The following is a 72,089-nucleotide window of genomic DNA, read 5'->3' as shown; positions in this document are numbered from 1 at the left end:
GCTCAGAGCTATTTGAACCATTTTGCGAACATCTTGAGGGTAACACAAGCACTTGTGTACCCTGTTCTCCTGTTTGGAGCGGGAATAGCCGTGTCAAAAATATAGATATCCATGTAAATGATGCAATGAAGATGGTGACAGGAACTCTTAATCTACATGAATACCATGGCTGTCAGTACTCGCCAATATTGCCCCAAAATGTAAACGTCGTGTGAGTAGGGCCTCCCGTCGGGTAGAACGTTCGCTGGGTATAAGTTTTTCGATTTGACGCCATTTCGGCGATTTGCACGTTGATGGGGATCAAATGAAGATGCTTAGGACAACACAATACCCAGTCCCTGAGTGGAGAAAATCTCCGACCCAGTGGGGAATCGCCTGGGCCCTTAGGACTGACATTCTGTCGCGCTGACCACTCAGCTACCGGGGGCGGACATTGCCCCACCAAATCTTCGACGGCAAGCAATAACACATGGATGGATAAACTCAAATGATCGAAAGACTAGTCAATTCATGAAACACTCAACAATTTATTGCGAATCCGACTAAAATCTAGAGAAATAGTCTGGGTAAACTATCGAAAACACTCTCCAAATGGCGATTTTTCCATTCTTCACCAAGTCACACTTATCATCACTCTCGCCAGACAGGCAACACTGTCATGTAACCATGTCTATATCACACTCCATATCAGCAGCATCTGTACACATAATTTATTCACAAATAATTGAAATGGATCCAGCAGGTTAATCCAGTCCATGATAATCCAGTCCATGGAATTCATGATGATGACATGAGAAGTGAGATTTAATGATACCTATAAATGATCAAAACTAAATGCAAAACTAAAAGTTTTATTTGTCCAAAATCATTTATAAACAGCATGCAGCCCAGAGAACCACGAGTTTCCTGCCAACAGCTGTGGTCAGTGGCAATACCAGGAACTGAATCCAATTTCTCTGCACAGTACTCACATAAAGTAAACCTTTATACACAGAAATGGACTGTAGATACATTCCTACAAAAAAAGAGTTATTTAATGAGGAGTTTGAAATGGTTTATAACAGAGACACTTAAGATTTACTGTGAATTAGGGTGCAACATTCACTGAGCGACAGTGAGCTGCCCAAGGATAACAACATATGTGATAACGACGGCGATGCCCGAGACCAACAGTCGACGGTCGACGGTGACGAATCCCGCTGCAGTGAAGCGTAGCGGTGGGCCCAACAGAGTGAGCCGCAGGAAGGCCTCGTGCTCAGGGCTGTAGCGTGTGGATAAGGCTGATGCCCTTAGCAGGATCAATCCCGTGGTAGATGCGCTGTCCGCAGCAACTGCCGAAGACAGTGCCAGGGACACTACCTTGGTAAGGTGGAGGGCCAGCCACAGTGCAGACGCGCTGGCCGAATAGAACACAGAATACTGCGTGATCCAGTGTGGTTCCACCAGCGCCATCAGCAACTCGTAAGCACTGCAGGTGGCGCCGCACACGCTAGTCGCGATGGTGGCGGCCGCGGACAGCCCGAAGTGCTGCTGCAGCAGCTCTGCAGCCCGCATCAGCGCCACGTGGGCCTCCTGCAGCTGGCGTAGGCTGCTGACGGCCAGTGGTGGAGACGGGCGCTGAACTGGGTGTGGGTTTGGAGGCCACGTGCCTCCTAGCAGGAAGCGCAGCCGGGCGTCAGCAGGCAGCACCGACGCATCCAGCAGGTTGGCATTGAGGCTGCGGAACCTCGCCAACAACTCGAGCACCAGCATCACCTGCTGCAGAGTCACCATCAGCACCAGCGAGTTGTGGACGAGATGGCACAACAGCAGCAGCTGTCTGCCCAGCACTTGGACCTGGATGGCACCTATGGCAACCAGCAGTGTGGCATAAATGCTCATGATGAAAGTGCCAAGCACTTTGAAATTTCCCATCTCGCATGTCGCCAGGCGTTCGTCTGCGAACTTCAGACATTCGGTAAAGCCCCTCAGATAATTCAGGTCGCTCGTAACACACGTTCCATACGTCACCAACAGCACCAATCTTGCCATGGTCTCGACCACGAGATACGTGAGGGGGGCAAGTTCTCTAATTCTGAAATATAGTTCTATACTGCCATACGTATTGTATGCCGTGGTGAGAACAGATACGAAGAACCAGAATGCTGAAGGTGATGTTATCCTGTGACCATTAAATATCAGTCGCCCAATCATACATTGGCGTTTCTTGTAAATTGGAGCCAAGCCGCACACTTGCCACAAGGTGTGCAAAGGAGCGAGAGCAACCTGGAGAGTAAAAGACTCATTTGTGGAATGTGAATCCATAGCGATGGAGGCTGAGTCTTCCTCTTGAGTACAACCAGAACTGCAACAGCCTTAGTGTGAGTAATCCAAAACTTTAAACAAATTTACACAGTCCATTGTCTTATTCTGGCATTCAATACGCGGTAATTGTTTCCTTTATTCTCCACTGTATGCTGAATTTTAGTACTATTATTGTCAGTTTTAGTTCTTCAGAATGCACTGCAACGAACAAGCGCTCATTAGCAACTGAGAACTTCATTTCCTTAACGACTGTTGGCCTTGCCACCACGATCAATATCTAATGAATCTTTCAAATTAAGAAGTATCTACTTATTGACTCAGTGCACAGAAAACACTATCAAAACGCGCAACGATTTGCTACCTTCCGCCTCTAACGGATTATTATGAAACTGAAGAACGTTTGAATCATTCTGATAATTTAAGCATTAAAAGCAGCGTCAGCAAAGCAATTTTAAATCTCCCATCAACGCGTATTTCGCGAATGTTTGCTGCCAAAAACTGCTGCATAAAGTAATCCATCTCGTAAAAATAAAGTAGAAATAAACCAATCAATACGTACCTGCAAATTTATGTGGTCTAAGAGCTTGAGTTTTAGTAAAGTAAAAAGGTCCAGAATATCACTGTACGATTGAAGCAACATCCTTCCTATTACTGTAAGTGTTTTACTTACATTAATGCTTTTCCAAAGTTTCGTTTTTCGTGAGGTGTGGCATATTAAGCAAAACTTCGTAGTTTGATCAGTTGAACTTACATTCTTTGATACTACACAAAACGTGCGCAGCAAAACGCATTATAAGCTTTCTTTATATCCCTTGGAACTCTAGCAATATCTGCCTGTTTGCTGCTGTAATTTATTTATTTATTTCACCTGATGTGATTAGGGCCATCGCGCTCTCTCATATATCGGACCAGGGTTCACACGTACTGTACCGTTTTTACACCGTAGTTACGTAAAAAAATAAGAATTTCAATATGATAACTAGTAATGAAATGACTTGAGTGTCTATAGTGTCAGTGAGGGCAAATAAGACTATGAACTAATGAAATTAACACTGGCAGTACGAGTACTACTGCTGCTGGTGCCACGGAGAGTGATAATAGTAACATTAAGAATAATTATAGTAATAATAAAGACAGTAATAAGAATAATGGTAATGGCAGATATATGAAGAGTTTATCAGCGTGCAAGATAGATATTTTCTGGTACTATGAGTTCTGGGGAGCCGGCCGTTGTGGCCGAGCGGTTCTAGGCGCTTCAGTCTGGAACCGCGCTACGGCTGCGGTCGCAGGTTCGAATCCTGCTTCGGGCATGGATGTGTGTGATATCCTTAGGTTAGTTAGGTTTCCGTAGTTCTAAGTCTAGGGGAGTTATGACCTCAGCTGTGAAGTCCCACAGTTCTTAGAGCCATTTTTTTGAGTTCTGGAGAAAGGAAATTTGTGGATACTGTACCAGCTAAGAATACTGGAAAACGAGGAGAATCTGGTTAGAAACATAGATGTACATGGGTAACGAGTACGTAAAGGGGCAATGGTAATCATTATTGTTGCTTAAATGCATATGTCATTAACTGTCGTCTGAAGCTGGAGATGTTATTCAGTTCCCTAATATAATGTGAGAGGTCCAGAATATCACTGTACGATTGAAGCAACATCCTTCCTATTACTGTAAGTATTTTACTTACATTAATGCTTTTCCAAAGTTTCGTTTTTCGTGAGGCGTGGCATATTAAGCAAAACTTCGCAGTTTGATCAGTTGAACTTACATTCTTACATTCTTTGATATCCTGCTACTGAGAAGGATTTCGAGAAAGTAGCTGAACGATTGAGTGGGATAGAAAGCATTTTACTGTGATGGAAACGAATGTTCCTGCCTTGTTCTTCGGCTAAGAGCGTTAAGGTAGAGGACAGATATGGGGAACAGTGTACGTTGATAAGAGAGTAGAGAAGACAGAGAGTATAGTAACCTTTGCACTTGTCTGCGCGCAACCAGCATAGCCGTGCATATGATGGTGAAATATGATCTAAGGATCGAACATCACAGATATAATGAACGCAGGCATTCATAACCAGTTGCAGGTGACATGAGATTCCCTGAGAAAGGCCTTGCAGGATAATATCGATGTAATCAATAAATGGAGATACACCATATAATCAAAAGTATCCGGAAACTTCCAGAAAAATACGTTTTTCATATTAGGTGCGTTGTGCTGCCACCTACTGCCAGGTACTCCATATCAGCGACCTCAGTAGTCATTAGACATTGTGAAAGAGCAGAATGGGGCGCTCCACGGAACTCACAGACTTCGAACGTGGTCAGGTGATCGGGTGTCACTTGTGTCATACGTGGCTCTGAGCACTATGGGACTTAACATCTATGGTCATCAGTCCCCTAGAACTTAGAACTACTTAAACCTAACTAACCTAAGGACAGCACACAACACCCAGTCATCACGAGGCAGAGAAAATCCCTGACCCCGCCGGGAATCGAACCCGGGAACCCGGGCGTGGGAAGCGAGAACGCTACCGCACGACCACGAGATGCGGACTTGAGCCATACGTCTGTACACGAGATTTCCGCACTCCTAAACATCACAAGGTCCACTGTTTCCGAAGTGATAGTGAAGTGGAAACTTGAAGGGACACGTACAGCACAAAAGCGGGAGGCCGAAGTCGTCTGTTGACTTCCAGAGACCGCCGACAGTTGAAGAGGGTCGTAAAGTGTAATAGGCAGACATCTATCCAGACCATCACGCAGGAATTCCAAACTGCATCAGGAGCCACTGCAAGTACTATAACAGTTAGGCAGGAGGTGAGAAAACTTGGTTTTCATGGTCTAGATGCTGCTCATAAACCACACATCACGCCGGTAAATGCCGAACGACGCCTAGCTTGGTGTAAGGAGCGTAAACATTGGACGATTGATCAGTGAAAAAACGTTGTGTGGAGTGACGAATCACGATACACAATGTGGCGATCCAATGACATGGTTTGGGTATGGCGGATGCCCAGTGAACGTCACCTGCCAGCGTGTTTAGTGCCAACAGTAAAATTCGGAGGCGGTGGTGTTATGGTGTGGTCGTGTTTTTCATCGAGGGGGCTTGCACCATTTTAATTTTGCGTGACACTAACACAGGCCTACATTGATGTTTTAAGCACCTTCTTGTTTCCCACTGTCGAAGAGGAATTCGGGGATGGCGACTGCATCTTTCAATACGATCGAGCACCTGTTCATAATGCACGGCCTGAGGCGGAGTGGTTACACGACAATACCATCCCTGTCATGGACTAAGCTGCACAGAGTCCTGACCTGAATCCTATAGAATACCTTTCGGATGTTTTGGAACGCCGACTTCGTGCCAGTCCTCACCGATTGGCATCGAAACCTCTCCTCAGTGCAGCACTCCGTGAAGAATTGGCTGCCATTACCCAAGAAATCTTCCAGCACCTGATTGAACTTATGCCTGCGTGAGTGGAAGCTGTCATCAAGGCTAAGGGTGGGTCAATACCATATTGAATTCCAGCATTACCACTAGCTTGTAAGTCATTTTTAGCCAGGTGTCCGGATACTTTTGATCACAGAGTGTATAAGTATTTATACAATTCTCTTTTTCAGGTCAAGAGGGAGAGCTCTTTTACATTTTTGTAGGGCATGGATATCTGCTGATGCCTTCTTGTACATTACAGTTACGTGCTCAGTCCAATTTAGATTTTCGTCTATAATTACTCCTAGGCTCTTTGCTGAAGGAGATAAGTTGATGTTTGTCCCATTTAGTGTTATAGATGGTAGACATTTTTGATATTGCAGGCTAATGAGCCTAGAATGACCAGCTAATACCACTTGGGTTTTGAATGGTTTGAGCTCTAGACCCAATGTGATAGCGCACACAGGTCGGAATTGACTCTCTCGATACCTGCCTTTGGGCTTAATGGTTTTGCACTTGGATACAACTGGAGGTCATCAGCTTACATGTGGTATTCGCAGTATGATGGAACTCATGACACCTCACTGACATACAATGAAGAGAGTAACCTAATACCCTATCATGGGGACGCCTAATACTAACTGCTTCCATTGTGACTTCATGGTGTCGGACAAGAAGTATTGTTGGCGAGATCTCAGGTATGAACGGAACCATTGCACTGCACTTGGGGAGTAATTTAGGGTGCTAAGTTTCACAAATGAAATGTCGAAGTAGACAGTGTCGAAAGCTTTCATGAAGTCTAAGAAGCACATTATAGGCCCCTCTTGTGTATCCATGCCAAGCTTCAGGTCGTCTGTTACCTTTATTAATGCAGAAGTTGTGCTTCGATGTTTACGGAAACCCAAAAGGTATTCATCTAGCAGGTTGTTTATGGTTAGATAGTTTGTCAGCTGGTCGTAGACTACATATTCTAAGGCCTTGAAAGTTCAGGAAGAATGAAAATAGGTAGATAATCAGAGGGTACTGTGGCACCATCCGTTTTTGGTAGGGCCTTAGCTTCTCCTCGTTTCCAGGCCTCAACAACACTTTGGGTTAAGGAGTGGTTGAAGATATCTCTTATGGTGGGCAGTGGTGGGTCAATAAGCTTCCTTACTTGGGCTGTGATGGCGTCGTGTTCAGTAAATCCTGGTCTGATAAGAATGATGGCTTTTTTGACGTTATTGCAGGTAAAATGCTGTAGATTGAATTTTACATTGTTACAGTCGTTTAAAGCCATGAAGTAATCGATGAATCTCCGTCTCGTTTGTAGTTAAATTCTGGTTGTAGGTAATGTGCAGTACCGGTTCAGTTCTTCGGCTGGAACAACTGGATCAGCTGCAGCTTTTAGTTTACCTATACCAAGACCACGCAGGTTTTCCATACAACAGATGGTCTCTCTATGTCGTCGGTAGATGTATGGACATGCCTGGGTTTTGCATTTCTCACAGCCTTACTTACTCTGTATCATGTCTGCTTGTAAGCAATACGATTTTCAGGAGTGGGACGCAGTTTGTATGCCCGTCTCTGAGAGGTGATTTACTCCTTCAGTTAGCCAAGGTTCATGTTCCCTACTTACTTTTCCGGTCTTTAGGGGAGCATATTTGTCGCATAGTTGAGTAAATTTGTCAGTAAATTCATGTAGTTCAATGAACGGAGACGTCTCTCGTTACGATACATACATGTTTTTGCAAGGAGACACGCTTTGTGTAAGTGGAAACGGAGGAATTAACAAGAAAAACACAATTCTTCCACCTCAGTTTCACCCTTTAGTACTGAGTACTCGTAATACCCAGACAGTGGTATGGCCCCTGATTGCAACTTGGTTTTTGAGCAGAGCTTCAAAAATGAGAATTAATAGGAGGAATACTGGTGATTTTTTGTAGTATTCAGTCACTTATTTCTTGTCGAGTACAGCAGCGAACGGTGGACGGACTAAGTTTTCTTTTATTTACCTATTTAATTTAATATTTTGATTCTTTGTATCTTCTAACTTGGTGATTGAAAATTATTCGATCTTTGTTCGATTTAAATTTTTATTACGGAAAATAATTGGAATGAAAAACTGAAAATCAGGTGTCTCAGAAACAGATTATTTTGGGCGATTTTAACTGTCAGGTTACGTTGGCGTTGGGAAAAAACGATACAACCGAAAACCGGTTGTTTCAGCGACTGCTGAGCACCGCTGCGACCGCGCTGCTTACCGCTGTACCGCCCACACAGGCGACGTGCGCATCACGTCAGCCACTAGCCGGAGCCGCGATCTTTTGCAAATAATGTTGGCTCAACTGACAAAAATTCAGTCTCAAACGCGTTCTCGAGATATATAGTAGTAAGAGCTTTATTCATCCCTAGATCTCTTTTTACAAGGCTATAGGACATGTCAAAATATTTACAAATTTTGATCAATTTAAAATAAGCTATTTCGTATACACATCTATTTACAGACTTCTAGTTAGAGACAGTCATTAGATTTACTCCTAGAATACAATACTTTTTTTACAAATAACTTATTAAATAATGTAATGCCCACACTGTTCACTCTTATCACACTATCAGTCACTTCACTCACACACACACACACACACACACACAGACACACACACACACATATATATATATATATATATATATATATATATATATATATATATATATATATATCTACCACACACACACTAGTGATCTCTGGGCCATTTTCTGTACCGCAACTTCCCATTTGCCATCCTGAAAAACTGAGTCAGCATCCCTCCATAACGAGTGAGATGTTGAGCTCAGAAAGAGGAAGAGTTGTTAGTATTGTGCCAAGCATAGCCTGGGGGTAAGCATTTCTAGAAAGGAAAAAAGGAGGGAAAAAACATAAAGTGAAGGTGTTATGTGGAATGTTGGATATTTTATAATCATTATTGTTATTATTATTTATTTGTATGACATTTTTTATCAAACCCCAACTCTGTTTTAGCTAAGTTGTGTACAAAATGTATTGCATAAAAGGTACTATTTAGCTGCCTTTTTAAGTAAGTGTATTTTTGCAATTTCTTTAATCTCTTTTGGTAATTTATTGTACAGTTATATTCCTTGGTAGAAAATGCTGTTTTGAGTTTTTTGTTTATGTTTTCATGGTAAATGTAGAGTCTATGTCTTGTTGAATGGTCGTGGACAGAGCTGTTCGTGCAGTAATTACCAATGTTATTTTTGATGTGTACAACTGCCGGCCGGGGTGGCCGAGCGGTTCTAGGCGCTACAGTCTGGAACCGCGCGACCGCTACGATCGCAGGTTCGAATCCTGCCTCGGGCATGGATGTATGTGATGTCCTTAGGTTAGTTAGGTTTAATTAGTTCTAAGTTCTAGGGGACTGATGACCTTAGAAGTTAAGGCCCATAGTACTCAGAGCCATTTGAACCATTTTTTTATGTGTACTACTGACTGGTAAATCTATTCACATGGAGCAGTTAAAATCCCCAGTGTTCTGAACAGATGTTTGCAATGAGCTCGACTAGTATTTTTGGTTATTATTCTTATGGCTCTTTTCTGGAGTTTGAAAATTGTGTTCATATTTTGTGCATGTGTTCCCCAAAAAATAGCTAAGAATTTAGTGTACATATGAATAATATGTAACTAAAAGACACTGCGTGTTACACACTGATGATATGATTCTAAGGGCATAACATGCTGATGGCATTCTGTTTGCAAGTATCTTCGTGTGTTCACACCACATCAACTGAGAATCAATATTCATTCCTAGAAATTTTACATTCGTTACAGTCTATAGAGGTGCCATCTAAGTTTAATTTATGTTCAATGTCACTTTATTACATATTGACCAATTATAAACTTTCTTGAGAGTTTCAATGGCTTTCTCGGCAAGGAGTTCTCTTATTTTCTCAGTAACTATAATATTGCTGTCATCAGCGAAGAGGATTTTTTCACCATGAGTAACACTAGTGGGAAATTCACTGATATATTTCAGGAACAGTATTGGTCCTAATATGCTACCTTGCAGAACCCCTATATTAATGTATTTTAGTTCCGATAAGTGTTTTACTAAATGTTTGTATCTATTTGAAGTATTTGTACCCTATCTGTTAGGTATGATCGAAACCAGTCATTAGCTACCCCAATGACGGACACACAACACCCAGTCCCCTGCTGGGAATCGAACCCGGGCCCCCTTGCGTGGTAGGCGGGAACGCTACCGCTGCGCTACGGAAGCGGAGGCGGATGTTTAGTAGCACTCTCAATCACAAACTCTATTCCCAGAAGGCATGTAACATACCCATCGCGGCACTGGTACAGGTGTAAGAGCAAATGTGTTTCCGGTGTTTAGGGCCATTGTGTAAGATATGGACTACAGTCGATACCATTTATAGCAACTTCGCTGTTCATCACGTACTACCTATAACAGCGAAATCTAACGGTACTGTCTAAATCCTATGCGAACGCTGTATTTAAAAGAAATTGCTTAATACGAAACGCTTATTGCGACTTATCACACAAAACGACGTATTTTTTATTACATTTTCGGAGAAACATATCGGCTATAACGTGCAATGTTTGTTTTGTTTGTTACGTACGAGTATTTGGGGATACTAAAAACGATATGACACTTATTTTGAAACTTTTTTTTCTCGGTCATCATCCAAGACAGTGTTCGACATTATTGAACAATTTACATTGTTGATACTTCTCTCTTCACTTATTCAGGTTTTATACATTTTTGTGTCATTTTATTGCTGTACGTCTTGCACAAACAATAAAAATTCCTCTTGACATTCTATCCACAAATGCTGTATTGTGAGTACGGAAGGTGTACTGTATGCTGCTTTTTGAAGTGTTATCTCTTTGGCAGCCTTACAGATATGACATTTTTATTAAAAACCAAAGCAAAATGAAATTTAAATTTCATGATCACCACCAGCCCAAGCCTTCCTTTACAAAGTCAGACCGAAATGGAAAATTGTACGGGAATTCGCGCCCGCTACATACGCGGGGTGGTAGTTGGAGCTGGGCGCACGATACATTTCATTTCGGAAATCAGTAGGAAATTCAATAATCCGAGATCCACAGTGTCAAGAATGTGCCGAGAATACAAAATTTCAAGCATTAACTCTCACCACGGAAAACGCAGTAGCCGACGGTCTTCACTTGGCGACCAAGGACAGCGATGTTAGTGCAGAGTTGTCAGTGCTAACAGAGAAGAAACACTGCCTAAAATAACCGCGTAAATCAAGGTGGGACGTACGACGAACATGGCGTTAATGGGCTGTGGCAGCAGACGACAGATGCGAGTGCCTTTGCTAACAGCACGGTATCGCCTGCAGTGCCTCTTTTGGCTCTTGACAATATAGGTTGGACTCTAGACGACTGAAAAACTGTGGCCTAGTCATTTGTTGTTGTTGTTGTTGTTGTGGTCTTCAGTCCTGAGACTGGTTTGATGCACCTCTCCATGCTACTCTATTCTGTGCAAGCTTCTTCATCTCCCAGTACCTACTGCAACCTACATCCTTCTGAATCTGCTTAGCGTATTCATCTCTTGGTTCCCTCTACCATTTTTACCCTCCACGTTGCCCTCCAATACTCAGTTGGTGTTCCCTTGATGCCTCAGAACAATTCCTACCAACCGATCCCTTCTTCTAGTCAAGTTGTGCCACAAACTCCTCTTCTCACCAGTTCTATTCAATACCTCCGCATTAGTTATGTGATCTACCCATCTAATCTTCAGCATTCTTCTGTAGCACCACATTCCGAAAGCTTCTATTCTCTTCTTGTCCAAACTATTTATCGTCCATGTTTCACTTCCATACAAATACTTTCAGAAACGACTTCCTGACACTTAAATCTATACTCGATGTTAACAAATTTCTCTTCTTCAGGAACGATTTCCTTGCCATTGCTAGTCTACATTTTATATCTTCTCTACTTCGACCATCATCAGTTATTTTGCTCCCCAAATAGCAAAACTCCTTTACTACTTTAAGTGTCTCATTTCCTAATCTAATTCCCTCATCATCACCCGAGTTAATTCGACTACATTCCATTATCCTCGTTTTCCTTTGTGGATAGTCATCTTATATCCTCCTTTCAAGACACTGTCCATTCCGTTCAACTGTTCCTCCAAGTCCTTTACTGTCTCTGACAGAATTACAGTGTCATCAGCGAACCTCAAAGTTTTTATTTCTTCTCCATGGATTTTAATACCTACCTAGTCATATGAGCCCCGATTTCAATTGGTAAGAGCTGACGGTAGATCCCACTAAGCCCAAGGACCCAAGTTGTCAACAATGCACTGTACAAGCTGGTAGTGACACCATAATGATGTTTACATGAAATGGACACGGTCCTCTGGTCCAGCTGAACCGACCATTGGCTGGAAATGGTTATGTTCGGCTTGTGGAGGCCATTTGCAGCGAAACGACGATGAAATTACGTGGCTGTCAATGCGCCATTTCGCCATGCCGCAATTGTTCGCAATTGTTTTGAAGAACGTTCAAAAATGGTTCAAATGGCCCTGAGCACTATGGGACCTAACTACTGAGGTCATCAGTTCCCTAGAACTTAGAACTACTTAAACCTAATTAACCTAAGGACATCACACACATCCATGCCCGAGGCAGGATTCGAACCTGCGACCGTAGTGGTCGCGAGGTTCCAGACTGTAGCGCCTAGAACCGCTCGGCCACCTCGGCCGGCTTGAAGAACGTTCTGGACTGTTTGAGTGAATAATTCTGCAGGAGGTTTAAGGGATTCTTAAAGGAACAGTGGTTGTTGGAAAGGCACGTAAACCCAATAAGAGGCAGCGTAGCGACACAGTGCTACTACTATGGGTATTACGGTGATCTTCCGAAGAGAATGATGAAAACTGTTAGCGCCTATTATGCCGTCGCATAATCGCCAGATACCGAAAATATGCTACACAGCGGTATTACATCACAATGCACAAGTAATTTAAAGGTTTATTTCGCGATGAAAGAGAAAACAAACTGGTGAACCTAAAAAGGTGTAGTCCTTCACAGCGAGCCGATCTCAGCGTGAGTAACACATAAAAATCATTGTGTTTGGGCTGTTTGTATTTGCACTTATTTGCTTGTAGAAGCCGGCCGAAGTGGCCAGCGGTTCTAGGCGCTACAGTCTGGAATCGCGCGACCGCTACGGTCGCAGGTTCGAATCCTGCCTCGGGCACGGATGTGTTTGATGTCCTTAGGTTAGTTAGGTTTAAGTAATTCTAAGTTCTAGGGGATTGATGACCTCAGAAGTTAAGTCCCATAGTGCTCGGAGCCATTTGAACCATTTTTGCTTGTAGAAATCCAATGTGTTTACGTTCTATTGTTTCTTATTTTTAGCTGACAACCAACTGCAGCGGAGCGTCATTAAAAGGAAGCCACAAAATATTGCTCAAAATAGCCATATGTAATAAACATTTTAGCGATGGCGAGTTCATTAAAGAGTGCACTGTTGAGGCAGTGGACCTCTTGACGCTATTGGAGGCACAAATTAGTTTGTCGCGACACACAATAACTCGCCCCACAGCTGTCGTGGCTTCGAATATCTACAGGCAGTTAATTGACAATGCCAGCTAGTTCACCGCATTCCTGATTGCTTTGGACGTGCTGATCGACATTTCGTACACGGCACAACTTGCGATTCGTATTCGTGGAGTCGCCATCAGTTTGCGCGTGGCAGAAGTGTTAGGTTCGGTACCAATGAAAGACACAACGAGAGGAATCGACTTGCTGCAAACTGTTGCAGAGGCGATTGAAGCCATTGCAATTTGTATGGAGTTCATTGTTTCGTGCTCCAAGAAACACTTGGTGCTAAATTTGCAGGGACAGGGCACATCACGAACCTGGTGATCCGAACAGTAAATTATCTTAACTCACATGCGTTATTACATCGACAATTTCAACAGTTTTTGATGGAACCGCAGGAGAAGTATGGAGACGTGACTTACTACTCTGAAGTACATTGTTTAAGTCGAGAGGCGTGCCTGAGACGATTTTTCGATTTAAGACCTGCTATTGTTCAATTTACGAAGGGCGAACGAAAGAAGGAACCAAAGTTAGAAGATTTGTAATGGGTTGCAGACGTCTCAGGTTTAGCTAACTGCTCAGCTGAACACCCTCAATAATACGTTGCAGGACGAGAAGCTGTTAATATCTGATTTAATGAGAAAGATGGATGCATTTAAAGTGGAAATCACAGTGTGGAAGGGACACCTTCTGAAAAAGAACGTAGCCCATTTCCGTAAGCCCTCTAGTGTTAAAGAAAGTGCTAATTTTGAACAACTCATTTCCGTGTTGGAAGAAAAACAAGAACAATTTTCAGATCGTTTTCAGGACACTGCCAACCTCGCCTCTGTTTTTGAGACGTTTTTGAGACCATTTCCGTATTATTTAAAAGCGCCCCTATTCATTTTCATATGGAGTTGATCGATCTACAATGTAACTCTTGATTAAAAGATAAACTCTATTAAATTAAAACTGTCTAGGAGCTCTACGAACATTTTCCTTGGGTTTCTACGTAACTATAATGAGGTCGCAAAAGTGATATCCATGTTTGGGTCAACTTATATGTGTGAAACATTGTTTTGAATAATTAAACTAATAAGTCACGATTACATGACAGCTTCAGTGACGACAATCTCATTAACTGCCTGCGCCTGTCAGCGTGCCGATCGTTTGTACCAGACATCACCTTTGTTATGTCTTCATCGATCCAAAAGTAACCAGATAATGATGAAAATTGTGTTTTGTTTGTGGTGTTTTTTGTTGAGAATCTGTCTAACCTCTTAACTTCACTATTCTGAAAGCTCGAAGAATATTAGTTCTGCACCAGGTGTGATGATCACTATCAATAGGGCCTAAAATAAACCATTAGCGATTGCGCGATAGTCAGTTAAAGTGATGACCCAGTCTAATTATCTAAAAGCTGCAGTTCTCTAAGAACTCCTACAGTTTCCAAGGACTATACGATCTGATCGAAATTAATCATCCGCACTGAATTAAAGAAAACTGTTCAAAACTAAATTTCAAATCTAAAATCCTTGCGAAGCGCTATGACTTAAATGCCATGTAACTACTAAAACAAAAGAATAAATACGAAACTGAGACTTTCAGATATTCTGGAAAACACAGATACATGTAATACGCCGTATTTCCCTAACCATCCGTTAAGGAACTGAGTACTGATTAAGATGCAATTGAAGTATTCAACACTGGCTTGGTGCAAAATATAATATTACGCCAGTCGAATGCGAATACATGGGCAAGCCTAACTAAAAAAATATTTCATAATATACAGTATTTCATATCTTGCAACACTGGCACCCAAGAAATACTTTGAGGGCCAGTTTTGTCGCCCTGCTGTCGTTGTTCATGCATCAGTGAACCACGTAATTTTATCTTCCTCCACATCTCTGAATGCTGCGTGCCCCGTTGCAACGAATAACTTGCTACAACTTATTTTTACAAACAGCAGCACACGACATTTCGTCCACTTCGGTTTCGCTTGGCCACTCAGCCAAGACAGTCTATGACATTTCCCATCTTTATAATGTACACGAAGATTAAAATTTCGTACCGTCGGTAGTCGTAGGAGAACCGTCACGATCTGTGAGAAATTTCGCAGTTCTCTGTGTTATAAGCGATGCACGCTTGGAAAGCTCTGCCAAGTCATACTTGGGAAAATTTTGATGGACTACAACACTCACTCAGCGAATTTTGACTCAACTGCGGAGATTCTTTCTGCTAGACAACAAATTAACCTGTTTAGCTGTCACCCTGCGTCAGAGATTCGACTCTGGTAGAACCTAACGGACAGGTACTTAGCAACTTTCTCCAATTGAGCAACCATTTCCTGGCTCAGTATTGGAGTGATGCTCAACAGTAGCGAGTGATGAGAATTCTCGTGGTGGGTCGCACTTACATCCCAGTGGAGGCACGCTGTGCGAGTTTTTCTCATGGCATGCTTTTAGTGCTCGCTGCGTAGAACCTCCAACAGTAGAAACGGAGGAATTAATCTCACTGATACAGCATAGGATACCCAAATGGCCTTGTAGACGATTACTGATGGTGCCTACATCGACTATCGAGAACCTTCTCGGCGTCCTCTTTACTTCGGACGAATTCCAAGCAGATAGCGAGAGAAGTCATCCCCGTCGTTGGTTTGCAGGTATCAGATTTCCTTCGACAACTGGCAAAATGTGAACCACACATCCCCTTTTACCAATCGATCTGCAGGACTGGCATGAGAACCAATTAATGGTAATGCAGACCCCGAGGAGTAACAGCAAGCAGAGGTGGTATCGGAACTGTGAATATACTCGTAATATCATTCAGCCCCCAACAATGGTAGAAACTGTCACTCGGGTAACGGAAAGTGCTGTCGGCAGTACAGAAAATGACTACGCATTCGGTTCCGGCACTCCCACTCGTAGATTGGCGAGTTGCCAAAACGGAACGTCTCCATCCACAGATCTACCCTGAGATGACAGAATTCATGGGATAGCAATATGCACGAATACAGATGGCGGTAGTATCGCGTACACATGGTATAATAGGACAGTGCTGTGGCGGAGCTATAATTTGTACTCAGATGGTTCATGTGAAAATGTTTCCGACGTGATTATGGCCGCACCACGGCAGTTAACAGACTTTTAACACGGAATAGTAGTTGCAGCTAGACGCATGGGACAATACCTTTCAGAAATCGCTAGGCAATTTAGTATTCCGAGATACATAGAGCCAAAGAGGGCTGAGAATACCAAATTCAGGCATTTTATCAATCTTAGCAGACAACGCAGTGACCAACGATCTTCACTTAACGACCGACAGTAGTGGCATTCGCGTAGAGTAGTCAGTGTTAACAGACAAGCGAAACTGCATCAAATAAACGCAGAAATCTATGTGGGACGTGCGCTGATCTTATACGTTTGGACAGTTTGGCATTGATGGGCTATGGCAGCAGACGACTTATGCGAGTGTCTTTGGTAACAGAACGACGTAGCCTGCAGGTTCGACTGTGCCCCAGACCCCACAAACCCATGGGCCCAAGTTGTCAACAAGGTACTTTGCACGCTGGCTGTAGCTCCATAATGGTGCGGACTGTGTGTACGTGGAGTGGACTGGGTCTTCTGGTCCATCTGAACTGGTCATTGACTGTTATGACGGTTATGTTCGACTACATGGGGACTATATGCAGCCATTGAAGGACTTCATTTTTATGGATCATAATGCACCATGTCACCGGGCCACAGTTGTTCAAATGGTTCAAATGGCTCTGAGCACTATGGGACTCAACATCTGAGGTCATCAGTCCCCTAGAACTTAGAACTACTTAAACGTAACTAACCTAAGGACATCACACACATCCATGCCCGAGGCAGGATTCGAACCTGCGACCGTAGCAGTCGCGCGGTTCCGGACTGAGCGCCTAGAACCGCGAGACCACAGCGGCTGGCCACAGTTGTTCGCTTCTGGTTTGAAGAAGATTCTGGAAAGTTCGAGCAAATGATTTGGCTCCCCAGATCAGCCACCTTAATGCCATCAAATAGTTATGCTATGTAATTGGGGAGTCACTTCGTGCAGAACATGCTGTACCGGAAACACTTCAACAATTATGCACGGATATAGAGGCAGCATGCTTGAATATTTCTGCAAGGCACTTCCAAAGACTCGTTGAGTCCATGCCACGCCGATTTAATACACTACGCTACGCAGAATGAGATCCAGTACGATATTTGGAAGTATCCCATGACTTTTGTCACATAACTGTAGTTTCTATCGTGCTTCAGGAAACTTTGTACAGCGGTGGTCCCCAGAAGAAGAAAAATTGGCCACACTACACTGCAGTGAACGAAATTCTAAGTGCAGTTCATCATGCTGCTTGAACCTATAGTAACAAGTTGGTCCATAATTCGAAAGAATACCCACCCACCAAATTAATGTATGGCACTCACATTACAGTGCGGATAGCTCAGATTGTAGGTTTATCCCAGCCTCGTGACATGGCTTGGAATTAGAAGTGGTAAGGTATAGGATTGGTAGGCAGGGCACATGGGCTGCTGGAGTGAAATGGTGATCCCATTTGAGGACACAAAAATTTATTTTAACCACGTTAATTAAAGCAGAGCACTGGTAACAAAACAATGACTAATTAGCACTTGCAAATTGCGGTGATCTACACCGATTATTCTATTGTATAAAAGCAATGAGAATAATTAAAAAAATAAAAAAAAACAGCCTTATGGCCCCAACTTTAAATTAATAAAAAAGTAATTTACACAAATCTAACTTTAATATAACTGCAGATCTGAACTCACTAGTCTGAAATTAAGTCAACTATCAGGCCTTGTGAATACGAAAAATGACAATTTGTAAAAGCTATTAGGTTTCAGAAATACTCAAACAGAAAGATGTCATAAATACGTGAATTAACTATTATGGAAAACATTCGGCAATATGATGTTATGATGGCCTGAAAGATCTACACAGCAATCAGCACATTCTCGACGTTTGACATTCACATCGGCCGCGCGTCTGAATTCCGTGCTCGAGAGCTCAAATGACAACAACAGGCAGTAGTAACGCACAGTTCACTAAAATACTAAAACCAACAGCCAAGCACTGGGTAGCCCCAAATTGAGGAAGAGATATTAAACGTTATAGTGTGGCAACCGCAGTTACTATTAAAGCAATAGTTCATTAAACAATCTCCAATGACTCGCAATTTCACTTGATAAGTTTATAAACCACAACTAGCTCAGGTGATAATGAGCAGACAATCCGTACACAACCTTAATACCAGAGCACCGTTTGACGGCGCAAAATTTAACAAGGTATAGGATTGGTAAGCAGGGCACATGGGCTGCTGGAGTGGAATGGTAATCCCATTTGAGGACAAACATTTTTTTTCACCACGTTAATTAAAAAACAGCACTGATAACAACACAATGAGTAATTAGCATTTGCAAATTGCGATGATCTACACCGGTTATTCTATTGTATAAAAGCAAAGAAAATAATTCAAAAAATGTTAAAAGAAGAAACAGCTTTATGGCCCCAACTTTACATTAATAAGAAAAGTACTTAACACAAATGATGTTAAATTGTAAGTAGGAAACGCAATTTCTTAACTCGTGATATTTAGTGGATTAGTGTATAACAAATGTATTGTGTATGAACTTAGTGATATTTTAGATCTATGTAGCGTATTGCAATGAGCTGCACAGTGAAGTATGGACAGTGCGAAACAGTGCATAAACTGCTTCACCAACGGAAGACGATCGAGCTCTACATCATGAAGTGTAAAACATTTGACAGTACTCACCAAGTTCCAGTGCTACACAATGAGTTGAGGTCTGAGAGAAAACAACGTCGGGGTGATTGTACAAGATGAACATCTTCCTGTCTTGATTGATTCATCGCTGTATTCATTTATCGTAGACCAATACAAATTTTTAACATGTCGTCAATTTTGGTACACGGTTTCTCATTACATAAATTTGCGTGGATTCTTACAATTTTACTCATCTTATAATTAGTCCCAAGAATTTATAATTATGCTATATAATATTCCGCACTACATGGGGCTTTCGTGGATATTAAGTGGCTGTCTTGATGGCCACACAGTCACTTAAACAAACACATGTGCGCTGCCATTGCTGTATTGAGAAGCAGATACCATGTGAACTAGTAACGTTGAATGTAAATAACAAATGATGCTGTCATGAAACAGTATCATATCACCATCATTTAAGTGTAACAAACTGAGACATCTACACGCAAGTTATGGTTCCTGTGGGAACCTCGCATATGTCTTGAGTAACAGCTGCAAGCTAATAACGAATTCATCAACGAAACTTACATAGTACATTCTTTCGTTTGCATACCGAGAGCATGAAACTGCATCAGTTACTTCATACATATACGAAGTACATTATCATTTTTCTTTCACCCACCATTACCGTTATTAAACCATTAACTAACGGTACCGGTAAACCTTCTTTAAGGAAGAAAAGTATGTTGTATAAGTCTAATCCTGGTTGTACGATTTCATCTTCTCCATGCGTAATACACTATATTGTTGATCTACTGCCCGGAAGTTTGGCCACAATCTCGCTACCCACCACTCAGCTGACTGATCTTCAAGTTCCCAGTGACAATCGATGGCTCGGTCAGCTTCGTTCCTCTGCAAACACACGTAAGAATTCTGGATCGTCCTGTCTACAGTTTTGCTTGTTTCCTGTGGATCATGTACAGACGTCACAACGTGAGACAGCCCAGCACAAATACGAATTAGACAATCAAATCGATAGGTGTGACAGGAGAAAATTTGAATGCAATCTCGAAGTCAAGAAAATAAAAAAAATGTAAAAACAAAATTTGTCTCTGAAGGATGTAATGGTACCTCAGCACACAAATTGTAAAACTGGATAAGATTCTTGTATCAGAGAACAATATTAATTAAAGTTTGTGGTTACATGTCTGCTACAAATATGTTCCGCTTGTATGAATGTGGATGAATATATTCTAATTTATATATTCAGCCATGTACACTTTCATTACAAGCACATGCGATATCGTTGTTTAATTACTTGTGCAGAGTCATATGTTTGCACGTAGAACAGGCATAAAACGAACATGACCACTAAATGTGAATGTGATTTTCTTTTACTTTAATGCCTTTTCTCACTCTCTCTGAAATACTTTGATAATTGTTAAACAGTAAAGAACTCCTAAAAGTTGTCTATGTTGCTTTTTAAGATTGCTGCGATAATCTGGTAACAGACAAGCTTGTTTGGTAATAAAATGAGAAATGAACTATTCATGGGCTCCACTGATAACACTTTGTGAGATTCATGTCCTCCAGAAGTGTAGTATTCATTACTAATTTTAATGTGAGATTGTTAATTTTCGTATTCAGTATTCATTTTTCTGGCTTAAGTATTCGTACAAGCAGGACACGAATTTTGGATGCTCACATAATAGCACATATTTAGCTACAAATAGAAATACTTTCTGCTGAGATGCTGACTCAGAAACGAGTCTTTCAAGTATCATGCTGACTCTTAAGAAGATTAATTAAACAAGGTAAATTATCAATGCATTGAGCATTCATTAATAGTACAAGAACTTCGCTATTACATCATTTTGTATGTTCATGTGTTATGCACAAACCGTGTATTTAGAATGTGGCTTTCGGTGAAAACGTGATGTCGTGCTACTGCAAAAGAAAGTAAGTAATTAATGTGCAAATAATCCCATCCCTTCAGAATTGCTGGACTGTTGATAATTAAATATCCTGCAATACACGGTTAGAGATATAAAGCTTTTTCATCACCATTAGTTGATCATTGACTTAACTATCAATATCGTTCTATGATTATCATAATATACAATGTTAAAAGTATTTAGTATTTTACTGGCGAACCCGGAAATGCTTCCCAGTTGCTAAATACGTATGCCAATTGCGTATACATCTTAATCTCCTCTATCCCTCTCTTCCTACCCCTCCCTTCGTTCACCTCCCCCTCCCCCCCCCCCCCCCCCCCCCGCCACCCACTGTCTCTGTCCTGCTCTGCGTGCATCTCTTATCCCTTATCCCACATTCTCTTTATCCATCTCCTCCTCTCTTAACTCTCTGTACATATTCTTCTTCCCCTTTAATGAATTATTGAAATTTGTTTCGTGATCTCTCTGTTTATGTGATGTCAGATGCAGCCGAAAACAAAATTTAGCTTAGGAGTTGGGTTAAAAACATGTTCTTTAATAACGTTCGTCCCAAATGACGTCTTTTGGAAGGAACTGTTGTACTACTGTATATTCTGGAAGAAAAGCTTCGATCAAGGTCCCTGGCCAAAAAGCAATGATTTCAGTTGCCTTGGTGGCGGTGTCTGTTGTGATAATTTCATCTTCCTGCTTACACAACTTAATCCTGGCTTTTCGTGTCGAAAACTCAAAGCATTACGATGTTGACAAACATTGTTCTTTCTTCAGAAGTCGACCAGTACATCCGCGGCGTAATTCATTGTTTGATCGCAATTGAATGCCAAACGTTCAGTTCAAATTTTCACTTTCGGTAGTCTGTTTTCTCGATGTTACAAATTATTCTGCGCTTAAGCACCAACTACACGAGTCGAACTCGACTGTATCCGTTGTTCCGGAGTCATGACGGACCGCCCTTGAGAAATTCTTATTCAACTCGCCTCCGAACCCAATCTACATTCTTCGTCAGTGTCATTGACTCGACTATCATGTAGCTGGCTTGCGTTACGCGTATGTCGACCAATATGTCGACGTCTCACTGGTGGCATTTATGTTTTCATAGAAATAAACCACGAACTGAAATCAATTAAATGTTTGCAGTAGACCTAATTACCTGTAACTGACATCAGTTCATTCTTCACAAAACAACAAAGATATGATTACCAACGATAACACATCGACTTGTGGCATTTACTTGTATTCCTTTTCTCAAAATATCAGTATTTCTTGAGGAATTTGTTGTTGTTATGAATGCGACAGGAGACTTGAAAGCAATTTTTTTTTCTGAAAACATATGACGACTGAAATGTCAAACCGACTGTCAAATTTAGCCTTCTAAGAGTCCTGTACACCAATTTTTTTCTTCTGGGTCTGGAGTACATACCTTTCTTTACTAACTAGTATGATTTATTAACCCATTGCATAAGAATTGTGAACTACAATTGTTTCAAAGAGTGTGTTTCGCTGACTCAGTGTACGCATGTTCTCGTTTTCCTGTATCTTCCTAAAGTTACTATATGTTGGGTTCCCATATCACAACTTTGACTATAGTTTTCAGTGTTTCAGACGTTACCCACTTCTATTAGTCCATTCAGGAAGTAATTGTACTAGCGTAACTACGGTTTCTGTTGCGCTTAAGATCGAAAGAATAATGCCGAGTTATTTATTCGTATTATTGCTGAAGTGTAAGACAGCAATATAGTAGAAGGATCTTATATGTCGTTGTTTCCCTGTATGGTTACTTCCTACCTTCTAGCTGCGTTATTCATCATGAATAGGGTACATTACAACTGGAAGGATGTTTGCACTCCTCGACTGACAGAGCACAGAGCAACTGAGAGTGTTGATTGACCACAAAATTAAAACAGTAGTCAATTTCTGTAAGGGTACCTCTTGCCAAGGCATTGTTACTATCTAAAAATAAGCACCTAACAGTCAGCATCCAATACAAGCTAACAGGTAACGTAGAAACATTACGAGATCAGTGTTCTATATGTGTAAACTACCTCAGCGATACTAGCTTATGTATTTGCAATTTAGTTTAATATAAATACATTAGTAACTTATAACAGGCTAGATTGTTTAGTTACAAAAAATTGTGATTGATCGACGTTTCACCGAATCACTCAATAACTGGATAATTAAACTATAACTGCCACAGTAAACTGATGCTTAGATAACTAATATCAAACAGACTGCATATGAAATCTTTACAGAGTTGTGCTGGCATGAGAGATACGAAGCCTAACACTAACTAGAGTATGTTCAAACTAGGAGACTCATACAAATAGTGCACTTAGGAAAGAAGACTCTATCACTCAGTGCATTGAAATCCGAGGTACCCACAAACTGAAGGGCAACAAAAGAAAACCACATAGCTGAATACTTCAAAACCAGCTTAACATGTCCATTTTTGTTTCTGTTTTTTTAGTTAATTACATTTCAAATTCTTCCTAACTAGCCAGGTTTTTTATGCATGTATTGTTGAGTTATATTTTAGCAGTTACTATCATTGGGCATAAGAATTAAAAACAAATACTGTCATTTAGAAACTGCAGTCTCTTAAACATATTGTATGACCTACTTCAGTCACATCAGAGAGCATACATTCAGAAAGGAATAAATAAATAAACGGGGCAACTATACAATAGAATGATATAATGGCACTCTCTGTAAAGGTACAAAGTAGAGAAAATCGAGATAAAATCTTAAGTGAGTGATAGAGAACAGATATTTCGTAAGCAAAAGTTTTACAGAAAAAGATGTTGTGATTACAGGTTTGTATTCTCAGAAATTATATTTTATGATTTACTTGTGGTACATATTGTTTTAAACGCTGTATCATTTTATATGAATACGACACGAATAACAAAGACAACGTGGATCCCACTTGTGTCGTCCCTCGTCTAGTACTTCTATTTCTATGAATTCTGGAACAGCGATCCGTGATGGCAGATGACGTCCTGCTTCTGAATAGCTTTTATTGCAGCCAGCTTGTTTGCAGACCTATGTTTACAGCAAAGTCTTATTTTATAATATGCTTTAATTGTGATGTATCTTCTGCAGAGTGAATCAGAAAGAAAGGTACATGCTTTGAGATTTGATAGGAATTCTAAAAAAAATATTCATATGAACATATGACCTATTCGAATGCCTTCGAGGTAGAACACATTTAATCTTCCTTATTACGTATTTTCTGTATTATTCAAACAATGTCGTCATTTACAACGTACCACAGTGGTGTAGAGGAAGTTGAGATGAACAATCGATACAAGACACTTGTGCTCTATCAATTTGGGAAACTACCTCAGATTGGTCTACAAGCTACAGCGCACGCCCATTGCAGGAGATCTCCAATACTCTCGCGCTCTCTTCGTGCAAACTATTAGCCCCAGAGAAAAGATGAGTAGGAGCTTTTCTGTAGAAAATTTAGTTTAGTTCAATTTCTTATTGTGACATGTTTTCATTGAAGGGTGTGGTTTCCGAGTTACTCAATAAAAACATATAAAAGTGGTATTAAATGTGTTCTATCTCGGAAACCATTAGGAATTGGGGATACATCCGTAGGATTTTTTTTTTGTTCAGAATCACTATCACCCCTCACTCACCCTGTATGTGACACTTCTCGCTGTTGTTTTACTTTGATGTTTATTATAGGACCTGATGATGATAGTAGCTCCAAAATGTCAAAATAAATTGAAGTAAGCTCCGTAGCCAAAATCGTATACAACCGTTTCAAAGAGCACACTCGTCGCTTCAGAGTATGATGGTGTACAACTTACACCAGATGGTTGTGCGACCTTCAGCCCTGATGTTAATCATGCCGGTCACGTGGTGTATTTCAGCCAGTCGGTTCTATTGAATCAGTGCAGTGAGAAGGATAAGTATGGAGACGTGACAGACAGTATCTATCAAGTTTTGGTGTGGCCCATGACCACTTTGTAAATGAAATTGTTCAGTTGGTGTATCAATGCAGACTGTCCAAAGTATTTGAAAGGAATATTGTTGCACTCAAAACTATGCAACACTGCGTAAGAGCAGTGCTCACAAAAATAATCTAACCGAGACGGACCAAAGATTAGTTCCATGCCTGTCAGCGGCAATTGGTTTCAAATCTACAGGAATGACTGTTGCCAGTGAATGCAGGCCCATCTACCATTTTTTGAAGAAATATTGTGAAGGGAACCGAAATCACTGAAATATCGGTGTTGAGTACCAATCATTTCATAGCGTGGTTTGGGTCTGCTCATTCATGTTACCATGAGTATGAGTCTGGATGTTTACTTCAACATTTTTGGTAACCAATTGATGTAATGCGTTTTACATTGCAATGGTATTCTGTGGGCACGCCCGTCCTCCAAGTAGACATGAGTTGTGTTCACAAGGCAGTACGTGCATGTTCCTGATCTGAAAAGGACTCAAGCACCCTATCATGCCTCCACTGGAACGGTAAATCATTTGTCCCCAGTCCCATGGTATAGTTGTAGGACTGTTTGAAACAGCGGGTGCCAGCTCGTGCGGGCTGCACACTGCACACCACATGCCGCGTCGAGAGCCAGCGCCCAGCCGAAGTTCCGCTGCAGGATCTCCGCCACCTCCAAAACCAGATAGCTATCTATGAGTGTCGTATGAATTTCTCCAATCCATTTTACTGTGGTCCTACACACGAGGAACGGCACTAAATAATAAACAGTCTGTACCATTCTACCCAGCACTTCTCCATTTCCTCTTTGGCGTCCACTCAGACAAGAGTCTACAAGTTCGACAGCTTCGGTGTGGAACTGTAAATGAAGTAGTCCAGTCGATGTGCGTATCGCGAACGTGACCAGCACCACTCCTGAGCCACGTATCCCACAGATTTGATATCCCATGCACGAAAATACTTCTGGTCGTATGTATAGCCAATGCCTGCTGTGAGACAGGCAAAAGTGAAGAACTAGAGGGACGAAAGATGTTGCAGCCTTTTCGACCAACACCATCCTGGCACCAAGCAGCGCGTTTTGAGGTTCGTTTTCGTTTCTGAAGTTGCCAACCAGCCACTTTCCATGCTGCATATAACAGAAGAAGAAAACTAACTGTGCAACTTTCTTTAGTGATAACTGTGCTCATATGCCCTTGTTGAGGCATGCTAAGAGTAACGCCAGTAATTGAAAAGGTATTGCAGTGTGTGGCATGTTTTATAGCACTACTCAATTTATGTGGCTTGACCCCACACGCCATTGATGTTTTTGGAAAATCATTTCTTGTTTTCTTTTAATTCGAATATTATCTGCAGATGCTAAAGCAGTCAAAAAACTAGTTGTCCATTTCGGTACAGAGATTGATAACATTTCTTTCTAGGAAAAATGGAATACAGCGTTTGATATATGTTCTTTAGTGGCATTAGTACATGAAGTGCCTCATACGCTCTTCCTCGCAATTATGCCTTTTTGTCTATATGTAAACAAAAATTTAAGGCCATTCTGCTTTATTACGAACGTTCTCAAAGAAATTTACCGTTATTATAACAATGCCTCAAAAGGAAAGAAATGTATTTCGTCAGTTACTAGTCTTGCTTGCTCTTACACTGCACTTCCATTCGTTTTGAATTAAATTTTCAGTCTTCTAGACATATGGGAAAGTGATGTTTGTGATAAATTTCCCTTATCACGGAAGAATAGAAGTAAATTAATCTTATTTGCTATTGATTAATTGGACCAGACTGCAAAGAAAGTTTGACATCAACTCAGAAGACTTATTAACATTGCGTTACTTTTATTAACCGGATATTGATTACTGGAGTGCCACTTTCACCTTAACCTTATTCACCTTTGTATATTTGTAATTAACCAATCAGGAGGTATATTTCTGGTTATATACCCACACTGACAAGTTCTGACGACGACCTATTCGTCAGATGTTATGAGCAATGTTCTAAACATCTTAATAATAACTAGATGGAATTTGCCAATACTTCGCTTTGTCCCCGTCCCAGCATATGCAAGCGAAGCAGATGTTTCTTAATCTTCGTTCAAAGACAATCATCGCCAGGTGCACAACTCCTGTGTCTGGTGACCAGATTATAAGAAAATCTGTCCTCAAATCGTTAGCAGCTAACGGCGACGTCGAAATGGTGTACAGAAGAATGAAATATACAGCTCAGCTGGATATCCAAAAACACATATACATCAAAAATACATATACATCATCAATGACACATTGAAAAATGGATGGAGGATACATTTCATGAAATAATTTAAAAACTACCACAGGGTACCGTAGATTCTGCACACACACAAATAGCATTTTATAAAGCACAAAACAAGGAGCCCAGTGATTAAAGACAAAACACGTAATTGGTGAATGGAAGCAGAAAATAAGACGAAAAGAGGTAGACTCCAATCCCACAAACCTTCCATAGACTAGAAAAGAAGTTGAAGGTAGCATCGTCCCTCACGGAGCATACTTACGTGTCTGCTGATAACAGGCCGACTACATTGAGAAATAGTAAACGAAAACTGTCTGCCTTACACCTGTTCAACAAATTGATGACTGGGGAATGGGTATCATCAATATGGAGCAATTTATGGGGACAGAGCAACTGAGTGCTCGGGATCTGTCTGTAATGCCAAGTTCTAATGGCATGGAACTCTATATTTGGAAATCTAGAGAGACACTCTTATTCTACCACTGTACGAACATCACAATATAGCATCCGTGACGCATCTGGTTATGTTATGTAAAACACCCTGTCAGTCACCAGATGCTTTAACTTGAACACAAGGTATCCAGAGGACCGCACTACTGCTCTTTAAACTCCTACAAAAAAAGTCCAGTGGCGCCCAAAAATCTGGCCAGAAACCATACCAGAGACCCTGAAGTCCATAGACTGCCATGGAAGCTGGTGAAGGAAGCAATATGGGTAAATCCTTCCAATGTAAGGCATCTGTTCTGACGAAGCCCTACAGAAGTCCTTTAGCGCTGGTGTTGTAAAGACAAATTGCTTTGAATGTCACTCTTCAGTCCCAAAAAGTCCATAATGCATCACCTCTGTCATCTCCACCTTCAGTGTCTGTCAAGTAACAATGGCATACGACCCTAACTACATCACAGTACCTATAAGTAGCTAGAGCCCACTCCATTTCCTCGCAAACTGTTCATCTAGGCCTAACAAGCTGACCTAATCTATCGAAATGATGATTATATCCATAGTCAGATTTAATAACGCCCAAAATTCTGTGCTGGGTAGCAGAGGACCACATGATTCCTACTGCCCACTGTGTAGTCCTCAAAAATGGTTCAAATGGCTCTGAGGGCCGTGGGACTTAACAGCTGAGGTCATCAGTCCCCTAGAACTTAGAACTACTTAAACCTAACAAATCTAATGACATCACACACACCCATGCCCGAGGCAGGATTCGAACCTGCGACCGTAGCAGTCGCGCGGTTCCAAACTGAAGCGCCTAGAACTACTCGGCCACACTGGCCGGCTGTGTCATCCTCTTCCGATAGTGTAGTTCTGATATGGTATGGAGTGACGGGTTGTTAGTTCAATGCAGAGAAAGCTTGCTAACAATACCAGGAATTAACGTAAGTTCTCTGTACGGCACTCGCACAGTAAACCCTCACCAGCTTCCATGGCAGTCTATGGACTTCAGGGTCTCTGGTATGGTTCCTGGCCAGATTTTTGGGCGCCACTGGACTTTTTTTGTAGGAGTTTAAAGAGCAGTAGTGCGGTCCTGTGGATACCTTGTGTTCAAGTTAAAGCATCTGGTGACTGAGACCAACAGCCGACGGTCGACAGTGATGAATCCTGCTGCAGTGAAACGGAGCGGTGGGCCCATCGTGGTGAGGCGCAGGAAGGCCTCGTGCTAAGGGCTGCTACACATAGACACTGTAGACGCCCTGAGCAGGATTACCCCCGTGGCTGCCGCAGCATCCATAGCCTTCGCAGAAGACAGCGCCAGGTACACTAGCTTGACGAGGTGGTAGGCCAGCCACAGTGCAGAAACGCCAGCCGACTGGAACAGCGAATACTGCTCGATCCAGTCCGGATTCACCAGTGCCATTAGCAGTTCATATGCGCTGCAAGTTGCGCTGCACACACTGGCTGCAATGCTGGCTGTCGTAGGCAGCCCGAAGTGCTGTTGCAGCATGTCTGCGGCCCTCGTCAGCGCCACGTGCGCGTCCTGCAGATGGCAGAGGCTGCTGACGTTCACTGGCAGCGGTGGGTTCGGGGGTGTGGTTGGTAGCCAAGTGCCTCCCAGCAGGAAGCACAGCCAGGAATCTCCAGGGAACGACAAGACCTCCAGCAGGTTGGTGTTGAGGCTGCAGAACCTCACCCACAGCTCGAGCACCAGCGTCACCTGCTGCAGTGTCATTGTCAGCACCAACACCAAGTGGACTAGACAGCTCAGAAGCACTAGCTGTCTGCCCAGCACTTCGACACAGATGACACCTAGTATACCAGTAGTCTGGCGTAGACGCTAAAGATAAAGCCACCCAGCACCTTGAACTTTGCTGTCTCGCATTTCGCCAAACGTTCGTCTGCGAACTTCAAACACTCGTTGAAGCTCCTCAGATCCTTCAGGTCGCTTGTAACGCAGATTCCGTATGTCAGCAACAGCGCCACTCTTCGGACGACCTCGACGGCGAAATATGTGATGGGAGCGGGTTCCCTAATGCGGAAATAAAGTTCTAAATTGTTGTAGGTGTTGTAGGTGGCGGTGAGAAGATATACGAAGAACCACAGTGTGGAAGGAGTTGTGAACCTGTGATACTTAAACATCAGTCGCCCCATCGTACATTGGCGTTTCTTGTCAATCGGAGCCAAGCCACACACTTGCCACAAGGCGTACAAAGGAGAGAGAACAACTCGGAAAGTAAAAGGCTCTTTTGTGGAATCTGAATTCATAGTGACACACTCTTGGTCTTCTAACTGAATACGTCCAGAGCTGTGAGAACGTTCATGTGTGTAACTGAAAACTTTAAAAAAAGTCACACAATTTTTATTCTGGCAGACAATATGCCGTATTTGTTTTCTTTATTCACTACTGTGACCTGAATTTTAGTACCCGTATTTGCAGCACTACCTGTTCACAATATATCGCAACGAGCAGGAATTCGCTAGGAACTGAGAATTTCTTTTCCTTAATGGCTGCGCAATTTGCGGCCACAAGCAATATCTCATGAACCTTTCAAATTAAGAAGCATTTAGTTGCTGATTCAGTCCACAGATAACTTCACACGCCACCATTGCGGGATTAGCCATGTAGCAAGCGTTAGCAAATGCTACAGGCCATGCACATTAGAGGACATACAGTCCAATTGAAAGATAGTAGTGTCCAAATCCAAAATGAGCGGTAACAATTTCAGCTCATTTCTAAAAGTGACCGTTGGCCACACCATACATTGTATGTCGTAAGTTGAGAACACCACAAAACTTACAGGAGATTTCCCTTATGTTACCTGAGCTGGTCTTAATAACCCAATCAATTATAACAGGGTTACATTGACAACCAATAACACAGTGATTAATGGATGCCGTATTTATTTTTGTAGGTCTACTATTGCTGTCGGACATTCCTTCTGAAGAGTATTTACTTTTATTACTCTACTTTCATACGAGCAGTGTAGAGCGTGATTTGCTTTTATGTTGGTGGACTATTGTTGTGTGAGTGTTGTAGTTTCATGCTACCTACCTTTCTATTGTGCTGTTGTTTCTTTGTCGGCCACTATAGACAAGGAGGACACAATGCTACTGTTTAACAACAGTAGAACGTGTTAAGAGGGTGAAATAAATTTATTTTGTATAGTGATTCACGTATTTCCACCGCTGCCAAGGAAGAAAAAAAGAACCTTGAGGTAGATCCAGAATAATTTTATTGGCTGGAACTGAATAAATTTGCTGACATGTAGCTTAAGTCAATTATTGTGTGTACTAGTTGCATCCGATAATCTGAAATCTAATTGCAACTAGATTAATTGTAATACTGATTAATACTTGAATGCACCGAAAGTTACAGGACCTCCATATGTGTTCTCAAGTCAGAGTGTCTGTCAACCAAACAAAATCTTCTGTCTGTTTCATTTCCCAACAAAATCTAGCTATAGGGCCTAATTTTGTTTATCGAAGTAAATCACTATAGCTCTCTCAAATGTATTTAAATATATAATTCTGGTCATGAAAAAGGTAGGGGTTGGGGGGGGGGGGGGGGGAGAAGGAAGGAAAAAGATATTACTCAGTATATAAACTCGCAAACAATAAATACATCATCTGATTGTGAAGTTGTCACTGTCAGGAAAGATTATATACTACTAATGCAATGGACATTCGGATTAACGTTATTGCTTATTCATTAAAATAATCACTTGTCACTGTCCGTGTAATTCATTTTAGTTTATGTGTTATTAGGATAATAATTATGTTGTTTAGTGATATAAACAAAGATTTTATGTCACAGAGGTATTCGTTTGTCTAACCCGCGTCTCTGCTGCCGTGAATGATGTACTCTGGACAGTGGCGGCTCGTAAGTATACATTCTCGATCTTCACAAATTTTTATGTTAGGTAAATATGTGAGTGCCAAATTAATAGCATCTGCTACACAACAGTTAAGCTTATCAACGTACTTATATAGCTTCAGCCACTGTCAATAACAATAATAATAACAATATACATAACTTGTCTGAAAAAAGAAAGATTTGTTTTTGTGGAATTTTATTGTTTTGTACATCATTAAGTACGGCTGAAAATCAGGCATTCTTACATTGCACCCACACAACATCTTACGCTTGTTATACTTCTTTATTATATGTTCGCCTGTAGTCACGCTTATTTGATTTCGTCACCTTCTCAGGCAACGGATCTGGTCTGGAGTGCCATAGTTTCTTTGCGGCTAACTTGGCCTGGTAATTTTCTTTTCTGTTAGCGCTTGATACAGGTTGAAACTCCACAGAAAAGCGATTCCTGCACAGTAGACAACCAGCTCCAAACACAAACTGCCGTCTGCGGAAATGATTAAATTCAAAATAATATTTACCAACAAGGATACTTGACTAGAACACAAATGACGCGCTGAGAGCCACAAGAGCCAAAAGCACGCTGTCTTCGATCCTCCCATATTTAAGTGAATATCAGAGAAACCAGTGAGACAGATTTTTGTGAATGTTCAGGTATATGTGTAATATAGATCTGCAGTACAGAGAAACCTGACACACCATAAGATCAACAGATGTCAGAAGCATGAAAAGATGCTACAGTCTCACAAATCGACGATGATGTGCTTGATGGTTCTCAGTGCCTCAGGTGGATTACTCTATGATAAAATCCGAAACTTAATGTACTCTATCTCATTCAGAATCTCACAAAATAGGTTTTTCTATCAGTATAGTGTAACTAAGAGGGTTGCACCTTTAATAGTGGCAACTATTTATTTACAGCTCGTACAAATTAGATACGTGTTTCGAAGTCTTACTGACCTTAAAAGTAGTCACTAGCAATGAGTATAACCCGTTTCTAGCGATGTGGAAGTCGTAGGATACTCCTAGCAGTGCCAGTTGTGTTGACAGTTCGAATGGCGTGGTCTATTACCCGACGAATTTGTAGCAGTTCTGAAGCGAATGCCATGAAGTGTTTCCTTGAGTTTAGAAATCGAGTTGAACTCACGAGGGCTTAAGTCAGGGGAGTGCAGTAGGTGGTATAGCATTTAGCAGCCCCATCAGTCAAACAAATCAGAAACAGCTTGCAACGTACGTGCTTGAGCATTGTCCTGCAGGATGATGGTCAGGTCCTGCTGAAAGTATCATCACTTCTGTCTCTATGCTGTTCATTTTTGGAACACAACCTGCGACCAGCTTTATGTTAAGTGAACATATGTAAGTGTGCTGCAGTGTGCTACCTCCTAGTGGCATTGACATAAACATGTAGCTGAGTCATAAGGGCTAGCAGTGCATGCCGTGAAGCGGGCACATTGTTTATCAAATCCACATGTATTTGGCCCGTAAGGCAATTACGTTACACCAGTTGCGCATACGCAGAAGCTCCTTAAAAGGTGCACAAGTGAAGGTGTGCACCTGACTCTGACGCCAAGATTCATCGAGTCTAAAGGAGCAATACATAGCATAGTGCTGTGGATTGACTGCCGTATATTTCAGATTACTGCATCTACATTACGTTTAACAGCATTCAAAGAGAAATAACCAATAAATCCACAAGTTGTGAAACATTCACGTGCTCTCCTGCTCTTACACTGCAGCCACCACTGACTCTGGAGCCAATGCTCTGCTGTTCTCGAAGACTGCTGATCTGCTGCAAGATGGTGGTGGCGATCTCGATAATTACTAAATACAAATTTTCGTCTCGCTCGTCACATTCATTAGTGACATAAATCACAAAATAAGTAAGCTTTAACTTTTTTTTCAGACCAGACATGGTACTGTATCTAATCAGGTTAGAAACTAATACACAGATATTGCACTTTAACCATGATGGCAGCTTAATTACATATTAAGATATGTTGCCATCAGATTACTATTCCACTCAAAATCGAAGGATGGAACCTTGGCCCTCACATTTCTCAACACGGTTGTGTACCAACTAAATGACAGTTCGGTGTCAGATTGAGTTCCACTCAGCAGTAACATGGCCAACAAATATCGCGGTCTCTAGCTCGCCTTTTATATCATGTAAATGGAGCTCAGTTGGTTGCTCAGTGTAATGCATGATGAAATAGTATTCTCCAAACTGCTCCTTGTTTCCACATTACTAAAATAACTGGTCTTCCCACAAACTAACAAACAATTCTCAAGATAACAACGCACTCGCAACTTCTTGGCTTACACAACACAGTCCTACCTTGAACCAACTCCTCCATCAGTTGTCTCCTCTTTTTCTACTGGGCTCAAGCTTCCAGGGCTACAAATATAATAAACACAGTTACGGTGGAAATAATATAATAAATCAAAGTAATAACATCAATTTACGTAACACTTTAAAACCCAAATTACATTCCAGTTACACAGGCAGCCTGCTTCCCTGCAGTGGCTGACACGGCACACTTGACCACCACAGGGTGACCAAAGCGCCAACAGAGGTCGCTGGCGGCCGCGGGCTTCTTTCTTATGCCAGCCACGTGACAAGAAGCAAGACTGAATGTGTCCTGACACCGAGGGCTGTATTTAGGTTGGCCGTGAACAGCGAGTTACCGCCGAGTAAGCTTCCTGCGTCATGAGTCGAATACTTATTGCATCTCCACAGTCAGGAGCTCACTTTGGGGTTGTCGGTACTTGGCAAACGTCGTCTGAACAAGCCTCGTTGACCTAAATCCTGCAGTGTGGCTTCTCTACGGAAAACATGGCCCCAAGAGGAAGAACGATTTTCGATTTCGTAACATTTCTGTAAATGCCTGTTGTTTGGCCGCAGAGGACACAGAACGTTCATTCTTCTTTGAAACTTAGAATCTAACTGTCCCCTGCCGCGTTGTCTTGTCAAATTTAGAATGTCTATCAAACTTTTTCATTATGCTGAATGCGTTGTGAGAGAAACTCTTCAGTCAATTGCAAAAGTAACTTAATCTGTTCAAAACAAACTAAGTTACTTTTGTAATTGACTCAAGAGTTTTTCTCTGACAGTGTTTATCTGAAATGTGTTAAGAACTTAGGATCAGAATTGTTTTGTTATCCTTCAGACCCAAGGCGTCGTACAGCAATTTGTTTTCTTCATTACCAGACATTGGACTATTTTTATGTTCTGCTCAGAAGACTTCATTTGGGTTTTTCCTTTACTAAGGTATTTCAGAACTATAAAACTTTGTTTTCTCCTTCCAAGGGTAGAAAGACTTAATTTGTTTCATGAGTCCTAAGATCTCTCATCGTTAAGTTGAACTGCGTTTCTTCTGTTCAAATAAACTTTCTTCATTTGTTTATACCTGGGCTGTTTACTTGTGTACCGCCTACATCGGACAATTCAAAACGAAACCAGCTTTAGTGGCTACATTTCAGTTATTTGCTGATTGTCAGACATACAATTGAGGTGCATAATTCAGGTTTAACACAGTTCCTCCTCTTAAAATATCATCTGCGTTCAGTTTCACGTAATGCCAGGTAATTTGTGACGAGTTCATGAAAAAATAATTTAATCGACATACTCAACATATTTTCAATCATATTTATTTCATCACAACACACATAAAACTGATATTATTTTAATGCGTATAAACTGATGTAAGACACGCAATACAGCTACGGCTGTGGATGGTTATATAGGAAACAACGACACCATGATCAGGTTATGCGGTGTTTAAACTGAAAATAATTGAGTTTAAAATTTAAATTCATAACCGTTCATAAAACTGATCACGGAATTTACCTTGAAAGCTGATAGTAATATCCCTGACACAATTCTTTTGTGTCATCAGTTTTCTGATTGATTTCATGTGATCCATCACAAAGTACTCTTCTGTGCAGTCAACCTCTTTATTTCAGAGTAGTACTTGTAACCTACATCCTTTTCTGGCTGTATTCCTCTCTCTGTCTCCTTCTACAGTTTTTACCCTCTACAACTCCCTCTAGTCCATCGAAGTTATTCCCTGATGTCGTATTAGATGTCCCATAATAATGTTTCTTCTTCTTGCAGTCTTAGGAATTGTGTGCATTATATTTCTCCAAAAGTTAGGTGGTATATCGCCGGACACACACACATTCTACACAACAACGTGAATAGACGTTTTGTTGTCACTACGCCAAATGAATTTATAAATTCTGATGGTCTGTTATCTGCTACTTTTGCCTTATTTGATCTTAAATCTTCAAAGCTCTTTCAAATTCTGGTTCTAATATTGGATCCGCTGTCTCTTCTAAATTGACTACAGCTTCTTCTATCCCATTGGACAAATCTTCCCCCTCATAGAGGCCTTCAGTGTACTCTTGCCATCTATCCGCTCTCTCCTCAGAATTTTACAGTGGAATTCCCATTGCGCTCTTAATGTTATCACCATTGCATTTAATTTCACCGAAGGCTGTTTTGACTTTCCTATATGCTGAGTCTGTCCTTATGACAATTATTTCTGTTTCGACTTCTTCACATTTTTCATGCAGCCATTTTGACATGGCTTCCCTGCACATCCTATTTATATCATTGCTCAGCCACTTGTACTCCCGTAACCCTGAATTTCATTGAATGTTTTTGTACTTCCTTCTTTCATCAACCAGTTGAAGTATTTCGTCAGTTACACATGGCTTTTTCGCAGTTACCTTCTTTGTACCTATGTTTTTCTTTCCAACCTCTGTGATCTCTTTTTAGAAATGTCCAATCCTCTTCAGTTGTACTACCCACTGATGTATTCCTTATTGCTGTTCCTATAGCCTTAGAGAATTTCAAGCGTGTCTCGCCATTCCTTAGTACTTCTGTATCCCAGCTCTTTGTGTATTGATTCTTCATGACTAATCTCTTAAACTTGCTGCATGGTAGAACACAGGGTTTCTGACTAGCCAACAACTTGTGAGTGACAGGGAAGGCACTATTTCCCTTATCCAGATCTCCTGTACACCCTGCTCATCTAGACACATGGGACAATCTCAGGAGGAGGTTGCATGGTCACCATCACAATTAATACATCGAGGAGAAAGAGGCAGACAATAGCCCTCGTGAGCATTCCTAACACACGTTACACATTTGGCTGGGGGTCGACATGAAATTCAAATGTGATGGTAATGATGTCACTACTAGCAGCACATCGAGATTGTATTATATGGTCACACTGTGATAACTTCATAGTCTGCTTTGATCTTTGATGCAAGCACCACTGTATCAAAAGCGAGAAAATGAGTGTGTGTGTGGGCACTAAGGACACATCTATCTTTTTCATCACGCAACGGACTGCAGTGATGCCCTCATCAGAGAGCTGCATCTGGATTTCTGCCTCGGTCAGACCATGATACAACCTGGTGTAAACAACACCATGGGAAGAATTCAGCATTGGATGGGCCTCGATACAAACAGGATAACCATGGGAGACTGAAGCTGCAAGCAGTTTTTGTGCTTGAGAATCAGAAGCAGTCTCCAAAAGCAATGTTCATTGCATAAATGAGAGCAGGATTTCTCAGGACCAGCAACTGCATTGACACCTTTCTCAATAATAAACAACTTTACTGTAGTAAAGGACTAACTGTCTTCAGTACATGGAACACAAGGAACCATGGTGCAGCTGGGAGGGTCTTTGAATCATGATCCTTATTCAGTTTTGTAGATGTTGACTGTGAAGAAGATAATTGGCTCATTGCGAGAAAATCCCCCATGACTGCCAGCAACTGCGAAGATGCTATCCTTCCAATTGGGGGCCCCCTTAGAGAAGAGCGCATGTGCCTTAGGTGACTGTTCATACCTCAGGTCACACTTCCCAAACACCTGACAGAGGGACCAATTGGCAATTTGGGAAGTTAGCAGCTCAGGTAATCACCCCTCCATCGGCCTGGCCTGTACCAGGGGGCACATGCTAACCCTACCTGTCAACCCAGGGCTGGCAATTACACATTACTCAGTCACCTGTTACATGTCAAATGCATGGGCTGGCCTTCAGGAACACACAAGGAGGAAGAAGAAAAGGAGGAACCTCAAATGCTGAATCAGAGGAAGGGTAGGAGAAGGCGAATGAAGAAAGAAAACAGGAATGAAAAACAGTGGAGAGACTGTTATGGTGTCGACTACTGAAAATGTAGAACTCATTGCCTAAAACATCCCAGACATGTGCCCCAAGGAAGGGAAAAAGGAATAGCAAGAGGATAGACATGCAGCATGGAAGGGAAAAGATGTTGGAAAGGCTGGAGCCCTGTGGTAGACAAGCAAGAATCCACTATAGAGCAGCAAGCTCCCTGTGGTGGCATTCTCTAATATTTGGGTAAATTGTAGGAGGAATATCTAAGCTAGCTTATAACAAACAAGACGTAATTTTATGGACTTTAGCTAGTGTCAAATAACTGCCAAGACTACTGTATTGACACACTGCCACTAATATGAAGTCAGCAAAGTAAACAAAAGCTCACAATTACACTCATTATCCTGTGGGTACCTACCATTTCTTCCCCATTTGATTCTGTATAATTCACCAGATTTGGTCAATGTGCCACTGGAAATATGACTAAATTTCTTTATCATCTACAGTCAGTAACCATTTTCCAGGATTTCAAATATTTACTCATATGATTATATTACGAAGAAATGATAGTGAACTATAAAAATCAAAATATTTATTCACTCTATCTAAGCATTTTGTTTTCAAATAATTTATTTTTCCTCTAGAAGATGTGTTAGAGAGATTCATCTTCAGATGTACATCAAGCTTGGTAGTTTCTATGTTAAGAACTGCAAAATTTATAACTGGCAACAATGTACCTTTAACAAGACATCATTGTATGGAAAACTTTACAGCATCAATTTTTTTAAGACAAAAAGCATACAAACATCATCCAAACAGGCCTTGAAGGCCCGATAGCACCAACTAGTGGCCATATTATTCTCAGCCCTTAGGCATTCCCGGATGTGCATACAAAGAGGCATGTGGTCAGCACACTGTTCTCCTAGCCCTTGTCAGTTTTCATTAGCAATGCCTCCACTTTTCATTCAAGCAGCTCTTTAATTGGCCTCAGAAGGGCGGAGTGCACCCCCACTTGCCAGCAGTACTGACCAGACCTGGACCATGACCAATCCAAGTGCTAAGTGAGCCTGACAATGGTTAACATCAGTGATCTGACAATAACTGGTGTTACCATTGCAGAAGGCCAAAAATACTGATTATAATACCAAAATCATAGTTAAAATACAGACAGTTCTACTGTTCTACAAAATTTCAAGAGAACTGTTGGATATCGATAACATGTTGCCATGATATTTAATGACAGTTTTCTGGCCATCTTCACATGTATATTGGTTAAAGTACACTGTGCTCCACTATTGCAGACATTAGCACCTGTTTGAGACATTCCATAGGCATTAACTGAGTTCTCAGTGATGGCAGCTCAACTTACCAATATCAAATTGATCAGTTCAGTAAACTCACAGAAAGATGTCAATCTGACAGAGAACAAGGTTTCCAATGACAGGGTGCTATGCAGTAGGCCTATCCAAATGGAAACCAGTGTCTCAGTTGATTAGTCCTTAGAGAGTGGTATTTTCAACAATTGCTTGAATGAATCTCATATGTTTGATGTATGGGCCACAATTTTCATTTAATTATAATTCATCAAACACCCATTAAAAAAATAGCGTTCAGCAACAGCAGATTTGTTAGTTTGGAAGAGATGTATATGCTGCTGATGCTCCACAAACTGCTCCTCAACTGTACACATAGTTTTCCTAATATAAGATTTGCTGGACTTGCATTGAGTCCTACAGACCCCTAACTTGTCAAGCAAGAGGTCCTGTTTCAAAGATAGTAGAGGTGCCAAAACTTTTGCTTCTGGAGGAAAGACCATATAAACCAACGTTTCTCCAGTAGTATACCTATTTCTGCCAGAGCATCCCCTGTATATTGTTAGGAAGCTTGAAGGCCTCATCATCTTCCTTGTTCTGTCATTTATACATCTGTTCAAATGGTTCAAATGGCTCTGAGCACTATGGGACTAAACATCTGTGGTCATCAGTCCCCTAGAACTTAGAACTACTTAAACCTAACTAACCTAAGGACATCACACACATCCATACCCGAGGCAGGATTCGAACCTGCGACCATAGCAGTCGCGCAGTTCCGGACTGCGTGCCTAGAATCGCTAGACCACCATGGCCGGCTATACATCTGTAACACCCTCTGTGTTTGATAAGAGAAATATACAGTTTGAAGATGTTCCAATTCTGTCTGCAGGTTATCTGCACCTAAGATGGCGAGGCCTTGATGAATTAATATCTTAGGACTGTCCACTGTTTGTGCAGGATGTTGGAAACTGATAGCTCGTAAATATAGACCATCTTTTGCCATGTCTATAGTAAATTTTACGTTTTGACACTCAAGAAACACTTGGACACTGACCAGACCATGAGGCCAAACTATACATGTGTAGTCAATATATTACCATAATACTCTCAGTTTTAATACTGCTGAACATAGTGCCCACTCTGAAACTGCCACCATGGCATATGAAGGACTCCCACAGTGACACAATTAGATTCTTCAAAGAAGTGGTCATTGAATGAAAAGCACACTGATGAAAGAATGGGCTGACATGTCAGTTGCAAACTTGTTGGCTATGAGCTGCATGGAGTCCTCCAAAAGAACTTTTGTAAAAAGTGGAAAAAAAATCAAAATTGGTTTTCAGCCTCAATGATTGAAGTATACTGCATCAATGTGCTGATAACATCAGAAGACTTATGTATGAGTTGCAGATGCCCTCTCATTATGCACTTGAGTATAGAGTAGGAAGAGAAATATGTGGACTCAGTCTCTTAATAACTTCCTTTAGAAGAGAGCTGGCTGTCAAAGGAGTGTAAATTTTACTCGTTGCATGATTAGTCAGTACCTTATTTAAGCTGTGTTACATTGAATCACATTGATATCATTAATATAGTCATCCTATGACATGAACCACCAGTAACACTGCTTTTGAAATTTTCAAGTTTTTTCAATCAACAATACATTTGCCGGAAATGCCCCTTTGCTTGATAATTTGCGATATTCTACAAGATGCAGAAAACAGATGAAAACAATAACTATAGTTATCCATCTAACTCAAGTCAGAGGCAAGCTGCTAGATTCGTTGCTGGTAAATTTGATAAATATGTGAGTATTATAGAAATGCTTTGTGAACTCAAATGGGAATTGCTGGAGGGAAGATGATATTCTTTTCAGAAAACACCATTGAGAAAATTTGGAGAACTGACATTGGAGGTTTCAGGAAAATTATCGACAGAAACACGCTGTAATAGACATCCATTTACAGCGTTTTTCTTTTTGTACATAAACTGAGAAATGGCAGAAAAAACTGCAATTAACACAGTGCAGCTACCACAGTGCAACCACATGCAGTCTTATACATACAAACGAGAGCTGCATTATTAAGTTTCCAGGAACATTCTGGAAGATAGCCGTAACTAATGAAAAAGTTATCACAAGTACCTATGTTCCATACAAATGTATCAATGTTTCTTTACTGCATGTAGCAATGTAGTAGTTTATATTTTACACATGTCAAAAACCTTGATCTTTAGTTATAGAAAAATATGAAAAGAAATTACAGAATGTACACAATGTGAACTGTTCAGCCATCTGGCCATGTGTTGTAACTTTACCAGAACTAATAACTGAAGTACAATACTTCAAACATGGCCAAAATTATTTTGAATTTTGATACGAATAGAATGTAAAATACTTCATTTGTTCATGGGCCTCATTTTGGATCATGTTGTGGAAGCTGCACAATATTTCAATGAGGCAGCTGCTCATCATCTTCAGGTGCTTACTGACGTGTTGCTGTAATGGCTTGCCAATATATATGCTGACTTTCTAGAGAAGTGTAGGCACCAAGGAGTTGGGCTACAACGTCATTGTAGATGAATCATAGAGCATGGCAACATCCAGTGCCCCCTGCTGGAGAAATGGGTCATGGTCTTCGCATTTGGGATCTGATGCTCATGAACCAATGAAGCAGTTATTATGTCAGGAAAGTCTCAAACAGAAAGTAAAATCTCTGACATCCTTCTAGTCACAAGTTAATTAGGTGCCACTTCAATATGGAAAAGTATTTGTGTGGTGTTAATGGTCGTACATGCAAAATGGTGAGTTGTCTACCAATCGCAATTCAGGTTTTTGCTGTGCGTGCATTTGGTTACACCATGGTTCTTGAGCTTGGTTCTGACTGCCCAATTTGCAAGTATGGTACAAATGTCTATAAAAAGAAACCCTCAACCTCAAGTTATTTTATGAACCAATAGGTGGATGGCTGTTGAGATGAAACAGTTATTAACTGATGACCTCTAGGATTTCTGGCACAGTGCAGTTGCATAAGCCTTAACAATGAAACAAGTTCGGCTCATTTTGGTTAGATGGATGTTTATGGAACCTACGTCACTTACTGATTACTAATTCTCCTATTATTTTGAATGGTTTGTGGGATAAGAATCACACCCAAACAAAGAAAAGGGACCATGTGATTAGTCCAACAGGAAATCTTCAGACACTAATATACCATAAGTAACATTAGTAGCAGACCAAGTCCAATGACAAATAACTGTTTGTCACCATTTCTTCTTCGCCAATGAAAATATTTATTTTTGCATTTTTCTTGATCAAATGATTTATCTCAGTATGTTTTTTGAAAAAGAAAGGAATTTCAAAAATGGTTTTTGAAAAATGTCATGTTGTCATTTGGCACCATTGTGTTGTTACAAGTACGTATAACTAAAGAATGCGGTCAACAACTTCTTGGTACAGAAATAATTAGTACACCATTCAAGTGCAACAAATTATTTAATAAGAAACTTAACACAATAATTGTTATTGTTGTTCAAAGAAATTGTTACATGGGATTTGGAACATTGAACTTGGCTTGTACCAGTGCATTTTTCTAATTTGCACCTAGTGTGAGCAATGAGAAAACCCATCTTATCTGGCATCTGAAACTGGCCTCACATCTCTCTGCGATGTCTTTACTGCATCCAATGTGCATTCTTCATCTTCAAACTCATCCTTAGTCAATCACAGACATCCTCTTTCCCTCAAAGTGGAGCTGTTTTCCTTCTCCATTAGAATTAAAGCTTCAGCTACCTGTTTTCTGAACTTCAGCAGATCCATTTTCTTTTTACGTCATTTTCCTTTGGCATCCAGATTGTTCAGGTATCATAGCCATGAGTTGCATGTGGAGAGAATGACCATGTGTGAAAACTTACTTTTACAGATTACTTCTTAATTTTCATGCATATTCTGTGCAGAGAGATAAAAAATCAAATTTGTCAATGCCACCCATAAATGCACAGTCTTGTGACATCCAGATTGTAATATTTCTGGCTTAGTCAGCCATCATATTAGGCTCCAAGAAGCTGTTCCCAGAGCAGTGGAGATGCAAGAAGTATATAGATGACGAAATGTGGTGTGAGGTACCTGTGACAGATGTTGGATTCGGTACCATTCCCATGAGAAAGACCTCTTGCGTAATGCTACTGCTCTGTGATTGGCTGCTGTGTTCGCAGCAAGGGCACCAAAATGTTAAAGCATAGTTATTATTATTAGTTAAAGTACTCATTGGAATGACTTCACTTTTTAATGTAAACATCTCTCAACAGCTGACTATCAATCAGTCATTTTAGAATTATTAAAAACAATTTAAATCAAAAACAAAAGACTGACAAAATTGCAGACGAAGCACTTCGGAAGTGTTCGAATCACTCCTTTTCTGGTATGGCGCGCAAAGTGTTTCGGGCTGTTCGTCACTCTGGATTAGGCAGTTGAAAAGAACAGACATGTTGTCTGTTGTAGGATGTATTTCCAATTTTTATTTAAGTTCCTGTCTGTCATTCTGGATTAGGCAGTCGAGATGTACAGTCATGTTGTCTGTGGCAGAATGTGTTTGCCAGTATTCAGTATTAAAAGATTCTCTCCAGTAGTCATGAGGCACAGACACATGCCACAAATAGTGTAAAGATACATTTTCGTAAACATTGTGTTTGATCATGTACTTTGCTGTATCAGAAGCCGGTATTAAGATCATGTAGTCTTGTCGTGTGGCTATATTAAAATATGCGAGTGGCATCCCAAAGAAGTGATACATTATTTCAGAACAGAACCTCGCTAAAATTCAGTTTCAGCCTCAAGATACAGAACCTACAACCTGCATGCTGCTTTCTGTACTGGGGACATCAACTTGAAGACAGCAGGTTAGTGAACTATAACAGAACCTTCATATTCCACACAGTGCAGTGGAAACAATTAGGCGCCTCACGTGTACTGCATGCACAGAACAAATGTGCTCAGTGACATGTCATCTGCAGTAATGCAGAGGAGGTAAAGGAGGATGATCGTTATTAACACCGACAATCAGTTCATTCTTCCTTTCTTGCCATAAGATGTTTCTTCTGTGCTGCACTTCACCTCTTTACTTTATTGATAATGTCTGCACCCATGTATGATTAAGTGAGAGTGACAGCACTATTATTGAGCAAATGACACAGGGATCTTCTTCTGTGGTCACACAAACATTGACAGTTCCTCTTCCTTCCTTCTTCAGTTCTGACTCAGATTTCTGGGTGCACTTTTGTAACCAATTAACTCTGATGCTACTAATGGAAAAGGTCTTCTTTTTCAACAATTCACATACCAGTGACACAGATGTAAAATAATTATCAAAATATAGTTTGTACCCACAGTCTTATGGAATGTGTTCACTCAGTCGCATCACAGTGGAATGATCAAGACCCAGGTGCTTGTGCTCACTTCGAAATCCCATACTTTTGCCCTGATTTATTTCAGAATCATATACAATTATCAAAACTTTACAACAAACAAATCTTGTTAGACGAAAGTGTTTGGTTTACCAAGAACAAATTGCTTCATTACAGTCCCTCCTTTTAATGAGATCATTTGCTCATCAATACTTTGCCGTTCTTCTTGTTTCAGACCGAGACAAAGTTTCCTTCATTCTATTTAGCGGTGGTCTCACCTTCCAAAGTTTGTCTTCTGGATAGCCACCTTCCATGTTGTTGGCTAAATGATGACGATTTCTCAGTTTGACTATTCTATTTATAGAAAATGTGTCTGCAATCAAAGATATTCTTGTGTGAGGCTCCCAATACATATGCAATCTGGGAAATCCTAATGTACCCATCGAAATATGTACTCCAATCAGTTTTCATATTTGAGATCTGGTACATTTCACTGGCACTCCATTTTTCTGCACTGAACACAAATGTATTGTTTTCAAAAGTAATTTGAGAATATCATTTGTGAAGTACTCCGAAAAATATTCAGCAGGACCTCTTACTTCTTCATCAGCTGTAATATATGTGAAAGGATTTTTTTTTGATTTGAAGTTACCATATGGCTGTTCATTTTTCTGCTTGTTAAGCGTCTTTTTCAGGTTCTAGAGTGTCTCTTTCATGTTGTGAGGTCTGACACTCCCATTGTGCTTCTTCATTCCTTGTATCTGCTATATCTCTAACAGTTTCAGGTCAAGATTATTCACTCTTTGAGAGCTCTGAAAGCTCACTGTCATAGAGCTGTTGTAGAATCTGCTCAATTTCCTTGTCAGAAAATTTTGCCACACCATGATCTCAAAAATTAAAATATTTACTGAAATGAGCTATGTGATGTGTGAAAATAATCAGAATATCCATTAAATAAATTAAGAATGATTGTTGTTGTTGTTGTTGTTGTTGTTGTCTTCAGTTCTGCGACTGGTTTGATGCAACTCTCCACGCTACCGTATCCTGTGCAAGCTTCTTCATCTCCCAGTACCTACTGCAACCTACATCCTTCTGAATCTGTTTAGTGTATTCATCTCTTGGTCTCCCTCTATGATTATTACCCTCCACGCTGCCCTCCAATAGTAAATTGGTGATCCCTTGATGCCTCAGAATATGGCCCACCAACCGATCACTTCTTCTAGACAAGTTGTGCCACAAATTTCTCTGCTCTCCAATTCTATTCAATACCTCCTCATTAGTTATGTGATCTACCCATCTAATCTTCAGCATTCTTCTGTAGCACCACATATCGAAAGCTTCTATTCTCTTCTTGCCTAAACTATTTATCATCCATTTTCACTTCCATACATGGCTACACTCCATACAAATACTTTCAGAAATGACTTCCTGACACTTAAATCTATGCTCGATGTTAACAAATTTCTCTTCTTCAGAAACGCTTTCCTTGCCGTTGCTAGCCTGCATATTATATCCTCTCTACTTTGACCATCATCAGTTATTTTGCTCCCCAAATAGCAAATCTCATTTACTACTTTAAGCGTTTCATTTTCTAATCTAATTCCTGCAGCATCACCCAATTTTATTTGACTACATTCCACTATCCTCGTTTTGCTTTTGTTGATGTTCATGTTATATCCTCCTTTCAAGACACTGTCCATACCGTTCAACTGCTCTTCCAAGTCCTTTGCTTTCCCTGACAGAATTACAGTTCATCGGTGAACTTCAAAGTTTTAATTTCTTCTCCATGGATTTTATTTCCTACTCCAAATTTTTCTTTCGTTTCTTTAACTGCTTCCTCAATATACAGATTGAATAATGAATAACATCAGGGATAGGCTACAACCCTGTCTCACTCCCTTCCCAACCACTACTTCCCTTTCATGTCCCTCAACTCTTATAACTGCCATCTGGTTTCTGTACAAATTGTAAATAGCCGTTCGCTCCCTGTATTTTACCCCTGACATCTTTAGGATTTGAAAGAGAGTATTCTAGTCAACATTGTCAAAAGCTTTCTCTAACTCTACAAATGCTAGAAATGTAGGTTTGCCTTTTCTTAATCTTTCTTCTAAGATAAGACGTAGGGTCAGTATTGCCTTACGTGTTCCAACATTTCTACGGAATCCAAACTGATCTTCCCCAAGGTTGGCTTCTACCAGTTTTTTCATTCGTCTGTAAAGAATTAATGTTAGTATTTTGCGGCCGTGGCTTATTAAACTGACAGTTCAGTAATTTTCACATTTGTCAACATCTGCTTTCTTTGGGATTGGAATTATTATATTCTTCTTGAAGTCTGAGGGTATTTTGCCTGTCTCATACATCTTGCTCACTAGATGGTAGAGTTTTGTTCGGCCTGGCTCTCCCAAAGCTGTCAGTAGTTCTAATGGAATGTTGTCTACTCCTGGGGCCTTTTTTTGACTTAGGTCTTTCAGTGCTCTGTCAAACTCTGCATGCAGTATCATATCTCCTATTTCATCTTCATCTACATTCTCTTCCATTTCTATAATATTGTCCTCAAGAACATTACCCTTGTACAGGCCCTCTATATACTCCTTCCACCTTTTTGCTTAGAACTGGGTTTCCATCTGAGCTCTTGATATTCATTCAAGTGGTTCTCTTTTCTCCAAAGGTCTCGTTAATTTTCCTGTAGGCAGTATCTATATTACCCCTAGTGATATGTGCCTCTACATCCTTACATTTGTCCTCTAGCCATCCCTGCTTAGCCATTTTGTACTTTCTGTCGATCTCATTTTTGAGATCTTTGTATTCCTTTTTGCCTGCTTCATTTACTGCATTTTTATATTTTATCCTTTCATCAATTAAATTCAATATCTCTTCTGTTACCCAAGGATTTCTATTAGCCCTTGTCTTTTTACCTACTTAATCATCTGCTATCTTCACTATTTCATCTCTCAAAGCTACCCATTCTTCTTCTACTGTATTTCTTTCCCCCATTCTTGTCATTTGTTCCCTAATGCTCTCCCTGAAGCTCTCTACAACCTCTGGATCTTTCAGTTTATCTAGGTCCCATCTCCTCAAATTCCCACCTTTTTGCAGTTTCTTCAGTTTTAATCTACCAAAAGGTTGTGGTCAGAGTCCACATCTGCCCCTGGAAATGTCTTACAATTTAAAACCTGGTTCCTGAATCTCTGTCTTACCATTATATAATCTATCTGATACCTTCTAATATCTCCAGGCTGCTTCCATGTATACAACTTTCTTTTATGTTTCTTGAACCAAGTGTTAGCTATGATTAAGTTATGCTCTGTGGAAAATTCTACCAGGTGGGTTCCTCTTTCATTTGTTCCCCCCAATCCATATTCACCTACTACATTTCCTTCTCTTTCTTTTCCTACTATCGAGTTCCAATCACCCATGACTACTAAATTTTCATCTCCCTTTACTATCTGAATAATTTCTTTTATCTCATCATACATTTCATCAATCTCTTTGTCATCTTGTTGTCATATAAACTTGTACTACTGTGGTAGGCATGGGCTTTGTATCTGTCTTGGCCACAATAATGCATTCACTATGCTGTAGCTTACCTGCATTCCTATTTTCCTATTCATTATTAAACCTACTCCTGCATTACACCTATTTGATTTTGTATTTATAACCCTGTATTCACCCGACCAGAAGTCTTGTTCCTCCTGCTATTGAACTTCACTAATTCCCACTATATCCAACTTCAACCTGTCCATTTCCCTTCTTAAATTTTCTAATCTACCAGCCCGATTAAGGGATCTGACATTCCACGCTCTGATCCGTAGAACGCCAGTTTTCTTTCTCCCGATAACAACGTTCTCCTGAGCAGTCCCTGCCCAGAGATCCGAATGGGGGACTATTTTACCTCCAGAATATTTTACTCAAGAGGACGCCATCATCATTTAACCATGCAGTAAAGCTGCATGCTCTTGGGAAAAATTACGGCTTTAGTTTCCCCTTGCTTTCAGCCGTTCACAGTACCAGCACAGCAAGGCCATTTTGGTTAGTGTTACAAGGCCAGATCAGTCAATCATCCAGACTGTTGCCCCTGCAACTACTGAAAAGGCTGCTGCCCCTCTTCAGGAACCACACATTTGTCTGGCCTCTCAACAGACACCCCTCCATTGTGGTTGCACCTACGGTATGGCTATCTGTATCACTGAGGCATGCAAGCTTCCCCACCAATGGGAAGGTCCATGGTTCATGGGGGGGGGGGGGGGGGGTAAGAATGATTATCTTTCACAATTATTTCAACTGAACATCAAAAATATTACCTACAAAAATGAGAATGTCCATGTGACATGAATGCACAGCGTGACAATGGTGTCAAATGACACCAACCAGATTTGAAAAAATGGAGCTAACAATGTAACAAAAAACACCAAATAACACACAGGAACCTTAACTTTAAGCAACTTGTAACACCTTTGTCTTCTGTAAGTCTTTGACAGGCTCAAAACAGAAAGGAAAAAAATGTGAAACATGTTCCACACCCTACACCACACATAACACGGCATGACAAACATTCAGCTATTGACTTCCCTATTCAAAGAAGACAAAACTTCTCCACATGGCTCACACCTGTACTAGATTGTCACCATCCACCACCAGTGTGATGAAACGCAGACATTCTGAGTTTCCACTCTGCCGGCAGTGAAACATGATGGTGTCAACTGAGAACACGATGAATAAAAGGTATCATGTATTTAATGTTATTAAAAGAGAGGAAGGAACTTTTGAGAAACTGACACCATTTTATATCAATAAAGCATTAGAGGGCTGTAAGACATAGTTAAATTTAGTTAATGAGGAAAGCTTGTAGATGGCGATGAAAATGATATAAAGTTAGTATCTCTAATGTCTTCTGGGAATTCAGAGTCTAGATCAGCTGTGGTGACAGAGGAACTAAATGTGTGCTGTAGTGAGATGAATGAGTGTGTGGATACTAATAAGGATGATATTGATTCAAGGGCAGGGGCAGTGTTATCTACCCTTACTTGAAATTGATGCGTGTTGTGTGCAGGTAGTGGACCCTGTGGCAAGTGTTTTCCTGGACAGACATGTACAAGATGATGCATGTACCAACAAATATTTTTTTATTGTGAAGAGTGTAACTGCAGATAATAATTTTGCTGTAGATACTGTGAGGGATTCACTGGAGGCTTTTGATTATGTTAATTATGTTCTGAATGATGTGGATAAAGATGTGGTATACACATATTTAGTCATAAATGGTAAACAACAGATGATTATAGGTAATGATGTAGGTTAAGAGGAAAAGTGTTTTTACTGTTAGTGATTGGGAGAGTCATGAATTTGATTATGCTAAGGAGGTAAGAACATTAAGTGTGAGCTATCCTGAACATTGATGTTTTCCAAGTAATGTGTGCTGGGGAAAAGGATGTTGAATTATTATAATAAATGAATAAATATAAAAAAAACAGATGCTTAACATGGCTAAAGATAAATCAAGTAAAACTGCATAAAAGGAAATTAAGAATTCAACCTGTGATTAATACTGCAGTACAGGGTGTAGGTGAAACTGCATTAGTAGTTACTGGTAGAACCATATGTGGGATATGGGTCAACTTAATTTTAAAGATGGATTTCCTGGGAGAATGTAGGGCAGACCTTTGTTGCAAAGACAAAGCATTGAGGGATGGACCAAAATAGCAAATGAATAAGCTACCAGATAAATGGGATGAAAGAGTTTCACATCATCATTTTACTAACTTGTTCTCTGTATTTGTTACATGATGACTCAGTGCAGTAACAGCTATGTGTGAAAAGCAAGGAGAGTACAGTGGGGTAGCAGCACAGTGAAGTCATATTAGTGTGGAAAAGTGCTTCATCATATGCAACACAGCTGTAGTAATCACCACCACAAAGTCATGGCAATAAGTGTATCAACTTTGGGTACAATCTTGGTTTTGACTCTCATCTGTGCAGCCTATATCTATTGTTGCGGGGTGTTGATGGTTGAACCTGGGACTCCAGATGGCCAAGCTGAAGCCAGGACCCATCGCATCGTATTTAGTCATGAGGCCAAGCAAGTTCAATAGAATCAAGGGGCAGTGCAGAGTGATACAGCGGTATTCAGAAGTATTCCTTTATTCACATAATTTACAGTACTATGATGGGTGCAGCATAGAGTCAGTGTGCTGCCCGCAGCAACTCCTGGTCTGCTGATGCCACTACTCCATCATCAAGGCCGCTCAGCTGGAACTTGGCTGCGCTCTCCCCAGTTACCGCTGCATCCTGCGCCACGTGGCTACCCGCGATTCCGGAGACTGTTATAGTCTGTGGTCCCAGCTACCCTCCACCCCGTTTGGCCTGCTTGGTCTGACCATGGGATGAAGGTGGATGTACTGGTCACCTGTGACCCTCAGGCCGCTGCTCCCAGGACAGGATCGGACTCAAACCCGTGCCCTCCTGGATGCTGTGCCACAACTTGCTGCTAATGGTGCTTGCCGGATGGCCACACCTGCTACCATCTCAGGCACTGCTGCAGTGCTGTTACATTTTCTACAGCGTATGCCTCATCCGGACCCTGGTACGCCAGGTGGGAAGCGAATGTGTCCCATCCTGGACCTGCTGCAGACCACTGTCACTGCCCTCCTTCAGGCAGACTGCGCAACCTCCAAGTACTCAATTGCCATTCCGTCCTGCCCCGGTGTTGTGTCCCTGGAGGTGGAATACAGCCCAAACAAGTACACAGCAACAAAGAACAGGTTACACATAATATTTAAAACATCGCTGCCAGACTGGCCCCTATAAGCGTAGACCAGGACAGGTCCGACTCAACGCCTCAAGCTGAGGGCCTGACTATTTATACTACTTTTCTCCTCGCTTCTTACGTAGTGCCAGAGAGAGACACACTATGGCAGGGGTAAATTCCCATACGTCAGCCACTTACACATCAGCACTCCTGGCTCTGGCCTACTGCCTCGCCTCATACATCACAATAACTTCAAATAATGCTGCAGTTTCCTGCCTCATTCTTGCTCCATCAAAACAAATCGTGCATGCAATAACACTGTCGCAGCACAGCACCATGATTACCCTATCTGGCCTACTGGCTACCAACTATTACTACACACTGCCAGCAGCCCCAGACTTAATTGCCCAACTGCACCTTTACTGATCCCCTTTCCCACGACTAAGAATAATACTAGTGTAGCACTATTAATGGTGGGAAACAGCCTACCCTCCTGAGCTCTCTGAACACCAAGTACTGAATAAGTGGGTATAGAGTATTGGTTGAACATACCAGCCATTGGCCACTATAATTCAGGCTCAGTTAGCATAAGAGAAACTGGAATGTAATGTGTGTTAATGAGAAAAATGTAAGATGTGTTGCTAAGTAATTTTCAAACGTTCTGTCATTCCGCAGTCTGGTAGACTAGATCTTTCCAAGAGGGGAGGGATGTGGCACATTTGGTTTTTTACTGTAATCTAATCAAACAGAAAGCTGTCACTGTATTCTGTTGCAAGAAACTGCACAGTGTCCATGCTGACAGGGTATAAGTCACTGCCTTGACCCTTAAACAAGTCCAGTTGTCACACTAGCCTTACTAACTGCTGCTGGTGTCCAGAATATTGTCAACACAGCTTAGTGTGGGGACCAGATGGTTGTAATGCTGATCCAGGTTGCACCATGTCCGAGCTAGATGCTTCACAGATTCTAGGACTTGTATGATCAGAAATGATGTCCTGACAAAACAGGGTGGGACTGGGCAACCATAAATTCCACCTACCTTGACTATGTAGCGATTGTCATCATCTGCAGCCAACTCTGAGACATACACCATTAGCATCAACCTGATGTGGCTTGACCAGCCTGCTGCTGTTGCACACTGACTCTGCTAGCTGCATAACTATGGGCTGTGCCTAGACCTGATGCTGCTGGGAGTTGAACTGGGGCCATCTGGCTGGTGATGATCTATGGTTGGGTTCTACTAACTTCAGGGTGCCTAACGAGATGTCCAGGGTGCACATCTTCACCTGCCTTGTTATTGAGCCACAACCATAGGCTTGCATCTGCAGGGTGTTGTTGCTGCATACTGATGATCAACTTATGTTGGAGCTTGCTGTTGCTGTATATTTGACCCTTGCCTTTGTCTGACGCAGCACTGTATTTGCTAAAGGAGGTCACACAGCCTCATCACTACTGCTGCCTGTCTGGCTTGGCAACTCCATGTGAGCTGAGCTGGCCATCTTCTGAGGCTGAATGCTGAGCTAAGTGCACATCACTACCCAGAGCCAGGTGTGCTGCCATGTGTTAACCACAGCTTGACTCCACTTCACTGCTTGTGACTGATAAAAAGACTAGTGTTTGTCAATGTTTTTATGACTTAATGACAGCTGTTCACTTACCACTATGTACCTGCTGCCCTGTCAACCACTCTGCATCATGATCATGACCTGTGACAAGGTCACTGAACAGAAATTCCATTCTGAGCCCATTGCACAAACATGTCTTGGATGCATTTGAAAAATGAATTGAAGTTCATCATCAGCCATCAGAAACTCCTCCCTGCTTCCACACAGCTCTCTCTAAAGACTGCAGTGCACTGCCGATAGAGGGCTTGAGCCACCACACAGAGAGCATTCCACATTGCTGCCAAGTATATGTTGTTGGCTATAATTATATCTCCTATGAACTGTTGTGTTTTATGAAACATATTTTCTGGATTCATTGCTGGTTATATCTGTTTCAAAACACTTCTGATACATTTTAAATAAAATCCTTTTGGATGTTGTGGTATTACGAGAAGCTAGCCCACTTGTTTGATTGCTTAGTGATGCTTAGGCAGTTAGTGGTCAGCATGTTGCATGTTTCCATGATGGAATTGGGCTAGATAAGTTAGGCATGGCCCTGAGGAGAAGAGCTGAGTGTTTGCGGCAAGCAGTGACCAACTAGGGGCTGGCCAGTAAGTAACAAGAAACAGACAGCATGGAAATTCAAAGCTGATGTGGCACCAAGTGACTGAGTGTATAAAATAAATCATAATATAATTCACTGATAATACAAAAATGGCTTTCTGTCATGCTAAATAGTATCAAGAGACAGCTCTTGATTCATGGCAATCAGATGAGCTCACTGAAATTTTAACCACAATTCTAACATATTATTGACAAAGTTATAATAACAGGGAGGACATTTGTGTGTCTGTGTTGTTGTTTGTGTAAATATGTTTACTTTTACCAGAAAAAGAGCAATAACTTGAAACTTATTGTGATTATTGTTTCCTGTTATATGTTTCTGTGCTCCATACATTGGTCTGCTATAGGTGAGTGTTTGAATTTCCATTATTTTACATGCCGACAAAGTTATTAATATTTGACATGAATAGTGCTTATAAGATCTATAACTATTACCCTGCAAGGTGAAGTGGTCATGCAGCAATTGCAGGTACTAACTTGATTGTGTGACTACGTACAGACATACTCTGATGAAAGTAGTGCACTTTGTTACTTTGCAATGGAAGCATGGAGATGAGTGCAGAAAATGTCTTTCCAGCAAGGTGCTACAATTTGTGATTAACAATATTAAATTTGTTGAAGATGAAAAAGAAAAGATATTTACTCTCCTGCTAGAGAATGCAGTGGAACATGCAGCCAAAATGTTAAAGTGGAGCAACAGGATAGTTTGCAAATTACAGAAGGAGGGAAATAAAGGTGAGCAGAGTGGAACTGAAGTTGCTACATCAAAGAAGGGGGGAAGGTAGGTGCTCACAAGTATCCTATTGGTGACGGGGATAAATGTATTAACAGGCAGCAATTTCTAGACTGTTATGAATAACTTTTTGAAACTACACAGATTTTGTCACACAGAATTGAGCTTCAAGGCTAGCAAAGACTCTTAAAAATTTTGGCTCGTCTGTGGTATTCAGTTTTAAAAAGCACTAAAACAAATGTGCTGTTATGTGCAATTGAGAGGATATAGTTGCAAAACGAGCATTAGGTGTTTATGGATGAATGAAGCATCACAATCAAAGCAGCCAAAGGTTTATGTAAATGAAATGTGGATTCATACACATTACACAATAAATAAATGTTGAACGTGACTGTGTGTGAGCAGTATTGTTGAATAAAAGCACTGGTTAGTGTTGTGCATGCAGGTTTGGGTTTAGTTCCAGGTGCACTTCTCATACACTCGCATGGTTCAAAAACTCAAAACAGTGGACTGTTACCACAGAAATATACAGTAATAATTTTCAGAGATACATACAGTCAAACAGCTCTGCTAGCTTACCTTCAAGAAGTATTGTTGTTTATGACAAAACACTGTATCACAATAAGCAGGAGAACAAACCACTGCCCACTGGTTCTTTAAAAGGTGAAATACAATCCTGGCTGGACAACAACAATGTATATTATGACTCAGATCTATGGAAAGCCAAACTTATGGCATTAGTTAAGGAGCACCAACATTCTTCCCCTCATATTCCTGCTGTATATTACCATTCAGACCTAAATTCAATAGGACTGATTTGGAATATCACAAAAAATAAAATCTGTAGTTGGACTATGTCAAGCATCTAACTTTCAGAGCTGAAAAAATGACAGCAATGTGAGTAGCTGCCATCTCCTGATGATGGAAATTCACATTGGCACAGGTGCCCACAGACTGTTCCCAAATGTATATCCTTTTAAACTGTTGATTATTTGGATGAAGCAGTTTTGTGTGGAGTGAAGGAAGAAAAGTATTGTGATGACCATGAAGTCTTTTATTTATTTGAAGAGAACCATGTTTTATTTTTCTTTGATGAAACAAGATACACAAATGGTGAAATATATTCTGAATTAACAAAACAAATTGAATTAGTAACAATCTTATTGCCCTTTGTAGTGGGCTGACTTAAAGTTGTTACATGTACTTTCTCTTACTGAAAAATGTTCTTGTGCAAAATGGTTTGCTGGTGACAAAATATTCAGTAAGTCACAAAGAGAGGGGATGAGATGGGAGGGCTCAGATCAACTCTTTGAAACCATCTATAAGGTGGTGGACAATATAATATTATGATTGAAATGATGTGACACAGGATTACAACTGCAGTAAACACAAGTTGTTAATTAAAACTAATGAACAAAGTCAGTTAGATAAAGTTTTAAAATTAAGAATTTAAAAGTATTTGTAGAGATTTGAACCAACAATCTTCTGGTTGTCACAAATGTATTTAAATCCCTATGCTATACCTTTGATTTGGACAAACATATAAATTTAAATGTTCCAAACGTGGAGCATCACATGAGATACTTTTTTCGATTGCTCACTACTTGGAATATTTCTAGCCATTGTAAGTGTCCAAAATATTTGATTAGAATACCGTTCACCCAATGATCACTTTGTAATTAACTTCCATGATGTTCACAATCTGATGGGAGTAATAAAAGTCCTGCATGGACAAAATTTTTAAACATCTCTTCCTGAACTCTCTCTCTCTCTCTCTCTCTCTCTCTCTCTCTCTCTCTCTCTCTCTCTCTTACCTCTCTCTCTTACCTCTCTACTTTTTTTTTTTTAAAAAAAGGAAAAAAAAAACAAAGAAGTATCTTTCACTTGACAGAGATGACTAAATTGGAACAGCGGATTTACATAGTCCAATCATGTTAGACAGTTGACACTCGGAAATGAATATATGATCAGATTAAGAAATTAGATTCAGGTCTAACATGTAAATATGAGAATGGACATTGCATTCAGATTCTGAAATTACATTTTCATCTTATGCAGATAGTATGCCTATAAAGGTAGGGACAGACAGGCAGTATGTGACACTAGTCCACTTGCAAGAATACTGGAGTGTATGCCATCAATGCTCTACTTCCCCTGCAGTGTTTCTCAGGCATAAACATGACTGCTACCACCATGGCAAGATTACCACTTCACTTTTCTGAGTAAAAATTGTGCTGACACGCAATGAATACATATGATGTGTCATTTTAAAGCTCTTTATACCAGCAAAATTTATTAATGTTTCAATACTTGTATTCTTGCTGCATTGTTTAATTTCATTAGTGGACTGAACTTGAACAGATTTAGTCATAATAACAGTGTTAATGTACTTTATATTTTCCAGTGAATATTGGCGATGAGCCTCTATTGTTGAACTTTAAGATTTTGGCTGCAGATTATTGCAATTTTATTGCAGAGTTCCAGTACTTATTCAGCATTTGCTATCGTCTGTGATTGCTCTGTGTGCACTATGTATCTATATTTTACTTTATTATCTTAAATCACAGTTCTGTTAAATTATAAGTTCAATTATCCAATGTGCATATATTTTTATTTGAATAAAAATATGGCCGAAAGATTAAACCATCTGATGTAGCTCACATTATTATTCCACAGAATTAATTTACTTTCGTTTACCCTTTGGATTTGATTACTCGGTTATTACTTATAAATTTATTTTCATGTTTACTAAAATCTCTGCTAATTCAGTGAACCACACTGGAATTTAAGTTTGTGCACTTGCTCTCAGTTGGTTACATTGCAACTGACTGATCTTGTCTGGGAGTTAGTAGTATTTGGATAAGGCACAGTAATATTGCAGTTGGGACTCAAGGATCAGATGGCATTTGCCACTTGTGCCCCAGTTTATTTTGGTACCAGGTGTCCCAGGGGGATCTGAGCTTTAAATAGTGCAGTAGCAGCAGCAGTATTAGTGGAGTGCAATAGCTAGTGGCTGGAAAACATCTTATAGTATTAAAATAGTCACAGCAGCAGCAGTCACAAGTGTGTGTGATGTGAATAGACAGTGGCCAGCGTCTTCTTGCAGCAGAGGCTTCCTAAGGGCGGAGCATCTGCTTGCTGCAATGTTTCCATGCCGTAGTAACTCCACACTGCAGTCCCTGGGCTGCAGCATATCCATGCCACAGCTCTGTGCCATAGCATTTTCCATGCTGCAGTCTCCATGCACACTAAATCTATGCTACATTCTCTGCCCAGCAATGTATCTGTGCTATGGCCTCCATTCTGCAATCGATCTATGCCAGTCTCTGCACCTATTGTCCCTGCACTACGGTTTGTTCACACCACCACATCTGTGAGCTTACTCTCTGTACTGCAGCATTTGTATTCCACAGTGTCTCCACACCACCATGCATTCATGTCTCCATACCACCACATCTCCGTGGAACTGCAGGGTATCTATGTCACCCATTTTTACAGTGTAGTAGTTCCTCATTGCTCCATTTCCATGATGTAGCACCTCCATGTAATAGTGCCTTGGCACCTCCACATCCCTGTCACACAACATCTCTGCTTCTCCTCAGGGTACTGACCTTCACATCTCCATGCCACAAAATCTTCATCATACAGCTTTCCTGCGCTGCAGCTGCTCCACACTGTCATGTCCTCATGCCGCTGTGTCTCTACACCACCACATCTCCACAACGCTGCATCTCCATACTGCAAACAGTGATCTCATGTGTTGGCATTGACAGTGTACTGGACATTTTGCAACAGAGGCAATACCAGAACATAAACATTACAGCAGCAGCTGCATTGTATTTTGTGTTTTAAATGTTAGCCATGGCTGATGAAATAAGGAAGCAGCCAAGTGGTTGTGGGTCAGAAGCTGCAGGTAGTGTGGCAGGCAGCCCTAGAATACATAGTTATGAGATGTGCATGGAAAATCAATGGCTCACAGGAAATCAATTTTTAGTACTTTTTAATGTGTTTAATGAGAAAATTGGGGACATGAAATCTGAAGCAGTTGGGAGTGCGGATACAAAATTTGGGGAGATGTAACTGGATTAACTGGGGAATGGAATACAGTTTAATTATAATTATGAGGAAATGGAGATTAACTTTGAGAACGTGAAATCTGAAATTGTAATTTTGAAAATATAGAATCAAAATTTTTGGAATAAAATAAAAACCGTAAGTGGGGAATTTGATCAGCTGGCAGTCAAATTCACAGAAATTGAAAGTAAAATTGAGACTAATGCTAGAGAATATTAATGTAATAAAACTGTTGATATCAGTGAGCAGACCTGTTGTTATATTGGGTTCAAATGGCTCTGAGCACTATGGGACTTAACATCTGAGGTCATCAGTCCCCTAGAACTTAGAACTACTTAAACTTAAGTAACCTAAGGACATCACACACATCCATGCCCGAGGCAGGATTCGAATCTGCGACCGTAGCAGTCTCGCAGTTCCGGACTGAAGCGCCTAAAACCGCACGGCCACCGCGGCCGGCTATTATATTGGGGTTATCCGACAGAAATGAGTTGGTGAATTAGATGTCAAGACTTGTGTGGTTCTAACTTCAATAAAAATTACTGAAATATCTGAGACAGTGGCAGTGGTTTTGCCAAAAGTGAAAATAGATGTTAATGTGGTTATGAGGGGCAAGATAATTAACAGTGATGGAATTAACTATAAGTAGGTCGTGTGAGATGATGCTGAGGTGAATAATGAGGTTAAAACTTCAAGTACTGTATGTGAGCCTGTTCTAAATGGACCATATGCTGTTGTGGATAATCTTAATGATAATGAGGCAGTAGATGACAAAATAGATATAATGGTATGACTGACGAATGAGTGTACAAGGTGGTTCCAATTTTAGTAAAGATGAATTGGTGAAGGTGGTAGCAATGAACTGCAGTAATGAAAATGATATCAATGAGGATTGGCTGGAACAAGTGGAGACATTTCTTTTTGTGGTAGGAAACCATTTGGTCCTCAATAATTATATTAGTAGAGAGTGGATGGGAAAGGAGGATGCAAAATACAGTATTAATGTCTCGGTATCCTATGGTAAGATCCATTAAATGTTGATTCCTGAAGAATGGAATAATTTACAGTTGCCAGGAAGTTAGAAGAATTGAGTCAGGGGGAGAATATTGGGGAAATGTTTATTTCTTTGTTTAAATGGGATGAAGCAATTGAATGTGGAAATTTGTACAGAAGTGTATGTATAATGCAGACAGAAAGTAGGGAAGAGATTGAGTTGGGTTTGTTGGAGGAAACAGGGTTAAAGAGGGCAGTTATTAAAAAAGTTCAGCCAATTATTGAGCTTAAAGTGGGAAGCATGGAAAATATTGCATTGTTAAATTCAGGATCTAGAATGACAACATTGTCTGAGACTTTCCAGCAGCAAATAAGATGCAGAGTTGGTAGAGCTGTATATAACTGGTGTTAAAATTAAAACAGTAACTTGAGGAATGCAGTAAGCCAGTTAAGAGAAGTAGTTTGTTAGAGTTTAAGAGTGGGGATCATCATTGTAATGTAAGTTGTTTCATTGTTCCTGGGCTAATTATGAATATTATCTTAGGGATGAACTTCTTAGATGACTATGTATGTAATATCATTTATGGAGTTTTACTGGTCTGAAAGAAGGTTATTTATTTGTGAATAGGTATTAACCTGTAGAAATAGGAGTTAATTTGTACATTCATTGTCTTTATATTTATGCTATGGGTAAACTGAGGGAAAGAAGGGAATTTTGTAAAAAAAATTTAAATAGTGTGTTGAAGTATATCAAAGGTTATAAGAATGAGCACATTTTTGAACTTGTATGCAGGACGTAACTAAGTTCCCTTTACAGACTTTGAGGACTTATAGTAGAGACCAAGGCTGTTAATTTTAGCACAGGAATTAAAGTCTGTAAATATACAGTTTCCCACTACATGCAAGAACCACAATACACATTGCTTTCTAAACCTACTGTTTGTAGTGTGGGTCCATTCACAAGTAGGACTCAGTGTGACACCTACCAATGTCAGCAAAGGTACATACCTCGACACCATGTTCTGGTAGACTTGATCACCAATCCCTGATTTTCTGGCATCCACCACAGTCATAACCAATGCCAGTAGGTCTTGCTTGGTTGCCACAGTTTCATGTGACCTCAGGATAGCAGTCTGGTGGGTTCAGATCAGGAGCACATGCAGGCCAACCAATGAGACCACCACAGCTAATCTAATGTTGCCCATATCATTGGTCCAGATGATCTTAAACTGTATTTTCTGACCACTATTCTATAATTACTGATCCAAATTAATTATTTTAATTTTGTCCCTGGTAATTTTCAGGGCATATAATTCATACTTCAGAACAGCACACTGAGCAACCAGTGTGGAAAGTTCAGATATATTGATTGATCAATGTAATTGGTACTTAGCTGGTAAAATTCTTCTGCATTGTTTCTCATGGTTCATGGCCATGGGCCTTCTTTCTTGCTTTCATGTAGAATATTGACAAAATATTTGGATTTGACAGAGTTCATGGGTTTGATTTTATTGTTTCCATTCTAATGAAAACAATTAACACTTTCAGTTTTCAGTTTGTTTGTATATTCTTCAAATCATTTCACAAATTTTAAACAACACTTTTCCTTTGTGGTTTACAATTATACAAGGATACTTTTGAGCATTGTTATTTGTCCTTTGCCAAATTGTGGAGTGATAACCATTCTGCTTACACTGATTGTGTTCACCGAGACTTTGTGGTTTTTTGATGGAAAGTCGTTGTGGTGGTGATAGTCTTTGTGTTCTTTTTTGCAATAACTATTATTTCCCCAATTTTGATTCTCATTTTTGGGTGCAAAAATTGTGGTAACTATGGTGCTAGAATGCAATTTTCACTCTGCAGTGGAGTGTGCATTGATATGAAACTTCCTGGTAGATTAAAACTGTGTGCTGGACCTAGACTGGAACTTGGTACCTTTCCTATGGTGCTTTTTTCCTATTGTTTCCGAAGTGCTATCCAACTTGTCAACATACTTTAAAAACTATTCAGTTTTGTCATCTGATCCATAAGCTAGATACCACCAAATTTCAGCTGGTATGCTATGTTTTAAAGCAACAGTCATTGTGAGTTCATCAAAAGATTTATTAATGTGTGCTAATTTGTGTATCTGTTTCCTGCAAAATTTCTTCATGCTGTCTCTCCCCTCCCTGTACCTTGTTTCATTCAAAAATTCACTTTTGTTATGTGCCTGTTCTGTTTCTGTCAAAAATCTCACCAAAAATTTCTTTTCACAAGCTTTAAATGACACGTCAGTACAAAAATTTTGATCTGCCTATGATAATGTTTCACCCCCTAAAAACTTTTTAACAAACTCAATTTTCAAGCAGTTTTGCACAAAATTATCTTCAGAGTGCTGCATAAAATCTATAGGATGGATGCTACCTTCACCAGAAAAGTTTTACACTTGTGTATTACACCCCATCTTACCAGTATTTATTAGATTTCTATTGACAATGACTACATTTGAGTTTTCTACTTTTTTTTAGCTTGGTCAGAAAAATTACTTTCTAAGTTGTTTACATCGTTTCTGCTGATTACTTGTGTAAGTTCAACTTTTCGTCTATTGAGTTTACTTTCTGATCTAGGCTACTTATAACAATAACTAGCTTCATATTCACATTTTCCTCAACAATGTTAATATTTATTTCTAGATTTTCACAGACAGTAGTGATTTTCAAATGCACTTCATCAAAGGCACTTTTATTTTTCTCCCTGTCACTAGCAAGTTTGTCAATTGTTCAGTTTTTTTAGTAAGGCCCTCATCAACTTCCTCCACTTATGTCTCAAGGGCACCCACCTGTACCTCTATAGTGTCCAATTTAGTACATATTTGATCTAATTTTTGATTCAATTGTTCAGTATTAAGGTCCCTCTCTTGATTCTTCAGTTTCAAAAAGCTGCCTATATGTGGCATATAATTCCTTTAAATTGGCTGTCTTGCTACTAACATGTCCCAATTGTTCATATCTCTCCATTACTCTGTCTTTCTCAACCGAGTCAGGTTCCAAAAATGATAAATTTTCATCCTTCATTGTTGCACTTAGGTCCCTTTTCTTAAACATTTCACTGTCCCCATTGTTATGCAGCTGACTGTCCCCTCGCCCCCCTGTTCTGAATTTTCTTTGTGCCCTACAATGGTCATTTTCACTTCTGTTCACAATAAAAGCAAAAAAAGATAAATAAATAAATTCACTTTTATACCCAACTTATTGTCTTCGCCAAGACTGCTGATGATCGTTAATTCTTGTTCATTCTTGTTGGTTTTTGTCCTTCAAATTAAATCTGTGGCATAGAGCCCCATAAATATCGATATTTGTTCAGTGTATAAGTGTGCTATCTTTGAGGAGAGGGCTTTGGTTGAGGAGGTTGGCCGCTAATGGCAGTTAGCCTTAGGACTTGTATCTGTGTAGAAGCGAAGTGCTAATAAATTTGCATCTGAGAGAATTCTAGTTGTTTACCTACAACTGTATTCTATGCCCTCACTGGTGACTCTGTTTTTTGTGTAATATGCGTCCGAGTTACCGCCCGAAGGTTATTTACGTACCTCCCGTGATGGGTTTCTTCGTGATCATGAGGGCTGTTGTTCAGCTTCAGACAATGGCCTTTCAGCACTCACCGCCACCCGGAATTCAGAAACATGTCTCCAGCACTCCTCCCGTCGTCGTGGACATGCTGCAAGACTCTTCAGAATCCTTCAGCCCGAACGTGCAGTGGAATTCGAGTGCCGCCAGTTTCTTCCAACCGCCAACAGTCGTGGACCCTGGCTTTGTTAGCATAGACCTTTCCACATGTTCCACAGAGTGTTGTTCGGAACATTCCTACTCCTGTGTCGAACACACAATTCAATACAGTTTGTGGCGTTGAGTGAAGTTTTGCTACTTTGGAAAATCTAGTAGTAAATTCAAACTCGAATCAGTTCCCGCCACGTGTGTATCCTTCCGTGCCGGCTAGTCAACAGGTGCTCAATGCTCAACAAACAGCAAATATTACACCGAGTGTGCATCCTAGTGGACATGTGTGGGATCCTTATGTTGCTTCTAATCAAGTCAACAATTCTGTGCTGAACAGTAATTACCCAGACATCTACAACCAGCCCCACCACTCACGGAGAATGCACATTTTGACTACGATCCTCACACTGTTCGAGCGTCCGTCGCTTCTCAGCCCCCCCTCCCCCTCCCCCAGCATCAAGTGAATTTCGCGATAGCCGCATTACAGATTACGGGACGCCAATAGTTCGGACTGGCTATCTTCTGCATGTTCCACTTCCGTCCGAAGAAATAGGCGCACCTCCGCAGTGACTGCAGTGCCGAATCTGCCGAAACTACCAGACTTCAAACCCGCTCACCCGGTGTTCTGGTTTAACTTGGCTGAGCAAACATTCAATGTCTGTGATTTGGACGACGATGCACGCTTTGCCTGCCTCATGAACCATCTTCACGACCGTGTCGATTTAATTTATGATCTGGTCCCTAGCAGGGAAGTATGCTGTGGCGAAACAGACGATACTGGAGTGCATCTCGAAAACCAGGAGAGAAAATGTGCGACAGCTCATCTACGAAGAGCGTCTCAGCGACAAGTCTCGTCGATGAGCAAGTTATGCCTGATGACACATTCACAGAAATCTGAACAGAAAAGCTGCCTTTGCCTGTCCAGATTGCAATCTCTGCATATGAAGATAGGCCAGTATATGAACGTTTACGCGCCGCCGACAGAGAGTGTTCCACCAGGCAACGTGAGCTCCGTGCACTGCATTCTGGACGTGACCACATTAAGAAGCTTTCTGACACCATGCCCTTGTCTGGTGCTGCTAATAACAAGTTTGTTAAACTAGCCACCCTGCCTGCACCTTCAACTCCCCACAACGACAGTGCATCGGCCCCTGTGGAAGACTCCTGGTCACATACTCCATCACCTAGCAACTACCCACAGGAGCACAAGCCCATCCAACCATACTGTTTCTTCCACACAAGATCCGGGGAGCAAGCTTGCAAATGCCAGTCACCGTGTTCTTGCCCAAACTCCAATCTCAGGTAGGCTGCAGTTCCACTTCCTGCAATGTAAACAACGGGCACCATCCAACGTTGCATTCCATTTCGGACAACAACAGTAAGTGTGGTCGAGTCTATGTTCGCGATTTACAATCAGGTGTACATTTTCTGGTAGGCACCGGTGCAGACGTCTCTTTGCTGCCGGTTCGCCTAGCAACCAATAAAGTGCAACCACACAAAACAGTACTTCGTGCAGTAAACTTGTCTACCCTACAGTGTTTGGGTTCTACTCTGTATACAGTGAAACTTTCGTCTGAGTGTAAGCTGGAGTGGACGTTTTTAGTGTCAACAATTGAAGAACCTATTCTCGGAATTGATTTCCTTCAGCACTATCAGTTGTCACTAGATTTTGTGCAAAATACTGTGTTTTACCCCCCACTAAACAAACACATTCCTTTCGCTCCGCCGAGTGACAGTTTGGCTAACACCAAACATGGGCGGGGTCAGGGATTTTCTCTGTCTCGTGATGACTGGGTGTTGTGTGCTGTCCTTAGGTTAGTTAGGTTTAAGTAGTTCTAAGTTCTAGGGGACTGGTGACCATAGATGTTAAGTCCCATAGTGCTCAGAGCCATTTGAACCAAACGTGTGCTGTGCTAAGAAGTGTTTAAACCTATCCTTGGAGCTGCAATCTTGGACAAACAAGTGGCTAGTGGAGTGCGCCAAGTCTTCGAAGTTGCGGATGGAACGTATGGAAATGCTGCTGCATCTCCGAAACATACACCACAAGTTGGCCTCCACACAACAACGCCTCGCGACACTACAAGCAGACGACTCAGACGACTCGTCGGCTACAGACAAGGTCAATCCGTGCCAGTCTGGTGTTCCCGTGCCCACGCATGTTAACGACAATGTTGTGAACTCTGTCAGCACCCTCTCTTGTAATGACAGTGTATGCCAGAGAGCTCATGTTCCTTGCATTCCGAATGGACAATTAACTTCCCAAGCTCGTGGCAATGAACTACGGCCATCTGCTGTTTGGACATGCCCACTCGTGCCTACAGCGCTCGTAGTGGCACGGCCCACTACCAAGAATCAGTGTACCAACCTCGCCCATGTTAACACGTGTGCGGCCTTTACGGAGCCTACGAGCAGTGGGCACACCTGTACCTCCGTGCCTTCAGCGCCACAGCTTTGCCCGTCCGCCACCGCTTGCTCCACTTCACGGACATCTGACTGTCATGCCGCGCCACGTATTGCAGTAGTCACTAATGGCACAGTTCATTGGTTATGTCTAACCGATGGGCCGCCCATATCGCAACGGCCACGCCGCCTCAAGCGGGAATTTATGAAAATTGCAAAAGAACAATTAGATTATCTATTACAAAAGGGAATAATTGAACCTTCATCTGGTTGCTGGGCTAGTCCTATCCTGTTTGACCAAAAGAAAGACAGTATTTGGCGTATGGTCAGAGACTATAGGCATTTAAATGCCCACACCATCAATGATAAATACCCGGTTCCACACATTGTGGACTTCAATCATGCATTCGCAGGTACAAAGTACTTATCTGTTTTGGACTGTAAGCATGCATTTCATCAGATTCCTATGGCTCTGGAGGATATTGAAAAGACTGCCATAACCACTCCCTTTGGGCTGTTTCAATACAAATTTATGCCGTTTGAGTTGAAAAACGCCCCCCAAACGTGGCAGCGTTTCATCAATCAAACTTTATCCCATCTAGACTTTTGTTTCTTATACATGGACGACATATTGCTTTTTGCTTCTACTTTGGAACAGAGTGAGGAGCATGTTCAACTCGTGACAGATATTTTAACAGTCGCTGGCATTGAACTGAACAATAAAAAGACTCAATTGCACCAGTCATTCGTCACATTCCTAAGTTATGTTGTGTCGTCGGATGGTCTGACACCACCGCAGGACAAGATCAAGCCTGTTCTCGAGATACCATGCCCCCAGACCTATAGGGAATTACGCAGGTTCATCGGAACAGTTAATTATTACCGCAAACATTTGCCAGCCGCTTCTGCGGTGCAGGCTCCTCTCACAGATGCTCTCGCTGGCCCACAAACTTCTGGCACCCACCAGGTCCCATGGACACCAGACATTTAACGAACTCAAACAGCTGTTGGCCTCCGCTGCCACTATTGCTCACCCACGTGCAGACGCCACAATGTTTATCACTACTGATGCTAGTGACAATGCTATCGGCGCAGTACTGACTCAGACATACAATGATGTTATGACCCCCCTGCAGTTTTTCTCAAAAAAGCTAAACAACGTGCAGAAGAAATACTCAGCATTCGACAGAGAATTACTTGCAGTTTACAAGGCCATAAGACACTTCAGAACTGATGTTGAGGGACGAGATTTCTATGTGCTCACTGATCACAAGCCGTTGGTTCCTGCCATAAAAAATGCTATGGCTGATCCGCCCCCAAGACGCTTTCGTCACATCGATTACATCTTGCAATTTACAAATGACATTTGCTACATCCGAGGAGTGGACAATGTGGTTGCTGATTTTCTTTTGCGTGTTGGTGCTGTCACAAACTTAATTGACTTAACGGACCTACCTCGGTTGCAATCGGCAGACCCCGATACCGTGCAGTTAATTTAGGACCACAGCTCCTCTCTCCAACTGGTATGCTCTACTTTCCCTGGCATATCTGACTTAGTGTGGTGTGATGAATCGACTGGTACATTGCGGACATTCATTCCTAAGCCCCCTTCAACGCCAGGTCTTTGACAAATTACACACATTAGCACACCCCGGTGTCAAAACTTCCACCCGTCTGCTATCTGAACGGTTTGTCTGGAGAGACATGTGCCGCGCTGTCAGTCTTGTGCCAGGGCATGCATGGTATGTCAACAGAACAAAGTTTCAAGGCACACTTCCCCACCCCTTGGCTGTTTTGCCCAACCGCCAGGCCGGTTTCACCATGTTCATGTAAACCTCGTAGGCCCTTTGCCCCCTCCAAGGGTTTCCGTTACTTGTTTACAGCTATTGACAGGATGACTCAGTGGGCTGAGGCTGTGCCTATTCCAAACACTACCTCTGAGACAGGAAGTCGAGCATTCTTAGATTCGTGGATCTCTAGATTTGGCTCACCTGTTTACCTCACCACTGACCAGGGACGACAATTCGAGTCTTCGGTTTTCTCCGACTTATGTAAAATGTGTGGTATTGTCAAAATTCATAGTTCCGCATACCTCCTGCAAAGCAATGGGCTTGTCGAGCGATGGCATTGCACCTTAAAGTCTGCCTTGCGTTGCCATGACTCACTATGGACAGAAGCACTGCCCTTCATGCTTCTTGGCCTTCATGCGACTTTCAAGGAAGACCTCAAGGGTTCTGTAGCCAATTTTGTGTATGGCCAACCTCTGGTTTTGCCTGGAGAATTAGTCACTCCTACCCATCTTCCATGGCCCTCTGAACTCCCTTCACTTCCCGAGCGAGTGCGCTTGGACTGCAGCAAAATTCAGCCGCCACCTTTGGCTAGACATACACCTCCGCGCGTGTACGTACCGTGCACACTAGACTCTTGTGAGTACGGTTTCTCAGAGATGACTCAATCAAAGCCCCACTTCAGTTGCCCTACACAGGTCCTTACAAGGTCGTCAAACGCTCCGAGAATAACATGGATCTCCTCATAAAAGACTCTGTAACCACGGTCTCACTCAACCGAGTGAAACCAACTTTAATTGAGCCCCAGGTGAACCTCCCTGATTCTGCCCCTATTTCTCCCACTCCTGCTTCAAGCGGCCATCCAACTTCTCATACCATACATTCGGGTATTGATTCTCCACAGCGTGCTTCTCTGCTGAGCACTGCTTCTTCTCCACATTCATCCAATTCGAGTGGCCAATCTTTTCGAGGTTTCACGCCTCACAGCCCTCGTACTTGAACTGACAACCATTCGGATTCTACCATTGTGTTAGCATCTTCGTGTGACAGCTCTTTGTCACGCCATTCAATCCACACTGGCTCCTCATTGCCTTCGGTCACGTTCCCTCGTCCATCAGCTGATCGCCCGAGGTTGTCGCCTGCGCAGTCCAGTGCACCTGCCACCCGCCCTCTTTGCAGATGCTTCTCCTTGCCACGGCTTTCCCACACCTCCCTGCCTCCCTACCATTGCTTGTACAGGTGCCACCCAAGAATTCACAACACATGTACACCCTGATGACATACATAAATTATCTGTTGTCATAGATGGCGATACGGTGTGTGTGGCACTCACGTGTGACAATGTTGAGGGAGGAAGTGCAGAAACTTGTGTGGTGCGCCACTTTAAATTGAGCACAAGTGCTGCATGTGGCACTTTACGTGCCTTTGTTAGGCCTTCTGGCAAGGTGATTCTCCGCCTGCCTGCTGATGAAGTGCTACACCTCCACTCTAGTATAGGACGTCGTCTTCAGCCGCCGGCGTCTCTTGCTGACTTCGCCGTCGACATACCAGGTTTCACCCCCCCGTCTCCTACCAGTCGACCGCTTCCGCCTGACGTGGAAGAATTGTACGTTATCTTCCTAACTTCTCACCCCCCCCCCCCCAATCACAGGGGCGTACTCCATAGCGCACGGGGGGAGGGGGGGGCTATAAATATCGATATTTGTTCAGTGTATAAGTGTGCTATCTTTGAGGAGAGGGCTTTGGTGGAGGAGGTTGGCCGCTAACGGACTTGTATCTGTGTAGAAGCAAAGTGCTAATAAATCTGTATCTGAGAGAATTCTAGTTGTTTACCTACAACTATATCCTATGCCCTCAAATCCTTCTTCAGGTTGGAATAACTCATATTGAAAATTGTTGCATGATTATTCACAGATATAAATTTTCAATAAAAATGTCAGTTACTGATCCACCTACTTCTAAAGATCAACTTAAACAGTATCTTCTAAAAACCATTTACTCACTGGACGAATTTATGTATGAGAATATGTGAATTGATTTTGATCTATTGTAAGTCTGTTCCATGTAATTTGTAACTTTTTACAAAAAACAATTCTTGTAAACATTTTTTTCTATCTAATATATTATTCATTGCACAACCTATTATTATAAACAAATGTCTCAAATCTATGTAAATGACATGTTCTACACCCAATCGATTTATCGCTAATGGGTTTACAGAACACGAATGAAATAAATAAATAAATAAATAAAAATAAATAACAGCACACTGTGCAAACAGGATGGAAAGTTCAGAGACGCTGACTGATCAAAATAATTGGTACTTGGCTAGTAAAAACCTTCTTTGTTGTTTCTTGTGGTTCATGTCTATTGGTCTTCTTTCTCACTTCCCTATAAAACATTGACAAAATATTTGAATTGTCAGTATTTCACGGGTTTGATCTTGTTGCATCAATTCTAATCAAAATGATGACTTGTCTCAGCAGTCTACTCCACAACAACTTAATTACTTTAGCCACTCATGGCCCATAGAACATTAGATACAAAGACAACAAAACACTGGTCAGAGATTATTAAATTTCTCTACCCTTACATACCCCTGTGCCAACTACATCGATGAAAATAATTTTGATATGAAAGATTTACAAAATTTGTGACAACTAGAGAAGGGTATCACAAAATACATGATAAAACATCTTGTATAGGACATTTGGTGCATAGAACGTGATGCAGTCAGACAAGTTTCATTACAATATGAAAAATGAGGTGCTGCACCATCATTTTGGTACCACATGTTTTTATTCACATGCAGTGTCACACCTTCCAAGACCAGTGCAGTACACCATCAAGGAATCACACGTATGCATAATCCACGAGATGCGGTAGAACAAGGTATGGGCCAATCACACATCCATCTAGAAATACTGCCCAAATGTTCAGACTGTATCATTCCTGAAGCTCATGGGGGTGTGCAGTGTGCAAGTTTTCATCATCCCACACATGGGTTCTGTGGTAATTGATAACATCTTCCCTGGTGGACTTTGCTTCATCCACATAAAGATTCCACCATGGTAAGTCAGGTTTGTCCACACCACAGTGCTGGAACCATATGGAGAAGTCAGCTTATGATGAAAAATGTTGTGGCTACATTGCCTATACTTCTGTGAGTGGTGCGGGCATAGCTGCTGCTTGTGCAGAACATGCCACACAATTTGGTGGTCCACATACAGTCTACCTGTTATGTTCTGGGTGCTATTGCATGGTATGGAGGATAGCCTCTTCAAACTCAGGTGCTGACCTGGAGCACCACAGTTGGCTCTGCTGGTGGTGAATGCACCCATCTCCAAGGTCCGCTGGTATACTGTAGCAAAGAGGAAGTGTGAAGGTGTCTGATGATGTGGAAAACATTCAACATACAATTGATGAGCAGCCCTCCCATTGCACCAAGCATCGCCACACAATAACATCATGTCGCCATGTTCTGCAAATGGGTAGTTCCTTAGGGTCAACAGCAACAACAATAAAAATGAAATGTGTGTACAGCTTGCATTCTGTAATCTAGTGAATGATTATTTCAGTGCAGTATGAACAAAGAGCTTAAGCAGGACAGCAGGTACAAACCACACTGGGGAAGTACAGTAGTATAGTATGAGAAAAGACCATAAGCAGAACAGCAATTACAAACCTCTCTGGAAGATCGTAACTCAACTGAATGACATTTACATAAACCTGCACTGGACATGGGACATCAGATGATTGGTGAACGATGTTTCTGGATGTGAGTTTCTACATTAAACCATCTTGGTTCTCACTACAATTCCTCATCTGTTGAGGTATTAGTTACACCCAGTAAACAAATTAGTTTTCTTGTGGAAATCTCACTTCCTACAGCTATGTACAGTGGACACACGGTGAACCAGGGAAGGATTTTAATAGTGTAATCACTGAGAAGTCAAGGGCCAAAGTTTGAGCCATTCTTTACTTGGGGTCTGTTTGAATATTTGATAGGACCCAGCTTGACTGGCAAAAGGTGTTCAGCGCTGCTGGCTGTAAACAGAGATGAATGGTGAATAACTGCAGTCACACTAATGATTCGAATGGTTCAAATGGCTCTAAGCACTTTGGGACTTAACATCTGAGGTCATCAGTCCCCTAGACTTAGAACTACTTAAACCTAACTAACCTAAGGACATCACACACATCCATGCCCGAGGCAGAATTCGAACCTGCAACCGTAGCAGCAGCGGGGTTCCAGACTGAAGCGCCTAGAACCGCTCAGCCACAGCGGCCGGCCACACTAATGAAGCCTAGACACAAGAAACTAGCTACTTCCAACAATGATAAACTTCTAGCAACCACGAGTGATGATGTTTCTAGTAAATAAAAAGCTATTTAAGTTTATATATATATATATGGTAATGGACATGATGCTGTATGGGTGTATTCAACGGTGTTTCCAGATCGAAGGTAGTCAAGTCATCCAACCTTTGGTGTTGTGTATTGCTGCATTGCGGAGCATGATTTGACCCTCCTTTCAATATTCTTGCAGCAGTGTTTCACTAAGTAATCTCTTATAGGGAGCAATATAAAACTTCACATATTTTATCAATTTTTCTTTCTTTCAATTGCCTTCAATCATCTTATTTACGTATATTAACATGCAATGAGAAAGTGTTATGTAAACTGATGTTATTGTTTTGGGTTGTAATGTTATTATACTGTACCTGTGTAGATTTTCTATATGTTTCTGGAAGCTTAGGTCCAGTAGAAAAAATGATATCTACATGATTTTTTTACCATCTGCAAAAGTCATGATGCTCTGCGAGTCACACCAAAAACTAAACTTTCAGACAAGCAGCCTTTGTCTCACATGGTCCATGTGCTCACACTGTGCCTCATCACTGGAGTGTATACCTTACAGGATCAGTGATTGGGCTGTACCATCAGTGCAATGTGCCTATACAGACAGACATTAAAGACAGAAGTTGTTTGTGTCATCTTACAAGGTATGGAAATA

The 72,089-nt window shown here is 41.2% G+C and overlaps 1 protein-coding gene across 1 annotated transcript; it reads right to left on the bottom strand.

Annotated features, from left to right (window-relative positions):
* Positions 1 to 1,101: 1,101 nt before the first annotated feature.
* LOC126455924 (gustatory and pheromone receptor 32a-like) lies at positions 1,102 to 2,031 on the bottom strand. The gene has a single exon (XM_050091682.1). The coding sequence runs from the start codon at positions 2,029 to 2,031 to the stop codon at positions 1,102 to 1,104; it is 930 nt and encodes a 309-aa protein (XP_049947639.1).
* Between the last annotated feature and the right edge of the window lie 70,058 nt (positions 2,032 to 72,089).

Source organism: Schistocerca serialis, chromosome 2 (genome assembly GCF_023864345.2).
Source record: "Schistocerca serialis cubense isolate TAMUIC-IGC-003099 chromosome 2, iqSchSeri2.2, whole genome shotgun sequence".
Classification (NCBI taxonomy): domain Eukaryota; kingdom Metazoa; phylum Arthropoda; class Insecta; order Orthoptera; family Acrididae; genus Schistocerca; species Schistocerca serialis.
This window is presented reverse-complemented; position numbering and strand designations above follow the sequence as displayed.

Bases quoted from the DNA above. Each gene is read 5' to 3' on its own strand.
- LOC126455924 (XM_050091682.1), bottom strand. From the start codon at position 2,031: ATGGCAAGATTGGTGCTGTTGGTGACGTATGGAACGTGTGTTACGAGC.